The sequence below is a fragment of the Rhea pennata genome, chromosome 1, assembly GCF_028389875.1.
Source record: "Rhea pennata isolate bPtePen1 chromosome 1, bPtePen1.pri, whole genome shotgun sequence".
NCBI lineage: Eukaryota > Metazoa > Chordata > Aves > Rheiformes > Rheidae > Rhea > Rhea pennata.
Genome location: NC_084663.1, coordinates 70182454 through 70254542, shown reverse-complemented (window position 1 = coordinate 70254542; position 72089 = coordinate 70182454). Strand labels below are relative to the sequence as shown.

General features: G+C 37.0%; 1 protein-coding gene across 1 annotated transcript; it reads left to right on the top strand.

Moving 5' to 3' along the window:
• Nucleotides 1-20400: 20400 nt before the first annotated feature.
• On the top strand, nt 20401-55064 carry SLC15A5 (solute carrier family 15 member 5). Its single transcript, XM_062567969.1, has 9 exons — nt 20401-20767; nt 22793-23015; nt 30197-30366; nt 33396-33616; nt 36047-36233; nt 41575-41763; nt 45930-46061; nt 52890-52998; nt 54920-55064. Exons 1-9 carry the CDS (start codon nt 20401-20403, stop codon nt 55062-55064), a joined length of 1743 nt encoding a protein of 580 aa, XP_062423953.1.
• The last annotated feature ends 17025 nt before the right edge of the window (nt 55065-72089 follow it).

Genomic DNA, 72089 nt, shown 5'->3' with positions numbered 1-72089 from the left:
TCTTACACTAGCTAACTCACTTAGACCCACGCACACTAGCTATATTTAGAGGCGAGGAGGTGGCAGAGTAATTCTTAAAGTGCTCTGTTTCTAATAACCCAGGTGACTGACAGTCTGTGAGTGCTGCCTCTTTTAAAACAAACATGATTCATAGCCCCAGGGCTGTGCAGGTTCGAAATTGTATTGAACTATCCCCATTCAAGAAACAATGAAATACAGTCATAATAATAAACATTTAATCTATTAATTTCAGCTTAGTTAAAGAGGGAAGGTATAGTAGTGGCTTGGCATCTATAATAGCAAAATGCAGAAAGGCTATGTAAAATCTGTGCTGCGGTTTAAGGTAAGTCAGGAATAAACAAGGCAATATTTTCCTCCCACGCCACACCCCAGTGCTTTCCAAATGCTGAGATGTGCTCTGGGGAACAGTGGGGCTAAGTGATTATAATTTTGCATCCTAAGCTTGTCACTGACCTCAGCGCCCAGCTGGGTGTACAGTCCTGCTGCTCTGATCAGCGAGCATGGTGCATACATACTGCCTTGTTCTCTCTGACTACATGGTCACAAGGCAACAGTGAGCTGATCTCTAGGAGTCTACAGAAATATCGCTGGAAGCTCCTACTGATGCAACAACTTTCTTTTATCACAATGAGCAAGGTAAAAGCACACATCTGTCTTAATTGCAGTAATGACTTCTGGCCTGCTTCTGGAATAGTTGCATGTTTATTCGTGCAAATTCTAATTAAATTTAATGGGTCCCTGTCTATGGAGTATACAAAAAACTGAACCAGTTCTGGCTACTTATCTTCTTAAGGTAGTTTCATAAGAAGTTAGATTTGTCACTTCCTGGCCCAAATCATGGGGTGCAGTTCCAGTTTTCCATCCAGAGAAGCTGCGTTTAATGAGCATGAAGTGACCTTTATGTACAACTATGCGGTTATATTTACCAGTTACTGAATACATGTTACAACACTGAAAACAAGTTAAGTCAAAGATACCATGCAGCAGCTTTAGCTCAGAATTTCCTCCTTTAGAGCAAATACAGTATTGATTTTGGATTTGTCTCTGAGTTTTGCTTCTCAGCATTTAACCTGGTGACAGGTGAGAGCTGTTACAGAAAGCACACACTTCTCTGCTACTGGTAATGAAAACTCCTTGCGTCATTAACAAAGGAAAAAAGATCAGGTAAACACTCTTCAGCAGTTTTGTACGAGACTAGGACTTAGTGTGTTTTGAAACATCTTCACGTGGACTTAAAGATGGGAACCTGACAAGTCTGGAAACTAAAGACCCAATACCATGGAGCAAGCAGTTGATAGTGGAAGCTATTCAGTGTCCTGCAGATCAACAAACATGACCCGTTCACACGGTGGCGTTTCATGTAATCCTTTGCATTTTAAGATCTAGGTGCATAAGAAGAATGCAGTAATAGTAATAGTAATAACTATGCAGTAATAGTAAACTTTTCTTTCAATGTAAATAGGCTGCCAACCTCTGTAACAACCGTATGTTACTACCATGTATTAGATACAAGGTTAATCTGGTTCCTGTGGCTATTGCACTGGGTGAGATCAGCTTAATAAAGGTACAAGAACACTCAGTAATATCTGTGACCACCTTTATGTAATATCTCTTTAATTGGCTGTAGTCCATTCGAGTTATTGCATAAGGTTCAGATTCTGTTCTACTTTTGTAAGTTCCTTTATTTCTTCACCAGGGCAGTTAATTATTTATTTGTAGCTAACCAAATTGAACTACTTATTGTCTCTGTCAGTTTGAACTGGTCACCTTACAGTTGTTTAAACTGTAAATTTTAACATCTTTTCCAAACATTTGTTACTCATAACTAGTATTTCTGTATACTTGCATTGTCTGCATTAATGTCCAGTCCTTTTTTTTTTTTTTTTGTGGTTTTTTTTTTTTTTTTTTTTTTTTTTTTTTTTTTTTTTGGTATATTCTAAAGTTCTTGGCTTCCAAGAGAAATAAATTTCAAAGTCCTGTTATAAACTATATGAAAAGGTATTGGGTTTATTTTTTATCAGGGTTGTATTTTACTCTTCCTAATGTCACTGAATGGGATTTTTCTTCTTACTCTGTATTATGAGACAGTGAGAAAATAAGCTCCCTCTATCTTAGTTACTGGGACATACTTTCAAGATTATCCATTTTATAAAGGACAGTTATTATCCTTATGGAGACAAGAGACAACAATTTCAGGGAGACGTGCAGTGATTAACAGATGAACCATGCTCACATTTAAATTAATATTAACAGTTTTTGTTCTTCCTTTATTTGCTACTATCACTCCCAGCTCTCAAGGAAAGCGTTAGATCTACTGTCACTGACCCCTGCTGTAGTGAGCCTTTCTGTTCCAATGCAACTGGCTCCAAAGTCCAATAAAAACAGTGGAAAGATTCAGACAGCTTAGAATGAGGTCGTGGTGAAGTACAGTTTTAAAGGGACTGACTACTGGTTGTTCTTCTTTTTTTTTTTTTTTTTTTTTTTTCCCCAGCCTGGGAAGAATTGGCAGTGTCTCTAGACTCTGCTTCTGTCTATCTTCCCGGTACTTATTTTTATTAATTTATATAGAGAAGTATAATACATAAGGTAACCTTTTCTGCTAAAACTAGGATTCTTTCAGTGTCTGTTTATTCCCTTTAAGTTTCTACTTAATAGTCCATTAGCCTGAGCTGTAGCGTGTATTTCCAACATGAACTAACTTGCTTTATTTGCCTTCTCCCATGATACAGTTTTCTACTGAGATCATATCCCATCTAAGCCATTAGTCTAATCAGTCTGACTCAAAGGTAGCTGATAAATCAACAGTAAATCTGAGCCCCAGCCTCCATTCAAGAGCCTATGTCAAAGGGGCTTGGAGTTCACACCACTCTGTGTAATGAGCTCTGCACCAGTGTACAGGGCAAATAAGGCTTGAGGGTTGATTAGTAAAATGGTTGAAGTTAATTTAGTCAGTATATTGGTGGTCATTAAATGTGGATGCTTGACCACGAAAAACTGAAGTAGAAAGCTACATGCTCCTTTCTCCTTAAACTCACTTTAAAGAAGGAGAAATGATTATTTAGAGTGAGCTGGCAACCTGTATGCCAGCTTTCCTCTTGATATGATTTATAAAACAGCTAAGATAACCTCTGAAGGGGGGGAGCTTTGCAATGGAAATAGGAAGTGATTCTTATTCTAATGAACATAACACAAGTTTAAAGTTCAAGTCTGAGGTATGAAGGTTTGAGGGAAAAAAAGAGCCCTTAAAATATAAATATGACAGCATGTGTGTTCATTGCCTGCATGGCGTGTGAAACAGGAGAAATAGGCAAACTTTATTTTTCTAACAAAATTTAAAATATTTTTCCATTTTCATCAGGCAGAAGTTCCTCAATGCCCTTTTTTTTTCTTTGCATTCACACTCTCCCTGACTGAGACTAGGCATTTTTCTCAGAGCAAGTTTTGTGCCCTTTGGTCCTTCAGCGTTGCAAAATGTACTGTCACAGTTGGCATTCATTAAATAAGCCTTTGTTGGTAGCTGCAGCCAACAGGGAAAAGACTGAATGGACTACAGAAATCTAAACTCTTAGAGAGGGCTTTTCCTGACCAGCATTTGGATATGCCAAATGGGCTTTATCAGAGAACTTATTTCTTCCCATTCTATTAAAAAAGAAAAAAAAAAAAAGAAGAAGAAGAAGAAGAAGAAGAAAAGAAAGAAAAAAGAAAAAGAAAAAAAAATCCCTTTACTGCGTATTTGACAGCATCTGTTAGTCCATTGGTATCTAGCTTACTTCAGAACTACTTAAAAAATAAAAAGCCCTATTTAAATACTGTTTCAGGAATTAAAAAAAAATAGTAAATTTTATAAATCAATGGCAAGTTAACCTGTCCCTGAACCTACCCAGCGTATTTCTTATGACAAGAGCTGGATGAATGCAATTTAGATAGCCATTGAACCATGGGATCTGCAGGTTTGCTGAGGGACGACGCTTTTCATTGTCTGGTCAATGACTTTTTGTCTCAAGGCTGGAGTCGCACTGGATCCTTGCTATCAGCTGAAGTAGGAAGAATCAGCCGAGTGGAAAAATATAGTGAACTAAAACTTTAATGAAGCTTTAATAGCAGTTAGAGTGATTTGATTTATTAGCCTCACTTTCTGAAGGTGTATGTCATTTTAAAGCATTAGCTTCTGGATACGTGGCCCATTTGGAAGCATTGTAGTGGTTTCTCAAGGAATCCAGTCTGTGGTGGCTCCTTCCGTAGTGATCCAAACCTCACTATCCAGGTATAGAAAGGGATGATGTGTATGTGGCAAAGTAATCCTAAGTGGTGAGTGGATTTTTTTCAAAGGGATATTAGTTGAATGTTAAAGACATACAAGCCATATTGAATGTAGCAAAAGTCAAAAAAATTCCTACTATTGGTTTGATACAGTAAGGCCAAGTTTTGCAGAATGTGTTCACAGCCCATAAGAATACAAGCCATCATCATGCATTTCCTTGTTGTGAAGCTTATTGTGAAATAAATTCTTGTCCTGTTGAAGTTCTATACATAGTAGCAATGTTAGTTCAATTCCACTTATTTCTCACACATATTCTGAATATTTACAAATACATACTAAATAGCCAGAAAACAAAAAAAGTTTAGAATAGGAAAGTGTAGAGAAAAAGCTAAATAATGTTCCCAGTGTGGTCCATGATTGGTGCATTTTGAGAAATAAAGTGTAGCCTGTGCAATAATCAAAAAAAAAAGGGGGGGGGGGGGGGCAGGGGGAAATACAGGACCAGTATTTTCTTAAGACTGAGCTGCTTATCTACCCAACTGATGGCACAGACTGTAGATAGAAAGCAGAATGTCCAGCAAACCCCAATATCCTCTCTGTGAGTTTTCCAGAGAAGGGAGTGTGGCCAGATGCTCCTACACCTTAGCTGCACCCAAGTGGCAGACACTACCTCTGCTTTAGGAGGTTCTCATTTACTCTGGGAACCAGACTGGACATGGAACCTCCCTGACCTCCCTGACTCAGGGAGCAGCAACTAGGGCACAAGTGCCCTGTCCCTCTGGGGCTCAAAACACCCACTTAATGCAGCAATGTAGCTTGAGATTTCTTTACACAATAATGTCTCCTGAGATACGGCCATCACAGCTTTGGATTCGGGTATATAAAAGCTGAGCATGAGAGCTGGTTGAAAAATGGGGATAACACTGATAAAGCTTTTTCTTTGTTTTTCTTTGTTTGCAACTTTGTTGTAAAGTTTGGGTTTCCACAAGGAAAAAAAAAAGTGCAGCAATTCCTGATAAATATCAAGCTTAGAATCCAAAACTCTGAAGGTAATAATAAAAATAGGCAGTTTCCATTTTCGATCAGCAAGGGCCTCAAGCTTTGTTGCATCTCTTTATTGGCACAGAGAGATTGTAGATGCAGTATTTTTACACTATCATGTGATGATTTATGTATGGAGTATAATTCAGATGCAGCTGTTATACCAAAAGTAGTAAATATGGCCTTGTCTGTGCTCTGAGATTGTGCCACTTTAAATATACCACCATAGTTAAAGTAATGCAAGCTTTTGGTTGTTGTTACAGTCCTGTAAAACAGCATTTAGTCATGTAGTTGTCCCTGTATAGCTGGGGGAACATAACTGTGATGGATTTGTACTGCATGTGTACTAAAGTTTTTATTTGTGTTACTGTAACAGCTAAAAGGAAAAAGGTCATGCCCCTAACCAAAAAGTTATACTGGCAAAGGTTTTATGCAGGTAAGGCCCAAATCAGAAAGACTGTGAGTAGGAAGAGTTTCTCAAGATCCAACTCTCATACGTTAAAATATACAGGATAAGATCATTTACAACTGCTAACTATCAGAAGTTACGTTACCGTGTTGAAAAGTCATTCCTCAGAACTGAAGAGAGGTTCATGCCATTGTAAAAATTGCTAAATAGCTTGAAATGCTTTGAGGATAATATTTATTTTCCAGTTTCAAATAGGTACTGAAAAACAGTCTGATGAGGGTTTCCAGTAAGGATTACAGCTAGCTAAGATTTATTTTAATATTTAATTTTGGAAAATACAGATTCACTAAATGAAAATCTCACAGGGCAGACCAGCTGAGAGAAAAACACCTGGAAAAGCTTGTGGGTTCAAGATAGAAATTATTCTCCTGATGAGAGACATCAACATAACACTCTGTATCAGAGACAGGAAGGCTTTAAACTGTGTGTCCAGCACATCAAGCATATAATGTGATTGCCAAGCTGTTGCATATTTTGAAAAGGCTTCATTTTTTCCCTACATGTTAAATTTGGGATGACTTTGATTTCATCTTTGTGCAAAGTAGAATAATTATTTAGAATCTTAGTTTCTTCTCTGATGTTATTTAGGATTCTTCATTTATATATTTAGCACTGGTGTTGATTTGCAAGAGGATCTTGGACAAGCTCCACAAAATCTCTGTGTCATAGTTGACCCATCTATAGTACGGGAAATAACATTCCCTGCCTGTCTGACAGAAACATGCCAGACATAATTAGCGGCAAACAATATTTTCAAAAGTGACTAGTTAGAGACATTCTGTGAAAATTAAGGCTCTTCAAGACTATCAGGTTGAGCCTCTGGACACACATTCACACTTGAAAATTCACAAGTAAGCTGTTGAAAAGCAGTTGGTGCTCTGATAGGATGGGTTTTAAACACACTACTATATACTGTGGCAAAGAGATTAATGGCTACTTTCATATGCATGTTCTAACATCTATTATTCGTTCCCTTACTCGGTGCCAAAGACTTACAACCCTACCTGTTTTTGGTTGATTTATCCCATTTTCTTGTCTTTTGTTGCGGAGGGCAAACTATGCCAAACCTACTGAGGATAACCTGCAAAATCCAGAAATGAAACAAACCACTAACTACGAGAGAAAAAGTTGTAGAACTTAAAATTCAGTCTTAGATCTTCTCAGGACTTGACAAATCTATGAAAGCATGCTTGTGTGACTGTCAAAATTTTTCACTGTGAATAAATCAAAATTTTTCATTGTGAATAAAATGTATCATGTAATGATTTCGTTACAAAACTGAAAGCAGCAGCCACTTGCATAGTACATACAAGCGCAATACAGCTGTTTTCATTATGGTTCTCTTGCTTACTGACCTGATTTCAACTAGTGTCAACTCAACACAGCAGTGTAAACTTTTTTAGATGATTAGAAAACATTCCTCTAAAGTATGTGAACAAACATGAGCTGCAAGCTGTACTGGAGATGATCTTACAAATGTAACATCTCCACAGTGAGGCTATATATCTTTGCTACTTTTTCCTCCATCAGCTCTCCAAAAACTACTTGCAATCCTATTAAGCAATACTGCCATTTTTTTTCAGCAAGAAATCTCATTCTTTTCTCCTGGAAGGAGCCAACCCAGTGTGCTCTATTAATAATAACAAAAGTAAATGAAAAATCCAATCAGAATTCATTGTTTATCTTGCCGTAGTTAGATATGATAATCTGGGAGATACAGGCTCTTCTAAGTCTTCTATAGCATGCTTTGGAACATGGACTTGAAATTATGCAATGGCACTAGAATCAAAGGTGCCTTTCTCATCTTTGACATATTTGTCAAATATACTAAAAAGGTGACTATTTAATAAGTATATATTCCTCTGAAAATCTCAATTTCATAAGGACTTACTGGATTTGTAGCACCTATATCTTCAGATGATTCCATTGCAAAACACATACTCCATCCCCTCCTGCTTCTAAGTGTGGACCAAACCCATATAGCAACTGCATACATTTTCACTGGTTTTAGTGCTTCTGGCCATCAGAAGTTGCTGGACTTAGCTAATAAGGACCTATGTGGTATAATTGTTAAATTAAAAAAAAACAAAAAAGGCATATTCTAGCATAAATAAATTCTCACCAACTTCTGTTCCAGGTTTTTTACCTCACTTTTACCTTTCTCCCCTCTGAAGGAAATGGCAGCAATACTGGGCCTGATGAAGGCAGAATGAAGAAAAAGGTAGAGAAAACAAGGAGGAGGAGTCTGGGGATGGTCCAAAGAGGAATAATGATATGGAAAGCTCCTGCTACTCTTCGTGGAGGAATAATAAAAATGTGCAAGGATAGAGAAAAGTAAACAAAGGCCAGGTTAAATTTGAGATAAGTAAAAATAGCAGCAGGGCAGAGAAATGGAGAGGGTGGGTAGAAATTATAGCAAGAGCAAAGAAGCTGGAGAGTGCAGGGAAAAGATGGAAGCCAGCATGGTCTCTCTAGCTTAGCACTTGGGATTATTAGTTGTCTGTACTCCTTTACTTAAGCTACTGCATACTTCAACAGTCTGCATAAAATAAAGCTGAACTTTATAGAAAGTCTTAGTTCACACCAATCATTCCCAGAGTATATCCATCTTGTGAATTGACGTTATTAACAAATTTTATTTTTTAGTAAAACACTATTCACAATTCAGGAGGAAAAAAAAAAAAACAGATTTTGGGCAAGTCATCTAAAGTTTAGCACATACTATTTTTAAAGCACTTGCCTCCAAGATTTATTTTTCTCTCAAGTGTACTGTGGTGTTTTGTTTGAGGGCAGGGGGGGGAAGGAATTGTGTACTGTAGGTGGAGAGATACCATGCTAGTAAAACTAAGTATGAACTTTGCTAAGGCTGTGTTTGCAAAGGTGCTGAGAAATCAGTTTCTTTTTGCATGTGTGCAGACTGATTTCTCGAGCTACTTCCAGACTATTTTGTCTTACAGCCTGTGGTTTTTCCTCTACAATTCATGCCACTGTTACAGGTGGAGAAAGGAAATCATTTTAGTGATATGGCTGAATCATTGCAGCCTATGTTGTTCCTTTGTGCATTATACCGCACTTAAGTGTTTCCTTTGCTTTTCTTACTTGGCCAGAGGAAGTGGATGAAGCTACTACGATGTCTCTTTGTTTTTCCTTTCTTGTCAGATCCTGGCATGATAACCAAAAAGCTGCTTTGCATCCCTCCACCTTCATCTGTTCTGCTGCAAATATAATTACTTGATGTATGTCTCAGTTAAGAGATTTCATACGTAACATCTTCAAAAAGTCTGTCAAGGAGAAAGTAATAGGGAGAAAATTTCAGAACCTCAAATGCAGTTTTAGGTCAACGTGTAGTATGACTGTGACAAAGCTTTACTGATGCACAAATGCTTGTGGTATCTAATTGTAAAATTTGAACACCTAATACCAAATTTATTTCATTATTATTTCCTCTTTGTCCTTCTTTTTCACTTTAGTCTTTCTTCCTGTAACAGTATCAATTATATTTCAATAGTCTTGCATTCCACACTTTCTCATCTCTTTTTCAGTACTATCCTTTTCTCTGTTAAATCATCAAAGATGTTTTTGTTCCTTTACCTGTTGTGGCAGAGTCTGTAAACACAATCTTACAAAGAGAATTTCTAAGTGTAAGCATTTGTGATGCATTTGTACTAAAAGCTTTGAATTGCTATCTATGATAAAGCTATTTGGTCTGATTATATTGTTTTGGAATTGCACATTCAAGCATACTTCTTTGAAAAAAAAAAAGGAAAATTTCAAAATGTGGTATATTGCATATCTTAAATGAGGAGGGGGGATTATTATTTTTAAATATTGTGTAATTCCGTGTAAGAATCATATTTCTATCCTGAAATTTGCACATCAGCAATTAAGAGTGAAATTTAAATTCCAATGATTAAAAAATCAACAACCCATAATCTTAAGGATATGTTAGATATAAAGTTATCTAGGTTAATAGGAATTTCTCTGATTTTTATTCTCCCAGATTACTTCCATGCATTAAAGACTGCACAGACAAATATTACAGGCAGTTCTTAGATATGAAAAGCATTTTGTATGAGCATTAAATAGCAGGTGTAAGAAGCATTGATGGTTGTAATATCTTTTTAAAGCAGGAAATGAAAAAATATTTCCAAATACAAATTCAGATCTCTTAGATTGGAGTTTAGGCAGGAAATAACTATACTTTCAGAAATTTAGTGAGATCTTTTAACTGTCATTAGTTTTCAGGACAAAAATGCAGACAGATCATCAGATAGAAGTCCAGAAGTGCAGCCTGCTGTAGAGTTACATGAACTGTTTATCTCAGCATTTTAGGCTTTGGCAGATACTCTCTTCATAAACCTTTGCAGTGGAAGACATCACTACCTGGGGACAGACATCACAGCACCCACTATATCCATCAGTGGAAAGGATTATGTGAGCCATCTTTAAACTGCTTTAGTCAAAATCATTCAGGTTAAACAGTAGCTGAAGTTGAAAAAGTTAATCCACTATATTTAGGTTGAAATTAATTATCAGGGTTTTTTTCACCTGCCATGTTCAATGGTAATCCATCCAGAGAAATTAAATATAAAAGCCACCTAAACTTACAATTTAACAAAATATTTTTTCTTACTCTCACAGGCATATTTTGAGTATCATAATGTTCATTGTTTTTTAAGAGCGCCTATCCTGTCTGAACTGAGCACCTGCTGTTGAAAGTGTTGATGAGCCTTTAAAATGATACTTCTGGAATAATGATTTCTCAGCCATACTCTTAAAAATATTTTTCCTTTTATTTGGGGGGGGGGAAATAACAACATAGTATTTTCCCTCTCTCTGCTAACTTGATACCTGGTATCCCTCTCCGTTTTCTGTTTATTGGTGGGAGGAACTGAACTTTAATGAAAAAAGCATGCTTTGTTTGAAATGCTGGCCAAATCACTTAAATGTATAACAACAATTAATTTGTCTTGTCTGCAGTAATTGGTGGCGTACATTCTGCCTTATCATACTAAGGGACAACTCAAGGTGTTTTATTGAAAGCTGTACAGTGGTTTAATGCCGTGTTTTACTCCAGTTAAATAATGGAAGCCAGAAAATACAAGTGAATCCAGGTTTCTCTTCTATTTTTGCCTACGGACAGTAGACTCACCTTCTCTATCATATCTCTTTGGCAGACTGTAGGGAGAAAGTGGATTCAGTGACAGCATATGTTACAGAATTAGTGAAACTCATAAACAGTCCACTGATGACTTGGATTGCATTGAAATCTGGAGATGATGATATCAAAAGCCTGGTGTCTAACTCCTGTGCCTTTTCATGGGCACCAAGCACTCTAGCTTTTGCTAATTTATGTAAAAATTGGAAGTGATGAGCACTTCTGAAAGTCAAGCCATTTTTGCTTTGATACTAATATTTGGATCAAGGATTCTGCCTTTGTTAAGATCCCCATGTGCTATTTGACTGCCATGTAGAGGTTGCAAAACTCTAGAGGCAGAAATAGTGAGATCTTGTAGGTCTCTATATGGCTTGTTTATCTAACTTTGGTGCTAGAGGACTGGGAAGAGAAGGTGGGAAAATAATGGCGCATAGCACTGTCTGAACATTGTGTCCCATCCCAAGCTCCGGTTGTCTTCTTCAAAAATGAAATAAAACAGTTTATTTGGCCTACTGCTACACATAGACTATGCTTTCAGAAGCTGTGCATAGAATTCTCCAGAATTCTTACTAAAATTTTGACTCTTAGGTATCTGTATTTGAAAATTCTGCTTATCAGTATTCAAGAGCTGATTGGAACAAAATTGTGAGTTGAGGCCAGAAGGTGTACAAGTCTGCAGACAAATATCCTTCAAAGAGCTGTATGATGAGGGTGACTTTTTGTCACTTTTTTGTTTTCACTGTGAGAACTCACAGGGTCAAAAACAAATGTAAAGAAAGCTATTAAGAAGCACATACATCTACATCTAACCATGTGAAGGTAACATGATAGAATCCTCCTCAGCAATTGAAAAAACTCGTGATGAGGAGTTTCCATCCAAATAAGGGATGGACCTCCCTCCCAGCCTCTAAGAGTTGTTAAATTTTGGATTTTTATTGAGGCTCATTTTTCTTCACAAAGGTTTCAAAAGCACTAGATATAGTGCTTTTGTGAAAAGTCAAAAAGTATAGCGTAATGGCTAAACCTGGACTGAATTGTCTGGAGTATCCTAATAGGTCTTTTAGTTTCTTATCTCATGATTAAAGGTACAACTGCAGCTACAGATTAACCCTTGTTTCTGCTAGATCTGAGCAGTAGCAGTAGCATTTTATGTTAGTTGTAGCCACAGGTCATTAGAAAAGTTAAAGGCAGGTGAAATGGAGGCCCTGGCATGGTTGTATGCCTCAGAAACAGAGAAATGTACCTACAGAGACAGTCTTACTTCAGAATAAACATATGGCTTCTACACTAGATGTCAAACCTGAGAGAAAGCTTAAAGTACCTACACCTGGGAAATCACATCAGGGTCCAAGCTTGCCCAGAGCTGTTCGGATTCATGGTTTCATTTCAGGTCCACATCTCAGTATATCTTGAAACCATTAGCAAAAGTCATGAGTGTTTGGATCATCCTTGGTACAAATTTCAATATATTTGCCTTTTCCTTAACTATGTACCTTAACTATATAGCTTAACAGAATAACTAACTTATATAATACTTAGAGCTAAGACTTAGAGCTAATTTTGAAACAATTCCACCAGATTAGGAGTAGAATTTCTGTTCCACTAATTTTAGGCAAATTACTGACAATGGAGAACATCTAAGTGCTAAAGCTAAGATGTAAGTTTGAGTTATCTGAGACAATGTGTCTGTCTGCAGGAACAAAGCGAGGCCCATCATCTCATCTGATCTTGTAATAGAGCTTAAAATAGATTATTTTAACAAAATTACTCTATAGAAAACTAATCACAGGAGTTTGAACTGAGAAAACAGAATGAAAATATGACTGATTGTTCACTAACAAGTTCTTGTCGGGGGAACCCATCTTTTCAAAAGAGTTTGTACAACATGGAGAAGTTGCATTCCAGCAAGAATATTGTCCAAGAAGACTGTGATAAGGTTTTAAATTTTGTGTTTAAGCAAATTATCACAAATCAATTGAACAAGTTATTACTGCAAAGTGACAGAAAGTTACTCTGGAGCTGAAGGCCACTAAGAAATTGAGAGCATAAAAGAGTGCAGAGGAAAAAGAGAGAACATAGCTTTCTTACCCTGTTGAGTTGTAACTGCAGACTCAATATGTCAATTCTGCTTCAGAATTGACATCTTTTAAAATAACTGAAAACTTTGTTTCTCCAAAACAATTTGAAATAGGGAAATGTTGGCCATACAATGAGAGGCATTTTCAACTCTGCCAGTTTCTTCTTCAAGCGAGCTACACAAGGTGTAGTAATTCACACAGTCTTCAACTTCTGGACATTTAAGCTTGCAGTTGAATAAATAAGTGATGTGACATTCTTTCCAGTACCAGCTTACAAGGCTGGAAAGTGTACGAATAGAGGAGGGATATCAAAAAGGTTTCAAGATGGCTATCTGGAATTTTCTGTTACTGACTTTTATGTGATCTTCTGTTTGAGAAATTCATGTTGATGGATGAGCTGGGTGTTTCATATGATCATTGCACATAGTGCTTTCTCTCTCCTATTTGTTGCAGACTATCTCTTTCACAGACAGAATTGACTATAGTTAGTGCAGCGGTCAGAAGGCTCTTCAGTGCAAAGGGACATCTACTGTCAGTCCCCTGTTGTGATGAAAACCTGTTTCTGAAAAAGATGCTGACACCCTTTCATGGTTTCTCTGAAACTTGTTAAGTTGGATCAAGGATAAATTTAGAGCAGCAACTTCCCCAACTCACAATACTTTATATGTATTTTAGAAAATAAAACACGGTCTACTAAATGGACTTGAATATAAATGAACTGTCACTATGGGAGAATAGTTGAAATCATTTTGGATGTACAGATAATATTGTCTCAACTGTGAACCCCGCTTTAGAATCTCATTTCGATCTCTACCTAAAAATCTATATGTCAAAAGAAAATATCCTGAATGCCATCTACAAACTATAACATGACACAAAAAAGCCATCTTTATAAGATAGAACTACTTTTAATTTTCCTATTAGACGAAACGACATCATAAAGAATATCTGCCAACAACATGATATAAAACTGTATCATGCATCATGAAAAATAATTGTAATTCAATTACTTCTGAATTATAAAACCATCACATAGGTGCAATAAGATAAGAGCCTTAGAACATGTGAAAAACTGCTTAGCATAGATAATTATATATGTTTGAACAAAACCCCCAAAATAAAATGTGCACTTTGAAGGAACAAAGTAATCATGCCAAAATAATTTTCATTTATAGCAAAGGTTTGGGGATCAACAGTTTTAAAATCATCTCAGTGAAAAAAGAAAAAAAGTTTAACAGTAAATTAGCAGACCTTTCTCTCTAACTATTCATATAGGGCATATTTGACAACAAGACAAGAAACTATTTTCTTTCCTCTATTGCCTTCTTGCTTAGTTTTTGCTTTAGCAAGGTACTTCATGTTGTTGCTTAGAATAACAGAATAATTAAGGTTAGAAGGCACCTCTGGAGATCCAACCCCCTGCTGAAAGCAGGGTCAGCCAGAGCAGGTGTCTCAGAGCCATGTCCAGTCAGGATTTGAATATCTCCAGGATAGACACTTCATCACCTCTTGGGGCAACCTGTGCCAGTGTTTGATGACCTTCAAGAAAAAAGGGTTTTTCCTTATATTTGGATGGAATTTCCTGTATTTCAGTTTGCTTCTTGCTTTTTCCCTGGGTACCAGAGAAGAGTTTGGCTCTGTCTTTTTTTCTCCCCTCTTCAGTTATTTATACACATTGATAAGATCCCTCTGAGCCTTCTCTTTCAAGTCCAAGCAATCCCATCTCTTTCAGCCTCTTCTCATATCTTAGGTGGTTTAATCTCTTATCATTTTTGTGGCTCTTCACTGGACTCACTCCAGTATGTCGTTACCTTGTACTTTTTTTACTTGCTTAGGTACTTAATGTTATGCATTTTCCTACATTTTAGTACCTTTGCAACTTAGACCTAAGTGTGTCTGTTGATGAAAATATGTTGTCTTTCTGTAATGCTTTTTATCTGAGAATAAGACTACCATTATGCATTTCAGTGAGTTAATTTCTCAGCAGTCACGTGAGCTAATTCAGTATCATTCCTATTTTCAAGATGGAGAGAGAAACATCCAAGCAAACATGACACAATCACAAAGGCAATCTGTGGGAAAACTGCTCAATGCTTTAGCCACGCTTACCACTTGAGTAGGAGGAAGAATGAGAAAAAAACTATGCAGAGGAAAATGCAGATCTCAGGGATAAATATTAAATACTATTTCATAGGACAAACAGAGAATAGAAAGCTTTTTTGCTAAAGATCTTCTGTTTGCAGTCCCTACTGGCAGTTCCTAGGTACTCTGGAGAATGATTTGATTCTATTTCTTTGTATGTTTCCTTTTAGAAGAATGAAAAAGAATTTGGCTTTCCCACCTCCTTTTAATACACGACCACAAAAGGAAAAATAAGAAAAAATATATTTTTTATAATATAGCTTTTTCACCCTGGCCTTACACAGACACTTTCACGAACAAAAGTTTGCATGGTACGAGATGGTAAGTGTTATATCTATCCTGTTGCAAGACAGAACTGGGCTAAGGTTCCCATCTTGAAAGTTTTGCAAGAATACTCACCAAATGATGAATAAAATTATTAAAGTATGATGTGGTACCATAGTCCTGGAGCTTCCCAGAGAATTTCTCATATAGTGAATAATTTTAATAACGGGTTATTTTGTATTTGCTATTTTCCAGCATTCAAAGTGTAGTTTTATCACATTTAAGAGGTGTTTATAGACTAGAAAACAATTTTCTTTGAGTAGATTTGCTAATCTAACAGATTTCACAAATAAGCTTTCTCAACCTCCTGATGATAGCATTTCAGTTTCTTTATCGACCTTTTACATTATTTACAAAGCACCTAGCTTTTGTCTGTATTTGTTTGTTCTTCTGGCTTGTAATCAGACAAATATTAATCAGCATGTTTACTGATGCTGACAAAGTTCTTTCAGAAACATCAGATATGTGCTTCAAATGGTGTGAAACACCATCACGTTCTCGAATTTATTCCAGTTCATCACAGCCCTGGCTCAAGGCTACCTGCAAAGCAGCTAGAGTGCTGAGAGGCTGCAGTGATAGGCAGCACAGAAGTCTCTAAAATGGTTGCCAAAGGTAAGACTTTGCAGATGTTAATTTTGCTAATTGGCTAACCTATGTTATTTCCTTTCCTCAGGAGCTGTCTATATATATATATATATATATATATATATATATATACACACACACACACACATATATAAAAAAAAATATATATATATATATATATATATATATTTAATGAAGTTTCATTATTCCCCTATGCAATAGGGTAGAACTATCGTTCTTGTTTAGCAAAAGGAGAGGTCAGGGTTATATGACACTGTCCAAAGTGACATCAGAAGATAAAAAAGCGTCAAAAAAGAGCAAAAAAGAGTGACAGCAAAAGACAAAAAAGTTTGGAAGTAAAAGCTATTGTTTTGAATATAATCCTCTGCTTTACCCTATCTATAATTAAACACTATACTCACAGCCATTTTGAGGTCTCGTAAAGCATGTTCACAAGTAGCAGGTCATCTGCAACGTGTACAAGAACACTGCTTTCAGCAATTATTTGGGGCTGAAAGACTTGGATTTACCTGTCTTGATTTTTCCCCTTTTGTTGATGTAACTGGGAGGAGGGGGGAGAAAGGGGACAGAGGGGACTGATCCTTTCCCTGAGGCTACTCCTGCTGCCCCAGACCAAGGCAGGCCTAAGCAGTGCCTGAAGAGAGCTCAGCTACCCCCGCCTAAGCACATACCGCAGGCATCAGACTTGCAGTGGTGGCAGGGTGGGCTGGTCACTGCTATTTTTTGTGTTAAGCATTTCTCATAAGCCTAAGAGAGCAGTAAATTAAAGAGTCAATTTTGCGAAACATGAAGCCTTTGAAAAACAAGAAATTTTAGCCTTTGCTTTTACCACATCTCTATTTTCTGCCACAGAAGTTATGACTCTTGTAATTAATCACGTGGAGCTGTAGCAAGACACTCAGGTGTCTGGAGCACTTGTCCAGACTCATCTCTGCAGTACTTTCTTACTTTTCCCTGTCTACCATCTGACTTTGAGCTGTATTTATTTCCCATGGCTGCCTGCTCAGCCTACCACCATAGACCTATGTTCATGCCATCAGGCAGCCAACCCCAGGCATATCTGCCCCTGTTTTCAGTCCCCTCAGAGCAGTGCCCACGACTTCTCTGCTGCCTTTGTTCTGGCCTGAAAGTTGCAGTCCTTAGGTCACTGGTCCCTGAGCCAGCTTATTAACCCAAGGAAATTAATGGGAACTCAGACACCGATTTTTTGTTTACAATGTCAAACTTGTTGTGGTGCATTGTCAATCCACCCATGTCAAGTACATGTCTCCCCCAAAGGTATTTAGCAGGAACCACAGCTGCTGCTTTGACAAAAGATAACACATCTCACACATTCTTTAGAAGATTAAGGCAAGAGCTCAATTAAACTTGCTAAAACGTGAGAGAGCCTGGCCCTTAGAGCACACAAATAGAGGTCTAGAGCCATTACCTTTAGCCAGGAAAGTTGTTGCACTGGACACTGAAGTTCTAACTCTTCAATTTCAATGAACTACTCCATAATAAAAACACTCACAGCTGTCACTTGAATGAGAGAGAATAGAAGAGTAAGCCAGTGCCAGCCTGTCCAACTTAATTAATTTTCCTATGCTAATTTATAGGTTCCAGGATGAGTAGAAGTAACCTGCTGCTTTGTTTGATGACCTATCAGGTAATAACACTTTCATTAATGACCAGCACTCTAATGAACTGACACTGTCATGTAAGAGAGCAAGTGTTTTTATAAACCTCTCTGCAAGATCTCACCTTCCCATTTTGAGAGTTGTCCTTTAAAGAAGGTTTGTTTAAAAAAAAAATACAAATCTTTTCGTACTAGGAGGCAGAGGTGCTACCAGAAGGCCCTGATATCAAAACCCTTTTAGTATTTATTTGGTGCAACTAGTTCCCAGCTGCTTCAATATGTGTAAAACACTGAGCATATTAATAAGAGTTTTTAATCAGGGATTGTGCAGTCATATCAACTTCTTTTTAAGGATAAGCTGAGGGAACATAGGTTGATTCATTTCAAATTCAACTAAAACTGTGTCAAGGAATTAGATAGAAAACATACAATTGCAATAAAGTTATTTAAAAAAATCAATAAAGGCCACATTGTTATATGAAGATGTATATGTTTTTAGCACTGAGCATGTTAATTCATTTACTGATTATGGTCTGTGATCATCAAAACCACCACACCTATAGCAGTCACATAAAAAGGCAATTTAAAAGAACCAATGAAAATCACCCACTTTCTCCTTCTCCATAGCATTTATAAGGCCCAGTTAATTATTGCTTTTTCACTTATTACCCAAAATCAGGGTAATTGAAACCACATGAGGATTCAGATACAGCCTTCTCAGTTAGCAACCCATTTTCTTTACCAGTTTCCATGATATGATTCACTTTCAATTGCTAGCACCCATGAGAACAGGTAAACTTTGCGTGCACTCTTTGAAGAAAAATAATTCATAGGAAAACAGAGATTATTTCATGTTGAAATGTTGATAGAAGTAAGAGTGTAGTCATCCTGATATTTTCTATCTGATTCTAAAGTATAGTCATATTTCCTTAAAAAAAAAAAAAGAAGGAAAAGTAAACTTGTTCATTAATATTTAGATAAGAGTAGCTTCATGCAGCAGATGTATATGCTTTTCTTCATCAAAATGCCATCTTGTCTCCTGATATAATTTGTAGTTGACTTCATTAGGCTTTGATGAAGAAACTGAGTCATAAGTGATTTCCAGTTTGGATTTTGCTGGTCAGTTGTTCTATATGAAGATCACTTTAGCCTACCCTAGATAAGAAGATAGAAGGAGTTCTTGGTATGCTAAAAGTTACAGCCATTTCCATTCCCAACTGGACCTCTCTGAAAAATTGAGGTTCTTTGAAGTCTGAATTCTGACTTTAAATTCTTATTAGATAAAATATATATACCTATGAATTATTTTAGGCAACAATCTTATTGCTACTTAGACCTAGGTTTCAGAGTCTTTAGATTTTGGGTTCAGCAACAGCTACTTTAGGAACAAATGAGGCAAGTAAATTCAAACTTGCTAGCAACATTTGTAGGGTTTGGGAGGCAATCTTGGAATCTACGTTTATCCATATTGGTTATATACTGTTGTGCATTTGATTTAGGACATAGTATTGCTCATATAGCAAATAGATTTGAAGAAATATAATTTGAGTAATTATGTGGACAGATAGAAGCAAACATGCTAGACTGTATCTCAAGAAAAGCCATCAGAGGCGCTGAAAGTTCTACTTAAAAAGTAGGCCTGATTTGCCAGTGCTTTGTAACATGAATACATTTACCTTTGTGCAAAATAGATGCAGAATACTTCTCATTCTTATTTGGCAGTGTTTTGGACAGCTGTTATTGATTGCAGTGAGCTCCATAAAATAGAGAAGTTGGTCTGGGAAATCTGTAAACTCTTCTGTGGATAAAATACCAACCAGGGCAGTATAAAGCAGTATAATTTTGGCTTCTCTCTCTCTCTTTTTCTTCCCCCAAATTGGTGATTGCTTTTGATTGATATGAGTTTGATATGTATGTATGGTATGATGAATATGCATCGCCTGTATTCCTCCTGCTCCTAATGCATTGTAGCTCTGGCACAAGATCTGGCTAGAGAAACAGTTCTAGTTTAGGGTGCTCTCTGATTGCTTTATCATCTTTGTTAGTACACTTAAGTTACTTTCTTACAAAATTTACTTTTCTAACTTAAATGTACAAGCACTACTTACCTTTATAATTAACTTTCTTATCTGAATTTCAACCAAAAATAACAAGAAATGTAATAACCATTAGAAATTATTAACCTTAAGAAAATCTTTATCTCTGTTTGCAGTTTTTCACTTGTTGCTTAATTGAAGTATCAGATTTTTTCATCAAATTATTTTCTTGATCTATTACTTGAATTATGCTGGAAAATGCTTAGCTTTCTTGTGTATTTAAACCTTTATCTTTAACATACAGATACAGTTGCACATATTGTATTGAAAGCACATAATTTAATAGCTGATGTAATTTCAGAGGAAAATCTTGTTCATCCCCAAATGGTCAAATTAAAAAACAGACCGAGTTTCTGAATGTTGCTAAAATTAGAACTTGAAATGTTGATGTATTCCTTTGATTTTTTTGATACTCTTTGATCCTCTGAGTAGTAGCACAAAAGTGGCAGGTGCCCTGTGAAATTGTAGTAGTGAAGTGTGGAATTCAAAGCGAGAGTCTTACCAGTTTGCTAATTACAGTGTGGGATAACAGAAGTATACCTGTAACTTAAGCTGCTCTACCCAGTCTTACTCCAAAAAGTCAAGCATGTCAGCAGACAGAAGAGATGCGCAAGAGAAGCGACTTCTGAACCATGCTGATGACAAGGAGCAAAGACTGCTACCCCGGAGAAGCAATCATACTAGAGACATGACTCAGTCTGAGAAGAAACTCCAAGCAGCTATTTGTCTGCTGCTGGTGGAACTGTGTGAGAGGTTCACGTTCTTTGGCATTGTCTGCAACATGATCCTCTTCTGTACTGTCAAACTTGGCTATCGCAACTACCAGGCAGCTATTGTCAACATGTGCTTTGTGGGCACCTCCATGTTAACACCGGTGCTGGTCGGCTGGCTTGCGGAGTGTCTTGTGGGGAGGATCAAGCTTGTGTGCATCTGCCTGTTTCTGCATTTCCTAGGTATGTGACACCCTGGTGACCGTTTCATGTGCAGTTATGTTTTAATAATTCTCTTATGGATATGCATTACTGAACCTTTGTTGGAAATCTGACATTTTCCCCTAACTTTGTGGCTAACTTCTCTAATTGTTTATTACTTTAATTTCTCCTTTACAAAATGTACTGCAGTGTGTTTGCCTATGTAGTTTTGTAAAGTGGTTCTTTGAACAAAACAGAGGTACTCTTGCATGCCACACAACTTATGGATATTTACTGCCCAAAACTTACTCCTGTTAAGTGGCTCAGCAATTCAGAAGACAGATGCTCAGCTCTTTCTTGAAGTTAATCCCTTTAACAAGCATCAAAGTTATTAGTGTTTGGGGGAATGTGAGATTTTAGCTATTTTTGTGAGATAATTTGGAAACTGCTTCCCAGCTGTTGGTAGTAAGGGTTTATTATATGTAAAGGTATGTGACTTATAGTTGGACAAGTGGGAAAAACGTAGTTAAGTACATATTGTTATAAACAATCTTTGCCTTAAGCACAGAAGCTAGGTCCTAATTCTCAGAGCCTGCTTCCTGTTAGCACATTTTGATACTTTCACCACCTGTTTTTCTGGAGATCTGTTATATGCAAGCACTGCTCAGGCTAAGTATGACTGTTGTGCAATAATTAGTGAATTTCACAGGTGGGGATTACTTTTTTCACTTAAGTTGAGCAAATGGAACTATTTTTTTATTATTATTATTTGCAGCAGCATTTGAATGGAGCATAAGCAAGCCTGCTTTCTGCAGTAGCCAGACAGGTTGTTGTTTAGATGTGTAACAAAGTAAGGAAAAATTAGCCATGCATGAAATCATCTTCTATAGCTTTCTAAATGTTCCTGAATTAACCGCAAAAGTACTGTGCAACCAGCCTGGAAAATGATTACTATTATATTCCATTATTTTCCCCGTGGACTTTTTAGTTTGGAATCTCCTGCCATTTGTCCTTTCAGTGCAGATCTTGCAGTAGGACACAAGTGGCACAAACTGAATTTTATGTGTTTGGATATTGTTTTAACTAGTCATCAAATACCTGCTCGTTTTACCAGATCAAATGGCTAGGCCTTGATAACGGCTGACAGCCTCACAAAACAATTGCCAAAGAGGAATTTAACTAATTTTGTTGGAATCATGGCTGAACAGTGCTTTTATATTCATTATTGCATGTGGTTACCTCTTACTGAATACAGTATAAAAGGACTCTTTTAGGGGGAAAGACACTAAGCACTCCTGATCTGTTAGGGTTTGAGGCACCATCAATCAGCCTTAGTGAAGGCTAAGATTTATGTTGTGCGTACAATAATGTATTTTGGTTTTAGTTTCCAGCTACAACTTAAAGAATCTGTAGCTGATCAGATCTGAAAGATTTCTTTTTTTTTTTTTTTTTTTTTTTTTTTGAAGTCTAGATCTGGTAAACGCAATTTATGGCAAGGTGAAGTTCTGTAAAGCATATATTTTTCACAAATCTGCAGCAGAAAACAAGAAATTTCTCCACAAAAAAACTTTGGCTGCAAATGTCTTTGCTAAATTATTGTTCCCATTAGAAGGCTAGGATTTAAAGAGTATACTGAAAAAAGACATACTCTATGCTGAAGACTTTTTATTTTTGGGTGATTGGTTATTCATCAGGCAAATTTACATGTCCTCAGGCAAATAGTGAACTTCTGCCCTCTAGATGCAGGAAATGGGAAAGGTGCTGTGAAAGGAGCTAGGTTTCAGGTGTGAGCTCTTCAGTTGAATGAAGGGCCTGAATCCCTACAATGATTTCAAAACAAGTTGTGCTTTCTGAGTGATACTTACTGGTCTTCCCTTCCTACAGCAACATTCAAAAATGTTCTAGCTCTCTGGAGTCAGGAAGCCCCACTTTGCACTCATCCATGTCATGGATCTTTGATTCCTTGTCAGTCATTTCAGCATAGCTGCTTAAAAAATTCCTCAAAATTTCTTATTCAATGACCTGTTTCTAACCAATTTCAAATGTCAATTTTCTTTCCCATTCCAGGCACAGCCCTGCTACCTGTCGTGGCATTCCCATTTGAAGATATTTACATTGACAGACGCCATATTCTTCACACACTGACCAAAAAGGAGCAGAAAGTAGTGTTCTACTTTGCACTATTAACAGCTAGCCTGGGAATTGGAGGAATAAGAGCTATAGTTTGTCCACTTAGCGCATACAACCTTGAGGACTGTGGACTAAAGGAACTTCTTTCTTTTTTTAACTGGTTAGTAACTTACTATAATTAGTATTAACTAAATATCTGTTGGGAATCATAGAACATTGCCCTGAACTTCACTGTTAATTTATAAGGTGGATTCCACAGAGAGTGGGTTTCTTGTTTTGTTTTAACTGTAATATTCATATTTTGGAAGAGTTTCCAAGAATTGCTCTTTCTGTAAAAACTTTTCCTAAATTTTTCTCTTTGCTATGGCCAATAGGTGATAACCTACATTGGCCTCCTGCAGAAATCTTCAGTCAGAATTATCATCAACTGACTACCCAAATACTTGTAGAATTAATAACCTAGTTGCTGTTAGAACATCATATTCCAGTTGGTTCATTACCTTTAGCAAAGATGTGCCTTGAGGGTATTTTGCTTTGCACCTTAAAGATGGTAAAAATTCAATAACATTTTAGAGTTAACATCTGAATAGATTTTTAGAAATGACAAGCAGACTCTTCTGCTAGTTTGTTAGAACTACAGGTTATTAGTGGCCTCTAACTGCTCATCTTTAAGGCAGGGATCTTCTGTATTGTTTCAGTTCTATCACTGTCAGTTGATGCCTCAGATACATTTGTGTTTCGATTTAAATATTTACATATTTTTTCAGAACAACTTTGGGGGAGAGGGGAAGGTTCCTAAAATTTGAATATTTTTCATATTAACTATTTCTCCTTCAGTGTGTCAAGGGATGATTTTTGATTATATATTTGCCTTTATTTACTACTCTGTATCACTATAAAGAGCACTATGTGTGTTTACTTATACATTTCTGGTTAAACTCTTGGTAAAACCAAAGGCTGTAGAAATATCAGTGGAAACCTCCAGACTGCAGCTTCAAGGCAAGGTGGAATAAACTCTTAAACTGCCCTCTTTTTTCTCCCTTACACATGCACCTGTATGCACACACACTTATTAAAATCAAGACTAAGCATATTTGCATATTGACAATGCAATGCTGAAGAATCAATGAAGATCTTAGTGAATCAGATCTCTGTTCCTTTGGGAATGGCTTTCCAGGCTATTCTTTTTTTCCTCCAATTATGTTAATATGAAAGAGCATTGAATTAAATCCGAACTTCAGTGAATAAGGCAGCTTTACGAAAGGTGGATGAAACTGCTTGGTTCCTTAGAGCAGATTCTGCCTCCTTGACCTGCCCATAGGAGAGAAGAAAAAATCCTTCCTTTTTATTCTATTCTGAGTTTTAATCCTTAATTAGCAACATCATTTTGATTAAATAAGACTCTGGGGGATTAAGACTGGAGAGCAATCAGTTGTTCTGAAAGATAGCTCTGGAGAATTTATTGTAATGTGGTCTTAGCCATTCAGAATTGTGTTTAATCAAAGTGACATTTCTCAGTGTTGATTACAAAGGAGACATAATACGAATAAAACAGTTCCTTGGGGAAACCAGATGGGTCAGTTCTTGGGGCTTTGGAAGTATCAAGAAAGGCACATGTGCAATTAAAAAAAAAAAAAAATCTGCAATGACTTGCAAGGAGGGGCTTTTTGATTGCAATCTTAAAGACTTAAAAATGGGGTTTCATTCTTAGCATTATTAATCTTGTTACAACCTCTGAAAATATAATCATTTTCTTTTGGTAGGCTATTTTCGCTTGGTAGGTTTGTCACAGGAATGAATTTCAAAATAATATATTAAAATAGATTCTCCTGGTGTATGAGTCTGCATTCTTAGCTAAGTTCTATTTAAATAGACAGACTTGTTGGGTTAAGGAAGGATGATGATTAAAAATTTGCCAGATATAACCTTGTAGCTACCTGAGGTCTAATGCAACCCATGAAGAAGGATTCTTTGCGCATCTAGGGCCACATTCTAACCTCTAACATGACCATGACTGTGATGACTTAGATAAACAGAATATACTGATGTTAAAGAAAGGAATTGTATTCTGCTGGTCTAAGTTTCCTTAAGGACTTGTGCTTTCTGGAGGGTAAGGCCATAGCCTAGTACTGTTTTTGCGGCTTGAGAAGTAAATTATGTCTAAAGAAGTGAAGGATAAGAGCAAAGCGTAGAATCCAGACAAAGCATGACAGTGGTGTTAACTCATGCCCTGTCTTACTGTTCTGTAAAAAGGCAGAGAACATGGGATAATAGTATTTCTCTTCCTTCTTTTCTATCTTACATTTCTTCTAATCCTCTTCCTTTCTGTTTACTGCAAATAAGCTTCAACTATTATTGTCCTGGACACAATTTTCTGACTTTTTTAATTATTATTATTATTCTCTTTTCTTTTAACACCTTGTCTTTGCAGAGAACTGGAGCTCTGTAGATATTCTGAAAAGCTTTATCCCCTAGTACAAAGCTGCAGTACGGAAAAGTGTATCTATACAGTGTGGAGACTGGTCTGTTCTTACCTACTCAGAATATCTGGATCTCAGCTTGGTTAAAATCAGAACTTGAATTGTCAGAGCTAAATGTGCTTAAAATAAGAGCAAATAATGTCTCGAGAGATAGGAAATCTGAGTCTTCAGAATCCGAAAGGTGACAAAAGGTCAACTTGGGAATATTTTCAAAAATTTTGTTTAGAACACAGATTGTTTCATCCAGCAAGTTCATTTTGAATTTTGATGATCACTTTAAGTAAAAACATTGCAAGTACTATGTAAGCATCAATAACATTTTTAAATGAGAAGTCGTCTATTTGTTACTTTCTTAGGAGTGGTCATAATGAATACACAACTATAAAACGTTCTAATAAGATTACTGAGTTTTTCTATATGTATCACAGTAGCATTTCCGTTTATATTAGGACTGTGCTCTTGAAATCAGCCTTGCAATTGTGTGCATTTGGGTCTCATTCAAAGTGTGTAAGTAGGGTTCCTTTTAGAATAATTAAACTCAAAAATGAATGATTTGATGCACTCAAGCCATCAATGGTCTTGAGTTGCAAGCCACTGGTGGCCTGTAGGATCAGACTAGAACTACTGTGAAGTAAAAACCTCAGTGTATATAATGTAGACAGTAGGTCCTCACCACAAGCTATATTGCACCGTTCTAGCTGCTAAAATAGAAGTAACACCAGAAATTTTTCTAAGAAAAAAAGTTGTCTCATTTGAAGGGGGAATTCCTCAAACAGAAGCGTTTCAAGAGAATATGGCATTTTAATGAAAGCCCTCCAATGGGCAGTATTTCTCATGTTAAAAATGAAAGGCTATTCCTTAGGGAGGGACTACACCACTTTCCAAGTATGGTCACTCAACCAAGTTGAGGTACAGAATTCAGTGCTTGACTCTGCATAATCTAGGTGACTAGGCTAGAATTGCATAGGAATTCATGCCCCAGGTAAGTTGCCTGAATGCAAGAATGGCTCATTGACCATTCTAAATAGGCTTTTAAATCTTTTATTTAAATTCTGTTAAAATTCTGTTAGGCCACAGAGAGACAGCTCCTTTATCTTAGTAAGCCTTTTGTCTAATGCATTTACTTGGGAAGTAGGAGATCTTGGTTTGTTGCTTCAGTGAATATTATTTGTACAAATACTCTTTAGAACAGGAATTAGGATAGAACATTTAGTTTGATTTCATGCCACAGGAAATAATTGACAGGTTGTTATACACAGCAAGTTTTTAATGTTGCATAAACAAAACTTGCCGTTTATTAACAGCTAATGGTCTTAGTTATCTTATGATGTTGATGCTAAGCTTTCAGTCTGCTGCATTCGCATGCTACGTGTTTGAGTCTAGCCTGATACAGCCTTATAGATCTTGTCTAAGCTTTAGTGATTAGTTGGTTGGTTTTATTACTCTGCTGTGATTAATCACCCTATCAAGAGTCGATTATACTTTCCATTTTGGAATTTGAAATGTGAGGAGAGACGGAATAGTGACCCAGTTTTGTATCCTTCAAAATCTTTCCTTGCTCACTCACCTTCATTGAAGTAGTGCAGCTGGTGACCAAACACCAGAAAGGAGCCGTGGACTGTGAAGTTGATCATGATATTCACTTTGATGTATTCAAAGCATTCAGCTCTGCCTTACTGGGATATTTTAGATGCTTTACTCCAAATATTTCAATATTAAATATCTGTTTTATGTCAGAGCCAGCAAGATGTGTTCCTGCTTGTGTAGGCTCTGATCTGGTACAGCCACTATGATATGAGCAGCTCCAAGAATTCTGATGTGTGCACTGAGATTAGTTTATCTTTCTTTTTTAGTCTATATGGATTACTGGAACAGGTTGGGGTTTTTTTCCTTCTTATTTTTGCAAGAGGATAGGAGCTTTACATCTCAGTCTTAATAGTGCTTTGCTATACAGTGTTCCAGATATTTTGTTATTATAAACTACAGCTGCTTAAAACCTAAAGGTGGAGGCTCCTACTTCTGGTAAAACAGAGTCGTAGTCGTAAGGAGTTTCAGGCCTTTTAGGTAGCTCAGGCACCTTTTTCTTTGTAGAAAATTTGGAAAACAGGGCTGAAACTTCTAGCTTGAAACAATTTATAGCTAATAACTTCTGAAACGTCTGCTAAGCTGACCCAGTTGTGTAACTGTATTTTTTTCAGAAGCTTTAGCAGAACAGCGCTCAACACATCTGTGTACGAAATCCCTCCAAATCTATCATCATCCTATAACAGTATAATTCAAAAGTACCTAGGGATGGTTTTCTGTGGGAGGGGAAAAGTCTGTGATTTTTTTTTTTTTTTTTTTTTTTTTTTTTTTTTTTTTTGAATGGGTATCATCCCCTGGAAACATAAATGATTTAAAGGAAACAGCGATTGATGTTGAAACTTCAGACATGTTTTGGTGTGACTTCAGAGAAATACATGAAGGCAGAGAACACCTGCTGACTGCTGTGCATAGTTTGCTAGCTCCATGAGAGCTGCTGCGTGGCTCTCAGCAGCGCTGAGTTTACCCAAATGGAGTATGTTGTTGCTCTTTCACTCCTTCCCCTCCGCGTTCTGCCAGCCGAGCTGCTTAGCCACCCTTGCATGTCTACTGCTGCACAGCCTCTCTGATAATCTTCCCCTCCTTGGTAAGGTGAGAGATCTTTTAGCTAGTAACACTAACAAAATTTGTTCACTTATGAGGGTCTTGCTTCTGATGTGATAGACACTTCTCTGTCTTGGCTCTAGCTAGATACGATGTAAAGGGCAATGGCAGAACAGTCAGAGAAGCAGTAAGGTAATGATTTCAACTGTAACTTGTCATGTGATCATGATTTTCTTGGTAATTACAGCAGGCCAACTAAAAGTCACTGAAAATGGATAAAACTGGGTTGGTGAAGGGTCCTTGGTGTCAAGAGAGACTTGCAGTTCCCCTCTTAAAGCTTGCAAATTAATTCCCTGTGACTGTTGATGCAGAGGACTGTCATGGAAGACTGACAGGTAGCTCCTTCCCTATCAGCTGATCTGTGGTTGAAGTAACAAGCTAGAAAGCCAAGAGTTGAATTGTTAAAGAATAACTGCTTTTCTAAAACATGTTAACACTTTATAAATATTAAGAAGTGATCTCTGTACTAATTGCGAGGCATAGAGACTGAAGTCAATTACCATGCAAGAGAAGGAAGTGATGCAAGACAAGAGAGAAAGCTTTCTTGCTTCCTCAAGCAATGTATATCGAGGTATCTACACATGTATCAATATATATTTCACCTCTGAGTGAAACTCAGTTTTTTAAAGGTGAAAGAACTTCCTATTGTAGTTACAAAATGTCACAATATCTTATGTATCTTAAAAATCTAAGCTATGCTATCTTGAGATAGTATTGTATTATTGTTTAATATTGTTTGTAAATTTGTTGTTTGTTCGTTTAAAATACAATTGTTGCCTTTAAAGCCAACTTGAAACTTAGAAGTTTCATCAATTTAAAAGTCTTAACTTAAAATTTCAAAGGCTAAGCAGGCAGCCGTTGGAAGTGAGATTCAAAGTTGAAGCACAGATTGCTGAATGAGTGTCTCTGGTCTGCATTATGCAAAAGATTCAAATGATTTCTCAAACTGATCCCTGATAGATTAAATTTTTTTGAAACTGTATCTCCACCAATGCAGGTCCTCCTTAACTCTGATTTCTCTATATTGTTATCACCAAATATTCACTGAGTCTTGTCTGTAGCCTCAAACCTCTGGTTTTGGGGGCTTGTATTTTAAAGGAAATATCAGTTGAAGCTCTACTGAAGAGGAAAGAAAATGCAAATGACCTGAAGGATGTTATATGGAGAACACATCAGAATGTAAAATCAGTTAGAGGAGTTATAGCTAGGATGCTTGTAGTTAAGAGTAAGTAGTACAGTAAAAATTGCAGTCATAACAAGAGGGACAAGGACTATGTAGCTGAAGAATAAGCAGTAAGTTTTTTGTTTTACTTTGTCATGAGTATCTATGCTGTTAACTTCTTCTAGGGAAAAGTGGGTTTTAGAAGAAGTTCTAATTAATGGGATATATAAGGAGTCAGATTCCAATTAAAAAAGATAATAGTGACAGTGTAATCCTAACTGTACAGGTATAAATTGAATTGCTAGGATAAAATAACAAACTATTTATCCTTTTTCATCCTAGTGGAAGAATGCATTGTTTAGGTGTTTTTTGTTTTGCTTTTTACTCTCCTTATTTCTTTAAGCACATCTAAAGTGCTATTATCAAGGGTTTCAATCTGTGCTAGGCCTACTACTAGTGATACATCAGCTTCTAGCTACATTTGCAGCTAGAAGTGCAAATTATGTTTTGGAACCCCCTTATCAAGACACTTCCAGAGCCAACAAAAATTCCAGCTAAGCCAACAGACTATGCAGCTTATGGAAATGCCATCGCTTCCAATAGATTTCATTCTAACAGTCTTTAAAAAAAGGATGGAGGCAGTATAGACATTTTTCTATTAAGCTTAAAGTGTGTGGTTTGATTATAGTGCACAAAACTTAAACTTCAACACTTATAGTTTATACATTTATTATGTGAAAATATAATTGCTGCAGTCCACAGTATATTTCTTGTACTAGATTGATGATTTGTTCAGCTCTACTGCGTCAGTAGAGTTAGTTTAATCATATACCTCTTGGACCTAAGACATCCAAGTGAAATTTGATGTTAATTGCTGTGTTGATGTGAGCATGATACTAATGCTGACCATGCTTACCATGCTTTTAAATTCATAATGTTTTAAATTATCTCTCTTGTAAAGAATTTATATTATTCAGCTTCTCCACTGTTCTCTCCCTTGTCTATTTGTATCAGGTTTTATTGGCTGGTTAACCTAAATTCAGCAGTCGTCTTTGTCAGTATTTCTTATATCCAGCAATCTGTGGCCAGGAACCTTGGTTTTCTTATCCCGTTTGTATCTGTGCTTATGGCTATGATCACAATTCACATGGTGCGTGGTGAAATGATTTACAAGCCTAAAACAGGTAAGAAGCAATGTTTCCTTAGGAAATGTCTTCAAAGATTATTTTCACAAAAGAGATCAACTTGCATGTCTAAAGTTTTTTCCACAACACAATCCCTGTTTTACTGGTGATTCTTGGGGTTTTAGCCCTACGAGGTGTCTGTGAAATGAAACATCCCCTGTGGAGTCAGACCTGTAGGTTCTGGATAGGCTGAAAAATTGAAAGCAGCCTACAGTAAGCTTACAAATATCCTCTGTCATGTTCCTAGGTCAAAACATTTGCCTGTGCAGGAAGATGTACCACACGATTGCTTTCTGGAGGTCTTTGCTGTAGCAGATTTGGTTCAACCTATGCCCAATATGTTTAGATTGATTGAAGCAAAGTTTGAGCCTATGCTAAGTCACCAAGCACATTTGTGTGCTCCAGAGCTTGGCCTGAGCTAGCACCTGAGTAAACAAGCAGTGTGGCTGGTAAGCAAGATGGCAATTAAACCTGATTGCCAGTGTAGCAAAGCTGTTTTATAATATCCTTTATGTTGCTGAATGTCTGCTTGTATTTTTAGTTCAGAGTGTTTGCCAATACAACATCAAGCATTTGTACATAACTGAAAATGATTAGAAATTCTGAATAGCTCTAAATAACACTTCACTGTGTGGAATGTGGCAATATCTTAAAGCAGAAGTTCTTACGCTTCTGGAATCTCAGTTAGTACCTTATTTCAAAATCTCTTAATGGCAATTACATTTCTGTGCTTGGTCAATTGAGAGAGGTAGGTGGAGCCTAGGTGATCTACATAAGGCTGTAAGTGCCCAAACCTTGCAATTCTTCTTCCAGTAGACTCCAGCAGTTGAAAGCAATGTTTTTATTATTTTTATTATATTTATTTTATTATAAATGTAACTTGAACAAAAATATATTATCAACTGAGAAGATGAATGTCTAACCCAGATGCCTAGGAATATCATAGTGATGAGGTAAAAACAAACAAAACCAAAGAAATACATCCCCTCTATGCATCCCCCCAAGCATTATATTGATGCCTGACTGAGGTCTACGAAGACTGGCACCAGATTAGCAAGGTCTCTTTGTTGAGATGGGTGGGTGACTGGCTCAGTGGAGTTCAGCATAGATTTTAAAAACCTGAAAATATTCCTCTGTATTCAACCTAGAATGTTTTATACAGGCTAAATCTATAGCAGTTTATCATTTAACTAGTTTAATTAAACTAAGTAGATGATAGACATAATCTGCACATTTATGTTAACATTGGCCATTCCACAAAACTAGGAGAATATTTTTTTGTATCATTAGGTGTTTTCCCTATGAGTGTTGTTTGATATTTTTAACATATATTTTCCAAGTCTTTTCAGAACACAAGTCTCTAGGCTAATATCTGCAGTTTTTCATCTCCTTAGTCAAAATAAATGATAACATACATTGTACCTTCCAATGAGATGGCTAAATTGGAAATTCTTCAGAACTGTAATTCAAATCCATAGGTGACCTTAAAGAAATTATTTTTATATATGATACGTTTTTATTTTAAGATAACTCTTCAAATGTGGATCATGTATTCAATTATGCTTAGCTGTCAAGCATGGACTTCATTTGCATTTCTTCCCACTGCTATAATTCTGAGGACTGGCAGGTGACCAGAGATGAGGAAAAATGTGTATCTGCCATCTAGGGTGCAATGTAGGCTTTTTTATTATAATTAAATAGCATAGATATTCATGATTAAATCAAGGTCAACAGAACATTAGAGCCAAGGACTGTAGTATAAAGGAAAGGAAAATTTGCTTTCTGAAGTTGTGGATATCTATATAGATAAATGTTTTTAAGAAAATATTAAAAACAGAAGTATGGTGTATATAATGTTGAGCTGTAAATATGTCCCAATATAAATATTTGTTTTTTAAATATGTCTCTTACTAAATGACCACGTTTGAAATCTGAAGAATTCACCATGATGGAGTCGTGTGGGTTTTCTTTATTAGTTTGCTTTTAAAGAAGGCGTGAGATCTTTATTCTAACTATATCATTGGCAAAATCCTCTTGATATCAGTTAGGACTTTGTATCACCCAAGAGGTTTCTAAAACTGCAATTTCAAGCAGTTTTTTCTTCCTAGTTTGCTAGGGTTTATAGTCTGCTTGGAATTCTATGCTGAGAAACACAACCAAATGATATATTTGCCCATTTTGCATAGTACAAAATGACATTTTTATAGGTAATGGATGGAGATTATATTAAAGAGGGCATCCATTTCCATTAGGAAAGGCATTGAAGTATCAGAACTCTTTTTATTATTACTATTATTTTAGTCTTTCTTTTAATGAGGAATAAGCAAAAAGAGTCTGTCCTACTTCTTACATTCCAAAGGAAAGGAGATTGCTATGCCTATATTCAAGAAAAAGGTCAGATAAATCAGAACACATCCATGTCATCATTTTGAGCTATCCAGTGGTTTGATCCTGGTGTATTCTGAGCAACTCCTGAAGAACTGATTTCAACACTGATCCAGACTCCTGCAGAGTGGTAATAACACCACATAACCGCTGTTAATTCCTTTCTTGTGAAAGTCCAGCCTCTCCTTTTCTTACAGAACTTCTTTCCTGAACTTCAGCAGACATGGAAGATTTCATTGTTGTCCTGAATTGAAAACTATCCTCATTCACTGATCAGAAAGTAAAAGCAAGGGAAAATAATACTTCATCTGCTTAACTACAACAAATTCTGAGTAGGTTTTTTTTTTAAAAAAAAAAAGGCACCTCTTTCTGGTACCAGAAAGGTACCTCTATCTGTGAAAGTTCAACTGAGTTGCTTTTGTAACAAATAAGTTGTGTACCAATTGGCCTCAAAAAAAAAAAAAAAAAAAAAAAAAAAAAAAAAAAAAAAAAAGCTTTGAGTAAATCTAACCTGTTATGCTGCTTTGGGGGAGGGGAAAGGAAATCAGGTCAGGTTGTGGTTTTCACTAACAAAGTGTCTTGGCTTGTTAATTTTGGCAGCAAATAAGAATGTACCAATGCCTAATGTCTCTGATTGTTTGCAGACAGTTCCCTGCTGACGACTTTTGGGGTAATTGCTAGTGCACTGAAAACGTGCTGTATCCGATATCGCTACTTTAGTGGATGTGTGACAAACTGGTTAGATCATGCCAAGGAAAACCATGGTGGTCGGTACAGCGAGATTCAGGTGGAAAGCACAAAATCACTTGCAAGGCTCTTCCCATTGTTTGCTTTCCAAATTCTGTATAGAACATGTATCATGCAGGTGAGTAATCAGCTTTTAAAGGAAAATCCTGAGAATGTGATCTGTTCATTACTATGTTTCTAGGCATGGCTTTTAACAGTTGCTTTACCAGCAGAGCAACACGGCTGAGTAGTTTTAATTGCATGGGAACATATTTTGTGTCATCTCATCAAATAAGTAAAATTGGCTTGGTCGAGGCTCGTGAAGAAGCTTGCGTGACTGCTTGCTACTCATTTCTCTGAATCCTTACTGGTTGAAAAATCTAGTGGCAGGGAATCCTGTGCTCCTCAAGCTGGTATGTCGCACTTATTGGAAAAACAGCTCAGCATTCTTTTAAGAAATTAGAAAATTATACTTTTTTTCAAATGGTCACTCACTTGTAGGGAGAGGCAGAAAATCTTTCTTTGCTGTTTTACTTGCCTGTTCCTTCTATTGATTTGGCAGAATTACGTGGCTGGTGTACCTGCACCAGAAATGGGTGGTTTTCCACTCGTGGAAAGAAGCAGTCCTTTCGTAGCCTCTCTATCAGACTACGCATTTTTGTCTGAGGTTGTGTATGTTATGTAAATGTAAATGTGTCAAAAAGCTACTTAAGCTGATCTGATTCCTTCAGATTCATTTCTGACTGGATGATCTGGGTTGAGCAGGAGTTTGAGGTAGCTTCTCCTTTGGCAACTGCCATAACAGAAAATTATGAGCTAGCTTGAAATTTCATTTTTACTTATTGATGTTTAAAATGAGTGCAGAGTCTTCACAAGAATTTCCTTAAGCATAGGTAACTTAAATATACTTCTTTAATAACACTCTCTCTTGACACCCTTCTACATTTCCATCTCTCTGGCTTGTTTTCCCCTCTCTCTTCCTTGCACTCCCCCCTCCGCCCCCCCCCACACACACACACAAAAAAGGTAGCTGATGCTAGACGTTAATTACCAGATGGAAATGAAAAATGAACCAGGTGCCATTAATCAGAGTTATAATATTCAGGTATATGTCCATAAAAGAGAAAAGTATCTGTGCTTCTGAAAGAAGTGACTTTTATTCCTTCAGCCAAAACTTCAGTAACTCTACGTTTTTATTTTTGTTTTGTTTGATGGGGTGATAGATATATACAGATCTCTCTATGTATAGATATAGCAGGCTGTGTGCGTATATATATTTTTAAAGATTCATAGTATTTTCTCCATATTAAATTAACAGGTTTCACTGCCTGTGATTCATGTTAGTGATAACTTAATTTCTATTAATAAGTCAGTTCTTATTAATAGGCACCAAAAACCAGGGACCAGCCAAATGGCTTGATTCTGATCTCTCATAGTTCGGTTACCATTTATTCACCCTTTCGTAATTTATATCCTCATTTGGAGGTGAGATATAGGTGAAAACATCTCTATAAAGAATTATGCAGAATTCTGAATCTTAAGGACTGAACAGATTTTGATGAATAGTGTTAACTATAACCTTCGATGAGTAACATTTCAGTTGGATTTCTAACTGTACTCTTTTTTTTTTTTTTTTTTTTTTTTTTTTTTTTGACAACATTTTACCTGGAATTAGTATTGCCAATCATACAAAAGAGCCATGTGGAGTAGTGTAGGAATCCAGAACTCTCTAAAAACGTAAGATTCTTGTAAAGAAATAAGACTTAAGAAACCAGCTCTGCATCCAACTCTGTCATGACTGCTTTTTGTGAATTGCTCAAATTACCTGTTTCTCTTCATGTCAGTCTGTAAAATGGAATGGATCGTAACTTCCTGTTGTTGCACGTGGAATTGCAATGCTTTATTCATCAAAGATTTTGCACAAAAATAAAAAGAAAAAAAAAGCAGATGACTACCACTGATGGGTTGTTCGTCTTCTGAATACTGGTTTTCTTCTGCTTTCTGTTTGCAGAAGTACAAAGTAGTCCTTTATACACTGCTAAAGCTGTCAGTCCCATTTAAGGTGGTTCTAAGACTGTGGCCAAATCTTCATTCAGTATAGCTTTTAAAATGATGTGCTGGCAAGAGTGTCTTTAAGAATTACCCCTGTTTAGAGTGCACAATTAGAAATCCAAAATAACTCTGCATCTTATTATTCTAAAATGGAAAGGGAATTCTGTTCTATTAAACACTATCTGTAAAGTAATATAGGAAGTGATTAAAGTATTAGGCAGAACTATTTAGTATGTTGACTCATAGCCCTAATTAGGGGCGGTCAACTAAACTAGTGCAAATTGCCAGGTTGTTACTTAGATCTGTTAAATTGGGGAGCAAATAAAATAGAAGGAAAATGTTAAATCTTGGCAGAGAATATCACAATCCAAAAGGGTCAGATGGTTATTGGTTTACTGTGGCTTCTTCAAAAGGAAAGCAGAAGGAAAAAACTTAGAGAGATTTCCAAATACAATAAAATTTCATCCATTAAGTATAACTGGTATACTAATGAAATGGATCTTTTTCCACAATGCAGATTCCTTCAGGATATTATCTCCAAACCATGAATTCCAACTTGAATTTCAGTGGATTTGTCTTGCCAATTGCAGCAATGAATGTGATAAGCATTGTACCGCTATTAATTCTTGTTCCTATTCTGGAATGTGTTAACTCATGTCTCTTTAGTTCCAAGGAAGGTAGACATTCTCCGACAATTTACATTGGTAAGTATAAAATATGTGTGTTCACATAGTTTTGATATGTATTCTGTTTTGAAAGAGAAACTTAAGTAGATGATGGGTGATCCTATGTAATTATTCTAAACTATAAATATTAAGATGAACTGTTTTTGGGATGACTCTCAGAGTTGGATATAATTCAAAGGAAAGGCAGGTCTGAAATACTAGATTAGATGCCATGAAAAAACATGCAGTAATTGTTTAGGCATTTATTTAGGACAGAAATGGAGCCTCTTCTGCCCAAGAAAAGATACTGAGGCAAATGCTCACAAATAAGTAGGAGGAATGCTGAGGAATTAGTGAGAGAAATAGTGCTTACCACTTAGGCTCGAGACTTATGCTGACTTGGTTATTTCCTATGTGTCTGTTTACCCTGTTCCTTTTTCAAAGTTGATCTACTTCAGAAATCTCTTTAGGAAAGGAGAGTCCTCCAGTTAGTGGCTCTCTGATACTGGAGAAATGCTGTTGCTAAAAACACTAAGTTTGGGTCTAAATGCTTAGGTTATAAATAAAGACTTTGCTTTTCTTCACATTTGTATGCTGTAATTATATCTATATTAGGAGTGTGCTTTATAAAAAGATTACTGTATTATCACTAGTATAGTTTATTCCAGACTCTGCAGTTGCAACCCAAGTGAAATAAAAGTATGCGGTCCAGTTTTGTCTGCAACAGGTGTTTCTAGAACTGACAACAAGCAAAAGAAAACACGTAGACAACTGTGTAAAGTGTAGATGTGTATCACAGGACCACTATCCTCAGTGAGCCAGTTGAACACAAGTAGATTACTTTGAGAAGTGCAAGTTTCTTCTCTAATATTAGATTTTTAGATTAAGATCATTGTCCAGGTGTTTGTTAATTTTATATTAGATACTCATTCACTAAAATTCTGAAATGAAAAATGCCTTAGCTTCATTTTGTATAAGTGAACATATGCTAAGAGGGATCTCCAGAACTGAAGTATTCTCTTTCTCATAAAAGTAGTACAAACGAGTATTTTTTGTCATGACTTTGAACACTTTCATCAGTAAGTATATGATTTTAGACTTGCAGATTGGGATTCATCTCACCTATTCATAGCCTAGAAGCAATGATGGGTTTAGCAGGTATTGAGCCTCATGAAGTCAGAGGTCCTCCATTGGCATCACTTTCCCCTACCCCCATCACCCTCTCCCACAATCTTCCAGACCCCCTATGTCTTGGGATCTACAGGGATTCTCTGCAACCCTCTTCCGATACCAACAGCATGTAGTAGCACCAGCAAAGCAGCTTCAATTCTATATTCATTTAAAACTACTTCCTTTTGCAGATATTCCCATTAGAAAAGTGAACTACTCTCCATATATATTGTAGCATCCAGCCTGCATTACAAACCTCAGACAAAATATTTACAAATGACCATTTTCTCTGTGTGCTACTGTTAATTCAGTGCCCCATGGCAAGCAGCACAGTAAGTACCAACACACACAGAGGAATTAATCTGCTTAAATTAGCCTAATTAAGAGTGTTATTAAGTTTTATACAAACCAGATGCATCTAATGCAGCAGGTTGCAATTACCCTAGCTTTTAAAATAACATCTGTATTAAAACACAAAAACCACATTCAGATAATAGTTTTCCTTAAAACAATGGAAATTTCAAGTTACTATTAATGTTCTATCCTGTTATGTTGAACAGCAGTAGAATATATGCAGAGGTTTATTCTTAATAGCTTCATTTATGAAAATAGCCTCCTGTTAGGGGTGATGAATTACCTAAGGCACAAAAATACCTGTGAGTACAGACGATGGCTTTAGATATCCAAGTATATGACTGCACCTGCAAATATGGTAGACCTCTAAGTACTAATATTTTTGCCAACAGTTAATTAGGTTCACAATTATTTTCAGGAACAAAAATGAAGGTATAAATAGGCTGTTGGTGTTAAGATAGCCTCTAGCTGTATTATAATACAAGTCTTGAAACAAGAAAAAGTTTAAATCATTTTCTGGTAATTTTCAGTGTGTTTAAAAAGTTAGTTTTCAAAGATGAACCCTACAGACCATGCTGAACTATAATATCTGTGATCACTCTCTAGTAAGGATATACCTGAAAATCGTAATCTATATTACTACTTCTATGATTGTTGGTTTATTTGTAAACTAGGTATGATGTAACATATATGAAAATCTTAAAGTGAACTTAAATTGTATCTAAAATATATTATCTGGACCACTTCACAAAAGAAAAAAGTGAACACTGATAAATTTAAAGAGTTTTTTTTTTCTTCCATTTTCATACTTGCTTGTGCTGCTTGATTTAGTCAAGAATACAGAAGATTCAGAAGAGGACTGCATGTTCATGCTGACTGAATAGCTGTCCCCCCACTTGCAGTGAGGTTACTTAGAAAATGTAGTCAGAAAGTGTTTGGCAGCTCAAGAGCACTGAAGCCCGGGCTGCTTCAGCTTTGCTCTCCCTCCAGCTAAGTCTTTCATCCCTTCCCTTCAACCAGCGTTTGTGCTCATGTGACAGCATGAAGAGCTAGTTACAGGAAGAGATAATTATTACTGAAATTATAAGTGAAAAGAGGGATTAATTTAGGACTGTGAGGTAGGTGAGGACACAGATGTTTGCTGAGAAGCAGGCAGGAGTGGCTGGCTGACTATGAAGCTGGACAGGTTAAGAAGAACAAGGAGGAGAGGTTGGGGAGGTGGCAGGGGAAGATGGGGATGAGATGTAATACTACAAAGTGAGAAGTCTTGTGTAATTTCTGTTATGGGAACTATGGGCTTCAGCTGGAAATGAGAGGAAAGGGAAGAAACCTACAAATCTAAACTATTTGCATGATATCTATTAGTAGTAATTTTGACTATTAAGGAAGAAAAGTGATCAAAAAGCATATATATAAAACTTGCTCTTATATAAAACAAGGTATTTTCAACTACAAAAAGGAATATAAGCATAATTTTCTGAGAAACTAGTAAACTCTCCTCTAACAAGCTGTGCCCAAGCTTCCAGTCATGATCAGAAGGACTCAGATATCACTGGATGCACATAAGTAACTTACTTTATGAGGGAAAAACTAAGTTTATTTAGAATGACAAAGCAGAGGCTCAGAAAGGTTGTAGTGGCTGCTTATGAATACCTTCAACATATTCATAAGGAAATAAAGAAAAGCAAAAGAACTTTTCTAACCCAAGAGTGATACCCATTATTCTCTATCAGTATACCTTAACCACTTTAATACTGGCTGGAAGGAGTATAATATGTATTCTTGCTGCTAGACAGTAGCCAGACACCAGCACTGCTGTTGCCTTCTGTAGGGGAAGGCTTTCTGATAGAAGGTAGTGTGAAAATAGGTGATATATTTTCCAGCAGAGCTGCTTTCTATGGTGTCTGCACAAGTTTGGTTCTGTTGTCACAGGTAGGTGTGTATGTATGTGCATGGGTATATTTACATATATAAAACAAAGCCCTTTGTTTATGTCAAATCTAATAAGTGAGCATTTGCCAGTCATGAAGTAAGATTAGGCTATGTAAGACAAGGAGAAAGCAGTGCACAGTTCAAGTACTTGAGCCAAAGCTGTCAAAAGAAACCACACCTGTTGCTCTTACACCTGTACATTACACACTATAGCTTAGAAATGCTGAGGAGGAACCACAGCCTAGCCAAAATCAATGGGAGCTCAAAACACTTGAAATAGAAGCGTTTTAAATTTAATAGAGATTTATTTGAAAAGTCTGAATTCTTTGCCTTTCTGAGAAGTTACAATCATTTCCTCATATCAAAAAGCATAAAATAATACATTTAAATAGTGTTCCTCATGCAACAATTTGTCACGAAGTCTGTGGTATTTAAAACACAAGTTTATTGAAAGCTTTTTTTTACATGATAAGGCTAGGCATAGTTTTTTTTTCCTCTTCTGTGTTTCTGTATAGACTTGTGCAGGCAGGTGGTAAGACTTCATGCATTGTATGTGCCAGAATATATTGAGCAATGATTTATGAATCATGCAGTGATACTTCTTCAAGACATGCAGGAGGCAACTGTAATCACCCAGTGGCTTATGTGCAGCACTTGGAAGTAAACTGTGATCAATGTTCAGTTCAGATAACTTAGAAGTTATCTGTAAACTTCCAAAATCTACAGCACAGCTTTTATGCCACTTCTCTCTCATCAGGAACTGAGAATAAAATTAAGATCTGTTTTTCTGATGAGAATCCTGTTTCACTATTTGCCCCCCCCCCCAAAAAAATCATTCATTTAAGCAGAAGATTATCTCTTCCAGTAATGCAGCTCAACTAATTCTAAAATGTTAAACAATCTGGCAAATGCTACTGTCTAGCAAATGAACTTTCAAAAGCAGGATTGCTCTATAGTAGAGGAGAAAGGAAAACTATAGGAAGGCTTCATCTACTAAGGTGTGATCTTAAGTGGTGATCTCCCTTTCTTTTCTATATACCCTAGCCTGCAGCTTTAAAAATACAGCACTTCAGCTGCCTTGGCTTCTTCAGCTGGTGAATGATTTCTGCCTAATTTCTAGGAAACCAGAGTACCTGTTTTGCTATTATTATTTACAGTGAGCAGTAGTATTGAGTAGTAACAGTATACCAGTCTGGCATGCTGTTTGAGATTGTGGGATGTAAACTTGCTTTTAAAAACTTAAAGTGCTAAAAATTCCCAGTCCAAGAGAAGTCCTTGTTCCTCAGTTCAGTGGGTATGGGCAGGTCATTGCTTCACAGCTGGAGCCAGTACTGTTGCCTACGATTGCAGGGGATCAGCTGCCATGACTCATGACTGGATTAAACTCTGCTTTTGCTCAGTGCAGTCTTAATGACAGAGTTACTGAGGTCACCTGGTTCGTAAGAGATGTTAAATTCTTCTTGGAAGGCCAGTGCTTGTTGCTCGGTCACGTGCTTTTTCTTGCATAGAAAACAAACAGGTAAAGTATAAAGCGCATGTGTATATTTCAGTATTTCCTCCTAGCCTCGGTAGTCTTTTTCCTACCTCATCTAGAAGAGCTGCCTTCTTTCTTCTCCCTCCTCATCTCTCCCCACCCCCAAAAGAAAGCTCTTGCTTATGAATTTCTTCCTCTGAAAAACTTTCTTCTCTCATATATTCTTCACCCCTAAATTCTTCCTGTGCTGATCTGGTCTCTGCCATTGTATTATTTAGAGTTAAGCTCACAGAGTAGGAATTACTTTTTATCCATATTTATGTGCACAGGAAGGATGCATTTTGATAGGATGCTTTTCACATGTATTGAGCCTCTGCTTTGTTTTCTTCTGAATACATTGCAATCTGTTAACTGCCACCTTGATGAATGCTGTCTATGCTCTCTGTCCAGTTGTAGGTCAATTATCTGCTGCACTTTCTGTGATGGTTGCTGGCTTCTCTGAAATACACCGAAAGCATTTTCCTCAGGTGGAACAGACCCTTTCCAAGGAGGTTCTCCTGGTCTCCTCCATGCCTTGTTTCCACTTAGCTCCTCAGTACATTTTACTTGGAGTGGCTGAAGCCTTGGTAACTCCCTCCTGTAAGTAAAATTTAACAGGCTAAAGTGAGAGCATCCTGGCTTGCACAGAATGATATCAGCTTCCTAAAATTAGTTAGACTGTCATTTGATGTTTTATCCCTGGCTCTTTTCCACAGGATTAGTGAGCAGATCTGTACTGTAGTTGCTTCAAAGGAGCAGGTTTTGTTGGCTCTAAGTGAGCAGTGATGTTATCCCAGATTAATTAGAACATGGAACAGCCTGGTCAGATGACTTGGTTCAGTAATCCATCATTTAGCAGGGGAGGGGATAACCACACCAGTGAGGTACTGGGCGCAGATGCATGGCTGACGCTGATGTTGAACCTGCTTCCCGCAGGAGGCTGGACCTGATGAGCTCCTGAGGTCCCTTCTGATCTGAACAGTTCTACAGTTCTATGACAATTTTCTTGAGACTAAACAAATGCGTATGTGACAGGTCACTGTCCGTGCATACTTTCTTAGGTCATAACCAAAGCAAGGTGAGGCAATTTTAGCTTAACCCTTTTTATATTGGGTCCAGCTGAATAGAATTACAGCAAGTTTATTACTCAGAACAGATGCATGCAGTTAGCACAATTCAGCTGAGATAGTAATTTGAAGAATACTGCAGAGATGCAAGATTTTTGTTTGTGCTCCAATCAGGAGTGATGTGAACATATCTGTATAGAGCATTATGCCTTAGCTTGTGACATGGAGCTGGAGATAAAAACTCCTGTTCCTCAGAGCACAGGGAGAGCTTAGTTCATGTCTGCCATCCATAAACTATGTAGAGACACTCTTGATTGTGAGTCTGAACCTTCTGTCCCTTCCATAATTTACCTTTCTACTTCTGTACTGACATTCCTGGGGCTTATTTCCTAATTAGGAGCACATAAAGTGTTTACCTGCATTTTTACCTTCTAGAACTTAATGTTAGTATTAGAAAAATAATCAAATCAACATTCATTTAAATAAACACAGGTAAAGTAGCTGACTAGCTGATCTCTACAAGCACTTACTTGGACAGGTTGAGTGTCTGTTGTTCCAGTACAACTCCATCATTGTTCAGGTTTTTATTTAAGAGCAGTAAATAACTTTAGTGTTTCAACTTTCATTCTTACACTCTAAGACTGCTAAGAGCTGTCGGTCATGGTCTGTCACAAAAAGGTAATTTTCGCCTAGTTTTAAATACTTAGCACTTTCATAATGCCTCTTCATTCAATAGCTTTCAAGTATTTAACCAGCCTGGAAACCTGTCTCAGTTATGTGGTTTCTAGGTTTCAGGCTAAGTGTAACAGAAAACTGTGACCATCTCTGTTTAGCTTAACAGAAAAAATAATAAAAAAATAAACAAAACAAGTTAAGAGGTGGCTTGCCTTACAGCCTCCTTATGCTTCTGCATGAGAAGAATATTTCTTACAGAATAGACTCTTTAATTTAGCACACTGAGACACGGTGGAAGTTCTCTGACTGGGAGATGATATTAGCCTTTAGGAAAGAAATAAAGCTGAATTTTGTTTGTTTGTTTGCTTGAAGGAGGATTATCATTGGAATACCTGAGGAAGAAGAGTGTCTTCTCTATTATTTGTCACATTAAAATAAAGTGTCTTGTTAAGACAGGCATAATAACAGGCATGATTCCAGAACCCAGGGAAGTGAGGCTAAGCTTAAGTTTGACTTGCATATAGAGAACCAAATTTAGGTTTCAAAAAGAGCAGGTTCTTGCTGTAGTCGATGGAGATCTGGGCCTCCATTTGCCCATGCATCAGTGTGTGTCACCTTCTGTGATGGAATATCTAAGATATGCAGGGCACTCCAAACTGCAGGGTGCCTGCTTGGCCTCCAGCTGCAGCGTGTGGTTCTCCTGTAGGTCCTGCACCCTTATCAGCCAGCCCCATGCAGGTGCACTACAGCATTTCAAGTAACACTGGGCATCTGTATTTAGGCTCCTGAATTGAGTTCTAGTTTTCTACTTCAGTTTGAACTGAACTGTTGATTAGGAACAATTCAGTGGATCTTCATCATCTGTGAAGACATTTAGATGTTTAAACCTAAATATATAAACTGTTGTTTCATTTTTGCTGATATTCTACTGTCTGTTTTGCAGAAAGTCAAATTAAAATATCATAATAACTTACATGACCAAAAAGTACATGATCCGAGTTGAAGACAGAGATCTTCACACTTGAGGGAAGAGAGGAGGTATCTCATTTCTGGAGTGCTTGGTCAGAAGAGCTAGATTGGGCATATTGAACTCTTTATCTACATTTGAGTCCTGATACTTGTATTTATACACTATGTTTCAGCATCTTTTTACTAGAATTCTTACAGAATCATCTGTTTCAAGTGGTATGAGCACCTCGTAAAAAAAATAATTAATAGAAATACCAGCATTTAATATCCCCTAGGCACCGAATGAGGTCTTGTTTGGAAAAGGCATATAATAATAGTCAAGTAACTGTCTCTTTGCAATGTTACAATGTAACTGAAGTTCAATATAAGAACACACAGGCGTTTGACAGCTTGAATATGTAAAACAGATATATGCCCATCCAATTCGCGAATCTTTGGGTGATAGGGATGCTCCCCTACCAGCCACAGCAGATTTGTTACGGTGCTCATGGACAAATGATCTGATTGTAATGTGACTGCTTTGCCCTACAAAGGTTTAGCAGGTTTGCAGTTTGTTAAAGCATTGCAAGAATATTCTCTGCCCATCAAAATGTCTCAAAGCTCTTAGAAATGAGAAGCCTTGTAACATACAGCTCTGTTAGTTAAAGGATATATTGGGGATCACTTCACCCACCATTGAAATGCAATAGTCTCCAGGGTGAAATGCAGCAGCTGCTTAATAGTTCACAGCAGCACTTTGGGAAAGTGAGGAGCAGAGTATGCAGTTGAAACAGCAGGGGAGATTTAGGTAAGTAGGATACAATTACTCAGGCTGAATTTGGCCAACGTGCATGCTTTGTACCCCTGTTTTTAGAAAAAGAAAACTTTACAAGCTCTTAGTGACTGAAGGGGGTTAGGACGCTGATGTACAAAATTCCAGACTTTTCAATACTTCAAACTGTGCTGTTCTGTCTATGATGTGATCACCTCCTTTCTATTGGCACCAGGCTTTGGGCTCCTACTGTGGATGAGGAAAAAGCGCTGGCTGTGGTTGATTTGCCTGCTTGCTTGCTTGTTCTTATTTCTTAATAGGGTTCCAAAGCCCTCATTTGGACCTCAAATTAAAAAGACTGGGAGATGGTTATTGCAAGCTTTCACTTGTATTCAGTGATGCTTCATGCAACTCAGTATCTCAGGGGGATTTTCTACTGACAAGTTTCAAAACGTGCAGGTCATTTAAACTCGGCTAATATAGCAGGTTGGGAGACACTGGAGCTTGGAGAACTATTGTGGATGAGAGCTCAAGATGCAAGATTAGGAAAATGAGGTTTTGGTAACTCATCAAAGTAACCCCCCAGAAAACCAGCTATTATAAATACTTACTGCTACTGTAGCATAGGTTAGCTAAATTACAATTGGTAGGATTATAGATATCAGTGCTATAAGCACAGTTTTGTTTTCCTTTGTTCCTGTGTTCTTACTACTTCTGGTTTAGTCTTCTGGCAAGAAAGTGGAGGACAATGAATCTTCAATACTAGCTGGTGATTTTGAGGGTTACCCTCTGGGAGAGGAGGAGCATTGTCCATCCTGAAACAAATTAAGGCAGTGCTCTGAGCTTCAGAAGTATTTATTAGTGGCCTTGCTGCACTGACTTTGGCATGTGAGGTCCCACTGTCCTGCCATTGTTAAACATCACATCTGCTTTCTTCACACTTCATGGCTACTGTGTTTTTCCTGTCCCGTTATGCTTCAGGTTTTAAAAGGTGAAAGCAACAGTCTGGACAGACGAACGTTACATACATGTGGAATAATACTATTTCGTGCTATTTTATGTAGGGTTTTTATTGTTTTGTTTTGTTTTTTTCCCGGAGAATCATATAAATAGTTTAGAGGATTCATCATTAATAGGGTGCATACTAACAAGTGATTACCTTTCTGCAGCAAGTAGGTTATATGTTTAAAATATGGAAAATGCCTGTTAAAGAGACACTGGGGTTTTCTTTTCAATATAATCTGTCTTCTGCCATTCTTTTTATAAGAAAAAGAAAAGTGACTATAACTGTCTCTGTTCTGAAGGTTCCTTACTATCGTTCCGGCTTGTGCCAGAAAGAATTCGAGGGATTTCCATGCACTTTTTAACTCTCTTCAATGGAGCTGGCTGCTTTGTGGGAGCTTTCATTGTTCAGACAGTCCACGCTGGCACTCGAGGTAAGAATGTGCTCACGAGCTGTGTTCTGAGCAGTTTTTTAATCCTATCAGTTATTGATTTAGAGAAGAATGCAGTAGAATAAGAAAGGATGCCAAAGTTTTATTGATTAGCTTTCACAATTAAGATAGAATTAAGATAGGAAATAGACTTGCAGCTGCACTCATCCAATTTAAATGAGTCCTCTTACTTTTGATAGGTGGAGTAATTAGAGGAAGGCATCTTGTAGGAAGCCTTCACCTCCAATCTCTGTTCTCTTCTGAAAGACAAGAAGTACCTTTTGCACACTAAAACGTCTAATAAACACATACACAAACATGTGCCTTACCCACATTTACATGGACTTCTCTGGCCATGAGAGCAAGATCAGTGTTTTAAAGAATGTGAAATAGAAGGAAAAGTATGTTCTTCATCACCTTAAGGGAAAGGAATTTGGATTAAGAGTTTCAAAGCTGTCAAAAAACTGTCCCAGACTCCCTTCTTTACTCTCCTCCTTATCCTTACCCCTTTGCCCAGCTGCTGGAAGAACTGGAAATTCTATGTTCAGGTTCTATGAAAATGTAGTTGTATTTTTACTCTTTCCAGAAAAATACTGTAGTTCCCAGGGACTTGCTATATTTCAAAAAAGGTTTTTCAGATTCAGTCTGTTGAGGAGTATTTATCATAAGCTCAAACCTGGAGATTTCTTTAGGTTAGTAATGCTGAAGAGAGTTCAATCTGTTTTTCTTCTGTTTAATTCTTATTTTTTTCTTTTTTCCCCCTCTGCCGACAAATGTTTGTTCAATACATAAGATATGTTTTGTAAGTAAGTTATATAAAGCACTGGAGTCTTTTAAGTAAAGGTAAGTAAAGGCCAGGAATCCATATGTTTAGGTATGTAAAATATAGTGGAAGCAATATTTCTGAAGATACTTGACGTTCATAAGCCTCATTTTTCCTGCCTTAGAGAACTGTTTATTTATAGAGCACAACTGCTGGCTGTAACGTAAGACAGCTGCAGTTAGAATTACTGCAGGATTTTGGAGCTGTTCATGGTTAGGTTTCATTTCCTCTGTTTTTCTTTATCTAGCAAAAAATGGCATTACAAGTCAAAAAACTATTCATTTGTTCAGATCTTGGGAACATGGATTAAAATTTCTTGTCATACTTTCACTTTCCTTATTTTACTCCTGCACTTCTTTTAACATAAAATAATCTAGCATAATGTCATCATCAAAAGATATTGATTATGTCATGCCACTATGTGTGTATGTATGTACATATATATATATATATATCTCACTCATTTCCTTATAGCACTGTTTTATACAAAGTACAATAGGAAACTGATTTTTGCTTTAGTTTACAATTCAGTAACTTATTAGCTTTTGTCTAATTTTATATCAAAATTTCTTATCAGAAATACTGTTTTACTGGACTTCAAATCTCATCCTGGCTGGGACCAAAAAACCTCACAGAACTCTTCCAATTTCACACAGACTGGAGTGGCCATATTCTCTCCCATTTTGCTTACGATTCTTTAGTTAAAAAGTTTTCTGGCTAAAGGACACATTACTTTTAAGAAGCTGTATGGCAGAGTTATCTACGTACCTTGGAAAAAAAGATTTAATGTATGTCTTTGCTTACATCATCAGAACTGTCATCCCTGTACAGGGAGCTGACCACACTGTAACAGTGACTTTTGCTCAGGATGGCAATTTCAGAAGTGTTTCTTCAGTCTGATTTTTGATTGGCCTAAGTCTTTATGTAGAGAAATTCCTATGGAAAGCTTGAAAAGCTATAGTGAAATTATGGCAAAAAATATTTAATATTTTCTCTAATTAGAACTCTTAGAGATTACTTTCTCTATTTACTTTCTGTATAGCATGTAAACAGCATATTATTGGGTCCTTGCAGTTTTCTACAAATATATAGCATCTCATTGACTTTCTCTTTCCCAGTTTTTGTTGCTATAACTGAATGAAATATTACAAGTTACCACAATTCACAAAATGTATAGCTTGTAAATAAAGGAAATATTCCAGTATATTAATTTGCATTATAATACTCAGACTAAAGATTGGAATACTCTTCTCTAGCCACCCTTGCCAGACTTTCCTGATTCATAAACCATAGTAGGCTTGGGATCAGACTTCTGAAGTTGGGTGTAGGTTATTTAGAACAAAAAATGGTTTGGAGTTTGTTAGGTAATGACACAGACTAAGCTCTCATCCTACATGTTTGGGTTTTTTTCAGCTGTATTTCAGGAGCTTGCAAAACCCTCAGTATCTGGACGATTTACGGAACTGGAGGGGAAGCAAACCAACCTGCATTGTGCCAGGGGCAGGGGGGTTGTGGGGTTCCCCCCCCCCCCCGCAGAAGCTAAACTCTCTTTAGAGATCAAAGTTCCTTCTATTTTGCTGAAACAAGAAGGCAGTGTTTAAGTAATGCTTTTGTAAAATACAACAAGGTTCAGTGTGTGCTTCTCTTGCGCTTTTGGCTTATTCCATGATTCTTGTTTCTCTAGAGCTTGAGCCAACACTATTTCTGGTTCTCCCATCTCTAAGCAGTGATTACAAGAATCAATTCAGGATAGAGTAAAGAAGACCCTCCAATGTGTATTGTGAAGTGCTGAAGCATGGAGGGTGTTGACAAAATTATTTAAACCCCTTTATATCCTATATCATGTCACTAGCTTAAATTTTGTTTAGGTTTTTATATTGGCAAAGTTGATCAGATATCAGTCAGTCTAAGCTGCATTAATCACTTTTAACGCATCTATGGAGGATGGTGTGAATATGATAAAATAAGACCTTTTTTTTGAAATCTGACGAGTGCAAACAGATGATGGGTGACAGTGATATTTTCGGTACAAGCTGGGAAACTGCTTTCTTTTAGTTCTTTTACCTCTCCTAACATTTTCACTGAAGAAGATGCAAGGGAAAACCTGTCCTCCTATGTCAATCATTTCAGAACATATTTCTCTAAAAATATTAATGTAAATATGTAAGGAGAAAAAGGAAAAAAGTCAGAGGAAGGAAACTGCCCCAGACTGAATTTTTTGTTTTCAGAGAACTGATTTTTTTTTTTTTTTCTTTTTTTTTTTTTTTTTTGTGCATGTGTGTGGGTCATTGTTGGTGGGTATTTTTTCTTCCTCCAGTTTGGAACCTTCTGATTTTTAAATACCAGAGATGATAAATCTAAAGGATATTTCTTGCAGTCCAGATGGTAGTGTCCACCAGTGCCTACTTAGCTAATAAGGATTAGAGGCAAACTGAGATTTTCAATTTGGAGACGATTAAACACTCGTATATCCCCTAACTTGATGAAATGACTGAAGGAGATGCAATCCTTTTCCAAGGTCTGAATTACAATTTTTTTTTTCTAATCACAGTCTACAGTTTCAGGTTAGCTCTAAGGTTAGCTCTATTCATACAGAATAAGCTTACCTGTAGGGTGTTCTTCCTGTGCTCCTTCTGTATTTTTCCCAAAAGTAAAATACTATAGTGTTATCTAGGTAACAGTAAACAAACTGAATACCTACCTGTGCAGCTTTGGGCTTCATTGTGAATCCCTTGGGAACTCTAAGGAAGCCATCGTAGTAACAGTGAAACTTCTGTATGCATGTAAACACTGGCTTACAGTCCTTTCCGCATCTTCTTTTATGGCTCATGTCACCATTTTTTTTTTTTATTTTTATTTTTTGTCATAGTCAGTCATCCCCCAGAAGCAGCACAGGAAAGTTTTTGTCCATGTCTCAGTCACTGCTTCACCTATCCTTCTCCCTGTGTTTGTATGATCAGGTGTTTTTCTTTGGGTGTTTTATACTATTGCTCCTTCTCATACCACCAGAGCAGCTTTGATGCAAAATTGATAGGACTGCAGAATGTCAGTGGAAGCTCACCAGGAGCTTTATTTCAGCAGTGTGTGGCAGCAAGCTGGAGGAAGACCTCAGACTGTTCTTAGTCTTTGTCTCCTAATCTGTTCACCTCTAACCAAAAAGGCTTTTTAAAGGCTCTTTAAAATATACACAGTTAAAGGAAACTTCTGATTCCCTGTGGTGATTCATTCAGCATTTCCATTGTTGGAATAAAAATGGAAATCAGGAGCTTGTTTTAGAAAGTTAATTCCCAGTGAGCAATTATCTGTGTGACAAACCAACCTTGTAATTGGCACTTCCGCTGGCAATCTCCGTAGAAAAGTAAAGGATTGACAGAACCCAAAGGCAGTGTCTTTTGGGGAAAACTGAATTGTTAGCATATTGCATGCTGATTAAAGGATGAAAAAGTTCTGAACTTTTCAAAACAGTACTGCCAAGGGCATCTTATTCCTTCAAAACCAAACTGGCCCGATAAGTTCCTCACATTCATGGCTAAGAGGAAAAAACTGAAAATATGAACCAAACCAGATCAGTTTAAGATGCTGGAGTCTGCAGACAGCTTGTCTTTTAGTGGGATAAAGTGTTAAAGTGTCTAAAGGGAGTTTCACTGCCTGAAAACTGTGGTTGAGGCTTCAGCACCAGTGGCTATTATCCTATAAACTTCCCGCCAGAGGAGGATTTGCTGTGCCACAAATGCAAATAGAAGAAAACATAGTTCATGTCTTCTCTGCTTCCATAGAAAATTCCAAATTCCATTAAAAATATAGTGAGAACTAAATATTTTTGATTGAAATTAGGAAATGATAAATTTAATCTTTGCTGAAAGCCCTGCTTCTGCCTTTTGCTTTGACTAGGGCAATAATCTAGATGTAAGGCTGGAACCTTATCACGCCCACTCTAATTCTGGCTCAGGTAAATCTTTGCTGCTGCCTATGCTGTTGCTGATTTACAATACTGGGGTTTTCAAAGACTCTGTGATTGTCTTGGATTTAATGTTTAAACACTGACATTTTTTTTTTTCCAAAAAAAAGAGAGGAAACAGAACAAGATCTTTGACCGAGGTCATGGAGGAGGCTGGTGGTAAAAGTAGGGAGCAGATCTGGGATCTCCTGTTCCCAGGCTAGCGTTCCACCTCGATAAAATCAACAGTTCCCGCTTTCAACACTTGAATACAGTGTATGTCTTAGCATTAAGCCATTTTCAAAGATCTGTTTTATTCTGTTCTCTTAGAAGCTGCTAGTTTTTTTTTTTTCCAGCTCTGTACTATTTTAAGTACATATTTTCTGTTCAGACTCCATTGTAGATAGAGTTCCATTATGAAACTCCTGCTGCTCATATAGTTAGACTAGCCGATGTAAATAATCTAACAGGCAGTGTGCACTCTGCTTTGACAAGCTGTAGCGCAGAGCCCCATGCTTGCTTTCCCTTTCAGCCGACACACTCTTCTCTCTCCTTGAGTTCTATGGGCCACTGGGGGACGTAAAATGAAAAACTACCTGATTGTGAATTATGACAGTAAAAGTTTATAAGCTACTAAAATGAAGTTATAGTACCTAGGAGCTCAGTCAACTGACAGTGTTAAATGATACATTTTAAAACTCATTCTGAGATAATGCTATAAAAGGAATGGCACATGCAGAGGTGAGGTGGTGCTGTTCGGTGGCAGGCAGGAAGGTAACGTGGCACAGAACAAACTGCGGAGGAGTCGAGGAAAACTATTGCACTTGATGGCAGTTGTTCCCTGTTAATCCCAGAAGAGCTAAAGGTAACTGCTTTGAAAAGAAATGTATCCACAGCTCTTACATGTGGAGGAGAAAGAAAAATGTAAATATTATGGGGGTAATTCTTTGACTGGTGACCCTTCTCCAATAGTTGCGGAACTATTTCTTCCCTCTAAATCTAATTAGAAAAAAGTTGACAAGAATAGCAATGGATGGCACTTGTGGTCAATTAATGATCAGATAAGACTATCAGGTTTATACCGTACAGCTATGCCAAAGATGGCTATTTCTCCTCCGCTTCCTTTTAGCCCATCCAAGTGGTGAATAGGTACTCTCTTCTGATGGGGAGGATTTGATGCTGAAGTTCAGGGAACAAAGAAAAGTGCTTTTGAGCTCATCTATGTTAGTATTTTAGTTTAGACCAGAAATGTGCTTTTGAATTGAATCTCCCAAATATCTCTACATAGTTATATATCGGTTTGCATCACAGTGTGATCCTGGTGCATAGAAACTGCATTCTTTTTGAATGAAACTAACCAAAAAAAAGTCTGTGCCTGATGTGTTCCAGCTGCTAATGGAAACTAATCTGATTTAAACCGCCTTGAGTAGTATATACGTAGGCATTGGATTCTCAGCACCAGCTTTCTCGCTCTACATACTTGCACTTCACTGCAGTCTTTCTGTCTTCTTCAAGGCAATACACAACCTGTATTTCTAAACAGTGTAAGAGCTTGTTATCTCCCTGTAGAGTTTACAATGATGTCTTGTATCCACTGTAATTTCTTTTTCCCCTTGGTTTTATATGTTTGTTGTGTAAGATTATGGTACTTCAAGTACTAAGTCTTCAGATGCAAAGAGACTTGGGCGTGCTTTCCTATTAAGCATCTTGATTTCCATAGTTATTTACCACCCGAGCTCATTATTTGTAGGTGGTTTGCAGCGAACAGCATTGAAAGCGGTATAGTAGCAAAGTGAAGCACATAGGAATATAGTCATGAAAGATACTGGGTGTTTATGGATGGCAATGTCCTCTACTGAGTGGAGTTTAAGCTGCCAAAATAGCTGTCAGAAGCTATCAGAAAACACATATGCTGTGAGAATGAAGTCTGTATGAATAGCTAGGGCAGAATAGGGTGGAGGAGGTTCAAAGCACTTCCTGTGGTTGTGTCTTACACAAACTTATTTTCATGTCTTTCATGTGATCTCATCCTACAAGGTAAACTAATCACTTCAAATGTCTGCTTTACCAGGTAACTGGTTTCCACACTTGTTGCATGAAGGTAAATTGGAGAGATTCTTCTTCTTCCTGGCTTCCTTAATGATGGTGAACACGCTGGGGTTCTGGACCATTGCACACAGGTATCTGTGAGAAAATGAAAGTTTGATGTTTCATTTGCGGTTATAGAAAGAAGTGCTTGTCAAACCTGTAAGTTAGAGTGTAATGAAGAATTGGTAGTGATAGATCATACATTATCATTCAGGTTTTAGACTTCAGTATTTTTCTTCTGTCTTCAAGAGAGAAATTGCACAGTAAAAATGATGTGGTAAGATTAAAAAAAAACTGATGTGTAATTAGCCTTAAATATTTAAGGGGTTTTATTAATACAAAAATGTCTTGAAGAAAGAAGAGGATTTTACAGAAGTCCATAAATATGTTGGCATGGAATAAAGACCATCGCACCAAGATATCTTAGCGATGGAATTGAACTCCACTGCACTTGGCTTTGTACAAATACATGGTAAACTCTGTGTCCCCAAAAGCATACCTCTTAATCATAGGATGGCAGGTGAGGGGGTTACAAGAAGACAGTCAAGCATTGCTGGTCAATGCTGTATGCTGTGATCTTAACAGGATAATGCTCAAATATTTCCTGATGCAGTACTGGGCAATAAGATCTGGTGGAGATGATGGGATTGTTCAATCAGCTCCCAAGTGGGAAGCAATTTTGGGCCACCTATAGAGCTTAGACTGAATAATGCATGAATTCACACTTGCAATCACCTTTGCATCCAGGATGGTTTGAGAGCTGGCTTGCCTCCTGTATTCTAGAATATTTAATCACAGCTAATTCTTACCAGTTGTGAACGTAATACTCAACAGCAGAATGGAGAGGAACCCATATCATTGCAAGTGGGAAGGCATGTGTGCAAGAGGCATTCTGTCTCTTTAGCATTGTACTGTAGTTCTGGGAAGGTATTTCAGAAACTTTGGAGTTGTGAATTGACAATGACAATAATGGAAGATTTCCAAGGCAATATTGGATTAGAATTTTGAGAAAAATATATATATATATTTTATGTTACATGCTGCTTTAACTTTGCAACACTGAGGATTGTCATAGCATCTTATCAATCATTTGAGGGTAGCACAAAACACAAATGTCCATTTATTCTAGTGGTTAATTCTTGATTCTAGTGTGTGTGTGTGTGTGTTTGGGGGGGGGGGGGTTATGGTTGTTTTTCTCTTTCTTGTTTTAATTGTGACTCGAACCATGGTTAGAACTGTTTATCCTCCATGTACTTTGTGTTTTCTTTTTATACAATGGCATTTCATTCTTCTGTAAAGTGTCATTTACTACTGAAAGCTGAAGTTTGGACTTGTCAAAAAGTGATCATGGAATTAGGTTGAATTCAACAAATAATTCTGCCACAAAATAAGATTCTTGAAAGTCATCAAATTCTCTCTTAAGTCTTCCTAAACAAATTAAAAACAAATCAAAATGTCATTTCACTTCAAAATCAATGTACTTTTTTTCAAGAAGGTAATCAAAACTAGTGTGAAATATATTGTTTGAGGTCAAATGTAATTGTTTCACTCTGTGCCAAATAAAATTCTCTGACTTGTCATTTTACATAGGGGGGAAAGGATGAGGGGTTATCAGGTAAATGCTAACTTGGGGGGGGGGATCAGCTTTTGGAACTCTGAATTAGAAAAAAAATTTTTTTTGAATTAAATTGGAATTTTACCAGAACTTCTCTGAGAAAACCATGGTTGCAAAGCACTGAGTATTTTTGAGCATTATCTCAGATATCAATTCCTATTTCTTTTTAAAATGTACTAAAACTGTGCAGTACTACATTATTAATGGCACTTCTCATCCTTAAATCATGAAAGATTCTAGGAAAGTCCATATCACTACCCTATTTTTTTTGTCTGCTAGAAAACCAAAACCCAGAAGACACTACATCTTGCAAAATACTACCTAATAAAGCAATGGATGAAATCAGTCCCAGAAAGGATGATTGTTTTACCATTTTTCTTCCCTATCCCCTCTCCCAGATACAACAGTCTGAATCAAGAGTACACCAAAGAGTTCAGAGGAAGTCTTCCTGAAGAAAAGCTTTTGCAGCACGAAAAGGCCATCAAGTTTTACGACAGTGTCCTGGACTGTTCTCCCATTCTGTCTCCTATGGAGACAACTTGATTAAAATTTCACCCGTGTTAGGAAATGAAATTAAAATTTAGTCTACCAGCTTTCTAATGATAATTTATCTGGCATACTTCAGTGGAACTGCCAACGCATTTATGAATTGCTTTAGAAATAGTAATGTTATTTATAAGTTTACAAAGTAATATAAGCATCACAGGATTTATTCTTGTAGAATGCTGCACTATCATAACACATCGGGGACAATGAGAACTCACTGCTTAGCATGGTTGATGGAAAGAGGTTTTTAATCTGTATGAGGAGATAGGTATCCACATGTATTTGTACTTAATGGTTCAAAATGAATAAATTCTGGTATACATTTGTTTAGCAAATTATTTTGTGACAGCGTGATTTAAAAATTATTTTCAGGCAATATTCGCTGTTGATACTTGCAAATGTGGGATACTTGTGTGGTCTTCCTGGCTTTGTTACTTATCTGCTATCCAAAGTTCAGCAGGTCACTTCTTTACTTTCCCTTCAGTGAAGAGGCGCAGCCAGATTAACAGTCTTTGCAAATTGCTTTGAGATCCACCAAAAATATACTAGAAATTATGTGATGGGAACGAGCCCACAACATCTGGCTTGAAATGTTTATGCTGAGGCTCTAGTCTTTTGGCAGAAGCATCGTGGGATTTGTCATTGCTAAAGGATGACATACAGAGAAGTGCAAGTAGGAGACTGGAGACTAGAAATTTTTTTTTAACATAAAAATTACTAATGGTAGCCCAGTTGAAGGGGATGAAGGGAAAAGAGTGGGAAAGTTTAGATGCAGTTTGAAGTAAGGGGGGAAAAATGGTTAGTACTGCTAATCTAGTGACTAACAATTTTTTAAAAATCACACTCTTAAAAAGAGAATAAGGAAAGAAGTGGGATCCTTATGCAATAAGGCTACGTATTGAACCCAAAGACTAAAGGGGCACTTTATGTTAAAGATGATTGTATTGAAAATGGAAGTCATGTCAGAATGCTTACTGATATGAGGAATGCTTTCCAAAGGGGAAACTACGTATAAGGAATATAATACACTAAAGTGACACAGAGGTGTAACTTGTGTGCTGAAACTATGAAAGAGACAGTAAATGAAATAGCCTCTCTGCTGTTAGTTATGTTCAATGGTGCAGCTATCGAACTGAGGCGAGGGAGGCAAAATGTAGTGCCTATATCTAAGAGGAAGGAATGCTGTCAGGACAGTTCAGAGCTGTTAGTTTTTATCTTGCTAGCATTTAAGATTTTTGTAAAATTTTAAAAGAGAATATTTAAAGTCATGTGATAAAAGGAAAGCGGAATAAAATGCATCAAGTGTATCAAAGATAGATTTGCCAGACTACCTTAATGTTTGTGTTTAATGAGAACTCATTTTCTAAACAAAATGTAGTAGAGATAATATGCCTTGATTTCAGTAAAGCATTTGACATATATCTCATGGGAAAGAACTAGTAAAGATGGAGATGAGAGTCAGCAGAAGAACTTGCAAGGTGGCCAAGGGACAAGCTTAAACCCAGATGGCAGCAGATATTGTGGAAAAGGGAGGTACCCAGCCAGAAGGGAGTTACTTGTGTGGAGCATGTTTTAATATCTTTTTTTCATGGAAAAAGAGAAAGTGATTATAGGATGCACTAGTGGAAATGGAAGAAGTGTTTGTGTTCATACACAGGGATGGTACAAGCTCATCTGAAATGGCCACCCCTGTCTGAGGTGTGCTTTCTGACAGGTGTGGGAATGTGTGTGACCGGATGGTAGAGCTGAGCTTATAATTCACTGTTTGCTCCATGGGAAGCGATGTACAGGAGGAAAGCTGCCTGCTTGCCTGACCCTGGCTCCTGCCCTACCGGTGGGAAGCCCCCTCCTTCACCATGCTGGGCTGGCATGAGGGCCAGAGGAACTCAGAAAAGGAGGGGAGCTATCTAATATAAGGGTGAAATCTGAGACATGAGCCAATGAGTAAAAATGGGCTGCAGACACTTTTAACACCTGTGGGGCTTGTTGTTGTTGGGTTTTTTTTGTTTTGTTTTGTTTTTTCAAAATGCAAAAGTAACATGAGTTTAGAACAATAAGAAAACCAGCTTGCTTTTAAGATAAAAGTTGAACTTATTATTGGAGACATACAGTGTGTTTGCCATTGGCAAGGAAATTTTTCTCAGGTTCTTAGCAGTCACACACCTGTGCTGAGCACAACTTGCAGCCAGGCCTTGGTATACCTTTGTTAATGGCTGCCTGTCCCTTGGTCTCTGGAGTTGGAGGGTGGCCTGTCGTTTGCAGTACTTGAAAAAAAAAATGAAAATATAAAAGTTGAAAACCCAAATATCATTGGATCTCAGTTGAAGAGCCCAAATATATTTTTCTAGACTGATTTTTTTTTTTCTGATCAACCATATGAGATTGGGTCTGACTTGCATTTTTAAATGGTTGAGGATAGGAATGCTGAATTCACGTAATATGGACTTGAGGAAAAAAGGTCTATACTAATTTTTTACTCAGCTCAGTAGAGAATTAAATTCTACAACCTGGTGGTGTTTGATTCTATTGGCATATGAGAATAGAAGGATTTCCTGGGTCATCAAGTCAGGTCCCTGGTTGGTGAAAATATCTGTCACGTAATCACATTCATTAGTTTAGCACTTTAGATTATAAATCTGTCTACCGTGACTTTTAGTGGGTTGTTCTTTTCTCTCACTGTTTTGACCAGGGTTCTCTGAGGACAGAGAGCTTTCCAAAGCAATAGACTTCTTAAGTCTTTGGAACCTGTCTTGCTTATGTTCATTTTAGTATTGAATGTTAGAGGGAAAGGGCATGGCCTTGTAATGTGCTGGCCTGGTAACTTTTGTCCAGCTAGTGACTGGAGACAAAATTTATTTAGTTTTTTGTAATGACAAAATTAACTCATAGAAGCCTGTGGTTCTGCTGTGGTTCCAATTTCTCAATAAAGTGAACTTTACTGCTGAGGTATTTCATCTGATGTGTGCTCAGATTGAGAGAACTCAAAATTCCTAATGCTGTTCTTCAACAGAAATCAAAATCTGGGAGTTGGTGACTGCACAGAACATAATACAGCTACTGCTATTTTACTGTCTAATGTAGATCTTTCATTCTGCAAGAAAGAAAGCATTAACTGACTCCTGTCAGGGAAGACTTCCCTGTCATGCAATCATGCAAGAGAGGTATGCAGCCATGAAGAAAGAAGCAATTGGGCAGCCATCATAAAGAGGTACTTCAGATGATAAGACGGGTTAGACTGGACTTTGGGATGATTATCTGACTACAGAAAAATCTCCACCTTCCCCATGTTGACTGGAGAAAAGCTTTTCCTATCAGACTTAATTATGTATATGGACCCTTGAATGGATGGCAAGAGGAAAGGGTGAGTGATTGCTAGATTTTTGCAGCCTTGCCTAAATTTTCTAAATCTTGTCTCAGCACACAGTGAAATTAAAAGTATTCTGTAGATTCAATCCTGACTTGGAAAAGAAGCGTTTTCAAACATCTGGGTTAATACATTAGGAAAAATGGAGGGACGGAATAAATAAGGAGATATGCGTGCATGTGAAATAACATAACAAGCAGCTGCAAAATGTTAAGATAGCCTTCTTGTGTTCCACGTTTTATTAATCTGTGACAATTTGCATAGGAGATAATAAAATATTCAGATCTGATTGCCTGCATTTCGATCACCTATTTGTGTTGCATTGCACAAGGTAATGCATGTTTTCACTCTTATCATAAAGAATTATAATTTCGAAATAGTGTGCGGAAAATATCTCTTCCTAAGTGAGGTTCCTAGGCCATGAGTAAACATCCCTGTTTAGTTGCCTGCTATCTGCCACCTGTCTACCAGCTGACCAACTCTGGTCCAAACTATTTGGGTCGGTGCCGTGCTATGAGGAGGTCATTGCTGAACTTGAATAGCCAGTGGTTATGGCTGGTGTTATGTGGGTCTTTTTGGTTTGGGGATATTTTTTTTTTTTTTTTTTTTTTTTAGGCTTAAACATGTGTTTTGTACTGCTTCTTGTATGTACATACAGAAAAAGACAAGTTTTGTCCCAGACAATTCACTGAGCACCTCAGTTAAGTTTAAATGCATAGGACACCATTTTGAGGGGGTGGAGGTGAAAAGAGCTCGTTGGTAAGGATTAAGATCTCCATCTGTTAAGTTTGCACTGATGATAAAACACATGCTCCCAGTTGGAACAAGATGCATTAAAAGAGCAATTTCACTTCTACTGCCTAGCAACAATGTCATTGAGCACCTGCAATAGTTTAAACATTAAGCATAATTGGCTTTGCTTGACATAAATCTGTAGTTTTGTAAATAAGAGCAGTTGAGTTTCCATGTAATACCAATTAGCTATAAGGAATGCTTTGTTTGCTGAAGCCTGCAGCTTTGCAGAGGAAAGAGGGAGTTGTTAAGACTCAGCAGCAGTAGTCAGAAGATAGAGCCCAGATCAGACATTACAGAGATTTCATGAGTGTCCTTGTGCAAGACATTTAATCTGAATCAGTTTCCCTGCCTGTGAAAGGAAGAATAACGTTCAAAACTCTTTTAATAAAGAGCCGTGACTGTGTCGGATTAAAATACCTTGCAAGTAATTTTACAGCATTAAACTGAACTCTCTGATTCTGTGTTGGCTTTCCTTTTCCTTCTTTTAGTTAAAACTACTATTGCTTCAACTAAACTGCTATTCCAGCCATTCTTACTATCTTGAAAGTTCTTGTAAATTTTCTAGAATCACTTGCCATGTTCTACTGACAGGAGAATGAGGTGGGCGACCCGTTTTATTTGAAAATCGGTCTTGTTCAGCTTCTCAGTCTTGGTCATCCTCTGTGCGAGATTGGCGTTGGAAAGACTGCATAGAAGAAAGTTGTTGTCTTATAAAAGAAGAAAAGAAAGCGCAGCACTAGAGCGTAAGTGATGAACAGAACTAAAGCTTTTAGACTTCAGCTTAGTGTCTGCTTGCTCTAACATATACTTACCTTAGCAAGGGCAAACATAACTTTCCACAAGGAGTTTTGAAAGAATGTTTTTATTTAATCTCTTTAAAACCAGGTCCACCAGTCTCCTCACCAGATTTCTCTTTTTAACAGAATAAAACAATGTCTCACTTTCTACCTACCTGGTCTCTAGGAAATCTCACTATAGAAATATTATTTTCTCAGTACTTTAATTTTTTTTAGATTCAGTCTCTATCTGCATCCCTAAATATGTTTTCTTGATTCAGAGAAGGTTGATATTTGACCCTTATGCAGTCTACTAATGCAGGCTACTATTGATGCAGGCTGACTTTGTAAGGTTAGTTAATTAATTCCTATGCACAGTGGTAGTCAGGATAAAAAGAATTTATCTGATATAGTTTTCTATGTTCTAGAGACACTTCATCTCTGCAGAGTACGGGATAATGCACACGATGGCTGCCAAACTGTAGATACAGTCTGCATGTTTTGTTGGGGTATGCATGCCCTCAGAAAGAAGACAACAGAAAGCTTCATTAAATATTGTATGACTGACATCTTTTCATAATTTTTAGATTAAGACAAAAAGATAGTTATTTTACCTAGAGATTGACAGGAGCATACTCCACCCCCCTTCAAAGACCTAAGATTTTGTATAGAGGCAAAATACATTCATTCCAATTATTTAAAACACTTCAAAGAAAAGGAACATCTCTAGAAAATATTTTAGATGTTAACTGTACAGTCAGGCTTCTTTCCTGTGATGTGGGAAACTCATGCTTAAGTGCTTTCTGTACCACATCTGGAATAACTTAGCACAGAAAAACTGAGCCGAGCTTTGAAAGCGAATCTCTTGTACCCTTCTCAGCAGAGTATCCTGCCTGGATGGAGATTGAAGGTAAGTGTGCGCATGTTGTCTTGACACATGCCTGTCGTGAAAAAAGTTCTAAAGATTTTTTTTTTTTTTTTTGCTCAAATCAGGAGAGGAAATGTTTCGAAACCTGAAACACTTACACAGACAAAAAAAAAAAATCCCTAAAGCAGTCAACTTTTGGTTGTATCAGCTTTGTAGCCTGATATAAAGCATCTTTTTGAAACAGAACCCTGAGTATTTTCATTGTTGTCATGTAATCTGAACTTCAGAAGCAAGATTTTTGATGGGGCTGGGGTAATAGTTAAAGTAGCACTTAGTAAAAAGGCGCTGCAAATTCTCTCAGCTTTGCTCTTCGGGTGGTCGATGAGTAGCAAATATTAAGATAGTCTATTTATCTAGGTAGCAGAAAGAGGAAATCTTTGATACAAAACAAAATCATAAATTCAAAACAAGTGTTGAATAGTAAACCAAACGTTGAAAGAGAATGGTGCTGTACGGTAATTCAGCATTACTTGCAATTCTGAAATTCTTTACATTGGTTCATGGAGAATTCCTACTGTCTTGAATTCTTACTTTTTAAATGTTGAATATATCTGGTGAAGAAACCTGACAGATTTTAAACTATCTTTTTTTGTTGCTTTTCAATATCTTCCTGACAGATGATAACCCCTTAAGCAAGCTTTGTCATTGTTTGTAAAGAGTTGTCACTTAGTACAAATACTCTTTAGACTTAGACTGTTTGTAAACTAAAATTTAATGGTGGGAATATTACATAAAACCTTAAATGACTAAAGGTCTGCATGTGTATTCTGTGAAAAAGGACTAGAGGATGTCTATGACTTTGAGGGGGAAATTTCATTGCAGGGATCTAAATATGCAAATTGTATAGATCTTGCAAAAAGACGACAACAATTTCCACAACAGTGTGTGGCAAAACTGTAATACAGGGGAGACAGAGGAATATTACCTATTTTTAAATGATATTGCTTCATTTCTTTCAAGAGTTTTCTATTGCTATTCCTCATTTAAAATAGGAGATTTGTGCTTATGATCTGTATGAGAGTGGATCAAGGTCTTTCCTGTTAGAATACATGGATGTTAAACAATAATAACATCAGTGGAAGCGAGAGAATACCTAATGTACCTATTTCTCATATGTTAAAAGATGAACAGAAAGAGGGTACTATTGTAATGCCTGCTCAAATTTTTGTAGGTTACAACCTATTTTAGCAATTCTAGTGCTTTTTTTCAGCTCCACTCTGAATTAACTCAACTGACTCTTGCCTTTGCAAAATGTGCTCATTTGGTTAATGACTTAAACAAACTACTCTCTGCTCTGTTATTTAAAATAACAATTCATATTGTAGAGGTAGTTAACTAAATCATGGTGTTTTGGGCTTTTTCCCCCATTCCCAATAGCATTTTCAAGACATCTTCTTATGTATTCAGTGATTGCTGTGCCTAACTTTCGACATTCTTTTGAAAACAACATTTTCATTTTCTTTAAGTGTTTGTAAGAAGCAGTGAGTCCCAAATAATCAGTTGGGCAGATGCTTTTTATGCCTTGCTTTTTTTTTTTTTTTTTTTTTTTTCCTTCCTGAGATCCTCATGCAGTTCCAACACAGGCTCAGGCATGTAGATCCTTCAGAAATGCTCAGTGAGAGTGGCCCAATTTAAATTATCTATTGAATGCTGAAACACAAATTGCACATGAAATCCCCAAGCTTCTAGGGTCTCTGGCAGGTCACATCCTACCAGTCACTCAAACATTTAGTCAGTGCTGCCCCCATGCACCTATGAAACTGAGGCTGTTTGACACCTCTGAGAATATTTCTCATGTTAGATCTGTTGTAAATGAGCACATGGTCCAGAATAATTAATGGTAACACTTCAGTCCTTTTTTGACAGAGTTGTGTTTCTTATGCAGTTTGTGCTGGTCTGTCTATTTAACTGCAATCAGCCATGCCTGAAAGACAGGAAAGAACAAGACGGACAAGTGTGTCAATGAGTGAACCTCTTTTCTGTAATTAGAAATGCACAGGGAATAAATTATTCTCTAATTCAAGCTGTCCAGCTCACACTAATAATAACAACCTAAGAAGCAATCTGTTTATAAAAATTAAAACTGAATTTGTGAGACTCTTTAGTGCAATACGGGATTTACTCTGTAGTCTTGTTCTCGTTTATCATGCTTAAAGGGCTCTATCAAGGCATTGCAAACGTTTCAGGCTGGATTACACAGTGACTTCAGGATGCATTTTTATCGTGTAAGTCTAGGTAAAACTGCTTTAATCAAAGCTAACTGTAGCAACTCCGGGCCAAATTCTTCTCTGCCAAGCTAACTCTAAATATGGAACAAAGGCCATAGAAATAAGGTATGAGTGAACTTGGTCTAAGACATCTTCTGTGGATACCTGAATACTTTTGCAATCAGTTGTCTTTCAACTTGCAGAGGAAAAATGTTCTCTGTGGAGTTGCTAGCGAGTAACTTAGCAAAGTTTTGATTTTTTTTTTTCCTTTGTTATATTTTCCTAAGTAAAGCTGAGATGTGATTCTGGTAATTCTCTGTAAACACTAACAGGGTTTAGTTGTATCTCCAGTGGCAAAAAATTTAATTTAGGGTGAGCCTTAGAATTTTCAGACTATGATGATATTAAAATTGGAGAAAACAGGCATGGTATGAAGGGTCTGTCTTAGTTTTACAGCCTTAAGACTAATAGCTAAACTCTTTCTTTTCTGGGCCCTTGAGTCCAGAGCCATTGAGAATGAATGAGATCATGAACTTTAAAGACAACTTGAACTTCTGGACTCCAAATGTCTGACCTAATAGACTTTAATTGTTTGTTGGGATTTATTTAAACTTGCATAGGTCTTAATTTTTGCTAACTTCCCATTGTAAAATCTGAAAATAAGTTGCAAAAACTATGTACCGGATTGTGCAGCGCACTCTTACTTGACTTTAATTTGGAGTTAAGTGGAAATGTAATATTTTGCAAGTATAGGAGGAGCTAGAGAACTAGCTTTCCAACAAAGAGTCTAAAAATGAGCGTACACAGTCTTCATTTAAAAGTGGGAAAGTAATCAGGTCTTGGGATTAGAAATTTTACTTATCCTCCTTGAGAGCCAAAAGCTATAAAGAAACTACTCAGAATTTGAACAGCTTGTCATAAAGCATCCCTGACATTTTTAAGCAATCTCAGATCTTTGGATGAGGAGCCATGATAGTAACTCTTATTCTTGGAATGCTAAAATATATACTATGAATTCTCTCTGTCAGATAACGTGCCTAAAAAAAGAATATTAACTATGAGAAGTTGGCCTAACAGGTACTGATTTTATTACTAAATTTCAGCAAATCACTTTAGCCATTTTATTCTTTATATGAAGCATATACATTAGGGCCAGTTCCTGATTTAAAAATACAGAACAGATCTAGGAGAAGGACCAAAAGCTATCTAGGTTTTCTGGCACATTTATATATGTGTATATATATACATCACTTCAAACAGGATAGAACAAGCTTGAAGAGCCATTGACCAATAATTCAAAGTACCTAATTAATTTAATTGCAAACCATGAAATTCTCAAATTAGTTTATTATTCAAATATATTCATGCATTTCTGTCCCCCAGGGCTTTCCCCTTAAAAATCTGCCTTTTCAATGTGGCTCTGTTTTGTGAACATCTGAAATCTGAACAAAGGAATAGCCATAGCATGTTAGACCAGTGATCCTTCTCACAGTACGTAAGGGGGAAAATATAGAACAACAGAACATGATATCCTTCCAGGCATTTAGGATTTAGGAGTTATTTTGAGTTCCGTGCTTCTGTTGTCTGAATAGCTTTTGTAACTAAATGTTACTAGTTGCCAGTTTGGCATGTTTCGAGAAATAGGAGGAAGGACAGAAAAGATGAAGGAGTGACAAAGCACTTAACTTCACAGGGTGAAAACTCTTCAAATATTATTTTGCACGAGCAACTGCTGCCTTTCCTGCAGGTTTGTAGTTTAACTATTCACATCAGTGAGCTGTGCTAAAAAAGAGGTGCGGACAGAGGAGGTATCCAGAGCTTTTCAAGGTGCAGCCTCTCAGTACCAGTGTGGGGTAAGTCATGTGCTATCAGAGCTTGAGTTTTCCAAAGTCTGCAAAAAAGACACCTAGCTGACTTGAAATTTGCTGTTGAATATATTAGTAGGAAATTCTTTCCATAACAGAGAGTTATGGAATGTTAGCAAATCTTGTTGCTTTTTGTTTCCATAAAGCAAGGTGCTTGCTGTTTTTCTGAGGAGGAATTGGGACTGACCTTGTCACATGACAAAGGAATAAATAAAGACAGACTGATGCTAACACCTCAATTTCCTATACCTTCACTTGAACTTAAACTTCTCATCTGACCTAACCTTGAAAAAGAGTATGTGAAGTAGTCTTCCCGCCTCCTTTTTTTTTTTTTCTTTTCCCTCCTCGCCTCATCCAGCTTCCACCTCACTAATGCCTTCAGACCTCTGTTTTGAAGAGCACCTCATGGCACTTCAATTGTTCTGCTCTTAGTTCAGCTCTTTTGCATCCTTTTGATTCATGCTCAGCAGTCTTTCACCAACGTCTCCACTCTTGCTTTGCTTTCCCCTCATCTTTGATGGCATGAGAGTTTTTTCCATTTGCTCCGTTGTATCCCACTCTCCACCTTGGCCTTCCCGCACGTCTCATCAAAAGCACTTCTGCTTTCCTAGCTCCCTGAGAGATGCTGTCACTCGGCCTTGCTCACCATTGCGTTATTAGGCATTGACTAGAAACTGAGAACTTGGTGGAAACTGTTTTCAAAGAATGTTTCTTTCCAGTATTGGTGAGCTGCTCCCCAATTTGCTTCTGCACATGCAGGTATGCGTGCTTGCATTTGGTGGGGTTTTGTTTACATATTTCTGTGCGAATCATCACTACCTGTGTCCTTGCACGCTCATTGCTCTTTGTCTAAATAGCTGTTTTTGCAACCGCCAGTTAGATGATGTCTCTGCTGCATTTGAGGAACAGTGAGGACATCCAGTGGTCACATGGGTGACTGGAATTAATTATTCCAGATCCCGTCAGTAAGATCAGATTTCCAAGCTTTCTTGTTTTCTCAGTGTTTGACTTGTTTTTCATCATAGCTCATTATGCTGTAAAGTGCTTGACAGAAGGTTGGGATGACTTTTCTCTCTTTTCCTTTTCTTCCCCACCCCCCACCATGTCATGTTGTTTTGTACCTATAAACAACTGAAATCAGGAAATTGGGTCTTTCTCAGAAGAAAATGGGAATATTTTTTAGCTACATTTCAGAAGAAGAAGATAGCAGAAAGAGTAAGGAAAATATTAGCCATCATTTTGAATGCATAACACTGGAATAATTCATAAATAAATATTATTGTTAGATTAATAAAGAGATTTTCAGAGAAAATGCTGGAAAATATTCATGGCTGAAACTTTTTAAACAGCTCTTTCAAATTATCTTGTGCAAGACTCAAGCTGGCTCATCTGGAGCCCGTAGTGAGACTGAGAGGAGTTGTGCTTTCTCCCCGGTTCTGGTGGTGATCACACTCAGCTGCTGCTCATTACGAGATCTGAATCTGCCATTTGACTGAGTGGGCTCTTCTGGAATAATTCTCCACAGGCTAGATGATGATATTTTTTGAGCTGTTATGCAGTTGTCATAAAATAAAAACATCCATGAATTTCAGACATTTACTTCATAGGAAGGAAGAAGTTTCCTGCCCAGTTCTGGTTAATGGATGCACGCTGTATAACTGTACAGATGAGTCCTTCACCCACTTAATACAATTCTAGAAATGGCAGTGACCTTCTATTTAGTAGCATCAGCAGAGCAAAATGTTTATTTTCTCTGTGTCAGTATTGCCAACTTTGCTTCCTGATTTTGTTCAGAAATATGAAAAATGAATATGAACACCTTGGGATCAAGAAGGCACATGAAAATCTGCTTTTTTTTAGATAAATAAAAGATTATTTTGTGATAATTTGTAGTAATATTACTATATTCCACTTTGTTTGATACTGGAGAATGTTTTTTTTATTGCAAAACTGTAAATTAATTGAAATAAAATCTGATTTTTCCTCTGCAGTTTTTTTTCTATGTTGAGATAAAATTGATGGAAATAATAAAAGAAATGTGTGCATAGGCTTCTGTCCTAATCATAAAATTTATGTTTAAAAAAAGTTTTTAAAATGTATAAAATTTGTTTGAAAATATTACAGTCCTTTAAATGGAGTGCTTTGGGATAATTCCTTCTGGAAAGGATCTAATTCTGTAATGAACAATTTAGAAGGAAATTCTGGCGCAGCTCAACAAATTTTCATCAAACTTGTATGTTACACCCTGGTGGCAGGGACCAGTATTAATACCTCAAATGCATGAAAGAAATACAGTGCACAACCGAAACAAGAGGTAAATAGTGGATTTGAACATGAGACTGATGAAAAACTGGGATGACAAATAGGGAAAACACTTGGAAAAGCAGCTACATAAAATGCCTTCGTCATGTGAATTGACTTGTACTGAATTGTTTCCAGTTTATTTATGAAATGTATTTGCCCTGTGCCAGTGTACCATACTAGTCATGCTTCAGCAAATCCTCAGTTCTGCCTGGGTGGTGGTGAAGATGGGAGTGCGAGGTTGAAAAGGTTGTGCTGGTCTCCTCATTTTTTTGTTGTTTGTTCTTTCTCCGTGTTCTCTCATGCAAATTTGTCTTCAATCCCTGATTCAAAAAGTTGGAAAAATATAGTAAGATAATAGAAGTGACTAAATTTGTGTAAGCAATGAGCACATACATACCTACCTTAATTTCTAAAAACACCATTCTCTCTAGGCCAGCCATGTGCTTTTTATTGCCCTGTAGGAATCCTCTAACTATCGCGCGTTGTTCTTGCTGATACCCACCCTTGAAATAAACTAATTTCTAACGGCTAAATAAATTTTATGTGCATAGGTTTTACATGGTGCTGACAAAGCAATATTGACTGCTTTCATTATTGCTTTAAAATGAAGTAAAATTCTAGGGTATCTGAGGGGCTGCCTAGGAAAATTCAGGGCTATATGTACTGTGTACCAGGTCATAAATCAGCTCAGTAGCAGAGCTAAGACTACAAGCTGGCTCACCTGTTTCCTCCCCTACTTCTTTCTTGAGGGAGCTGCTGCTTATACTTAGCGTCTCCAAACAACCTACAATAATGTGCATTTGAAGTTCTGCTAGAGGAAAGCATAACAGAGTTTGACAGTAGCGGATATTGTGAAGATGGGGGGAGTTCTGTTTGTTTTTTTTTTTTTTTTTTTTTTTTCATTTCTTGAGATGAGCCTTTCCGTTTTTGCTTGAAGTTTTGCTTGATTAATGCATTCATTAAAGAGGAGTGACGGTAATGATTAAACAAAAACATCTTTAAAATGCAGAGTTCATTTCAACCCATTTGGTTTTGTTGCACACAAATTGGATTGGCATTGCATCCTGCACAGCAGGTACTCCACTTGAAATCAAAGACAGATGCTTTCATAGGATTAGAAAGGATATCTTGAGGGGTGGAGGAAGAGATTGAGGTTGGAGGGGGTTTTGTTTCTGTTTTTTTCCACTTTTTTGTAATAATGGTAAATGAATCGTGATAATACTGCTGTTTTGTCTGCCTCAAGTACTAATAATATTGTTTGCTTACAATTAAAAGGAAATAAAAGCCCCATTGTAACGTGAATTATTAACAAATCACGAATATTTAATTGTAGAATCTTTCCCTCATAAATAGCTAATGATACCTGAGTCTATTTGAATTTTAATGCCAATGTCTCTGAATAAAAATATTTGACTGCTGAGTCATATCAAGCAGGGACATTATTTTTTTTTTAATTATCCAGTAATGCAAATGTCTCTTAAGAATTTCTCCAAGAGCTTAACCTAGTCTCTGCTGAAATAGAAACCTAGTGAGGGGGCTGCATCTTATAAAGGATTGTAGCTGGTTATAACAAATACAATCAAAGCAATTGTATCTTGCATGGAAGATCTCAAAGAAAGACAGATTTGTGGGAGGGAAGTGCTAATGGTGCTAATCTCCCCCAAATTGCTGCTGTAAGCTGGCTAAAGAAGCAGAGAGAGGGACAGGCACGATGTCACTTCTGCGGTAGGGGCTCTCCGTTAGAGTTGCCGTTTGGGTTGCCCTCGAAGAGGGATGACCTGCTCGAGGCAGAAGCGTGCTGTGAAAATCGAGTCTGGGTGGAACATCGTGTAGAGCACTCGGCCCATTCGGCAACGAGCTGCAAGCCAGGGTTTCCTGCATAAAAAATTGAGAATGTTTGGCATCAAAGCTGATCAGACGGTCACGTTTGCTTATGGGATCAGTACGCTCCTGAGCTGAAGTGTATGTCTACTATTCTGCTGTACCTGCTCACCCAATATTTCTGCACATAACTAATAGTAACTGCTATAGCTTGCATTGCTCACTACTTTCCACGTTACTGTTTCATTCTGCTTTTATGGCTTTCCAAGGTCTTTATTTAATCTCTTTCTAAAGATACAGTTCAATGCACTTAATTCTGCCTCTCGAGAAAAAAAAATAAGCATGGGAGGGGAAAGGATTTTCCCAATAAAGATAATTTTTATAATATTGTGTTATCTTTAGTCAAAACTCAGCCTGATCAGCACAAGAGAAATTTGATGGGAGGGGCAGTTTGCTAAGAAAATTCACTTTTTATTTAGTGTCACTGTTACAATTTCCTTTCTGTGTCCAAAGACTCTGATTATGTTTGGGAGTTATCTCTGCATGTGTTGATCAAGTACAACAGCTGAAGTTCCTCTGACTCCCAAGACTTGTTGATGTATTTTGAAACAATAAGTCAAAAGAATACTGAAAAATGCAAGAGAAAGATCACATATTTCAATCAATTCAAATTGTTAGTCAGTTAATGCATTTTGATAACATCGGCTCATGTGGTGGAGTTTCATCTCAGCTGCTGCTATATAATCTCAGTTATTTCTGTACCACGAAAATCGTGGCTGAGCGTACTCTTGTTCAGGATATAAGCTGGATTCATTTTGCTGCCTGACTTGGCAAAGTGTTTAGCAAGGATTTCAGATGTGCCCAGCTCGCATAACTGAGCGTGTGGAGTGACCAACGTGGCTTTTCAGCCATAGAACTATGGCACTAAAAGTGCCACGAAGGGATTTGATTACTGTTTCCAATATAGGAAATATCCTATATTGTCCTTTAAATGTATATGGCTTTTGAAAGCTAAGATCTACATTTAGCTTCTGATGATCAAACCATAGTAAAGTGTTACATTTAGTCATTCAAGACTTTACTGCTGCAGAATACTTAAGTCAAGAGATCAGCAAATTAAAATTACAGCCTCTGACTCTTACCTGACTTTACTTCCAAAGCTGCTCTCTGTTGTAGATTTAAGTATGTATTTTTCTCTCCTACGTCGTACTTTTTCGAGGTTTGTCTGTCATTAAAATCCTTATCTGTTTTCAATATGAATTCCTAGACCAATAGAGTGAATTTTTTTTTTTTTTGTATTTCTTTTTTCTTCTCTCAGGATAAAGGATCGCTCTTAATCTATACAGTTCACACAGCATAGACCAGAGGAATAAATCAATCAGTTTCCGCTGCTTATTTTTTCTTGTCATTTAACTATACGCAGAGCAGTAAGTTTTTTTTCTTTTTTTAATATTAACTTTTTCATTAAAGTCTTAAATCAACCTACAGATTCCTGAGGAAGATATTCGTTCCTAAAGATGACAATTTGAAAACAAAAATTTAGGTCATTTGAAATTGCAGAGGCAGTTTTTCTCTCCGCAGTAAATAATAACAATCAATATTCTTGCTTAAGAAGTCACTCTACATTTCTTCTCCTGTTATTAACATATAAGCTATTTAAATGCCCGACACTTTTAAAAAGACCTTGTTAATAAGTGTTTGCTTTCCTCTCAATGCTTGAGATACATGGTACACTCTTTTAATTTCGTGAACAGAAAAATAATTTGCTTATTCAAAAACACTACTCCCATTGAAGAAAGATGCAGTATTTATCATTTAGCAAACAGTTTAATTGCCTTTGATTATGAAATTGGCTTGGGTTTTTGGGTTTCAGCCACCAGAATTTCTAATAGCACAGATGAATTTTTCATAGAATGAGAATGAAAATAAGTTTAAAAATTATGAATTCAAAGATAGTTTTACATTGTGTATTCTTCTATATTCATTCTGGAAATCATTGAGCCATATGGTGTTATTACTTGCCAGAAGACCCGTTCAGGTGTCAAGTCCTTCTACCTGTAATAGCAGAGGCTGTATGACGCCTGAAATATGGGGACAACCCTGAGATCTCCTGAAAGTCGATACAAGAGGCATGAGACAGTCCTGCACAAACACGTAAGAAGGAGCTTTACTTCTGCCTTGGGCCACTTCAGATCCACAACTGAGAAATGACACAAAATGTTTGTACGTGTGGTTGCAAAAATGCACGTAGACCAACACGTTACCAAATCTGGGGGAGTATATTTTTGAAAGGACTTTCTTCCTTTCTCCTCATTCTCTCAGGTTCCCTCTGCTTAAGAACCTTGGGTTTCCTGTTAAATTGATCCGAGTGCTTCCTAATTGCAAGCACTAAATCTGAAAGGGTAGCAGGAGCAACTGCAGAAATGTGGAAACTTTCCTAAAGTCACTTCTTATTAGCATTGTAATGGCACTTAGCATCTGAAAAGAGCCTTTACTTTTGCTAAATTGGAGCTTTTTTGAGCACAAAATGAGTAGGACTTTCGGTGCCTGTTACTGAAGTAGTAGAATCCCTCTCCCCACAGGGATCAAGATTAGCTCTCCAAGTGTGGATATTTACACACTGGAGGAGAATCTACATCAATATAAGGCATCTTTATGCTATTTCATTTGTGACCAGTTGATGGTTGGATGTGGCATAACGTGTTTTTTTTTTTTTTTTTTTTTTTTTTTTTTTTTTTTTTTTTTTGATGAAAAGCACCTCTTAACCAAAATTTATTTGTTGGTGCAGAATGTCAACATTTGCATCTGGCTATAGGATCACATATTCGTAAATAGAATAATTTCAGTACACATTTTACATATTTTTTGCTTCTTAGTCTTTACCTACTCCTATGGTCTGCATATTAACATCTCACAAAAGTTACATTTTAGAGAGATTCAGGAGGTTTTTTTTTTTTAGAAA

Excerpts from the sequence above, each read along its gene's own strand:
- SLC15A5 (XM_062567969.1), top strand. The coding sequence starts at position 20,401 with ATGTCAGCAGACAGAAGAGATGCGCAAGAGAAGCGACTTCTGAACCAT. Across the intron at positions 36,234-41,574 it reads TTCTCCGACAATTTACATTG|TTGTAGGTCAATTATCTGCT; the intron begins GTAAGTATAAAA and ends CTCTCTGTCCAG. Across the intron at positions 41,764-45,929 it reads AGCCTTGGTAACTCCCTCCT|GTTCCTTACTATCGTTCCGG; the intron begins GTAAGTAAAATT and ends TCTGTTCTGAAG.